General features: G+C 39.9%; 8 protein-coding genes across 8 annotated transcripts in view; 1 reads left to right on the forward strand and 7 right to left on the reverse strand.

Annotated features, from left to right (window-relative positions):
- Window positions 1–1,089: 1,089 nt before the first annotated feature.
- Window positions 1,090–14,984, reverse strand: cpe (carboxypeptidase E). Its single transcript, XM_023409515.2, has 9 exons — window positions 14,593–14,984; window positions 6,220–6,416; window positions 5,850–6,017; window positions 5,056–5,173; window positions 4,502–4,684; window positions 3,914–4,053; window positions 3,290–3,389; window positions 2,867–2,985; window positions 1,090–2,264 (listed from the first exon to the last, which is right to left on the reverse strand). The coding sequence occupies exons 1-9, from the start codon at window positions 14,831–14,833 to the stop codon at window positions 2,166–2,168; spliced, it is 1,365 nt and encodes a 454-aa protein (XP_023265283.1). The 5' UTR covers window positions 14,834–14,984; the 3' UTR covers window positions 1,090–2,165.
- Window positions 14,985–16,304: 1,320 nt separating this feature from the next.
- Window positions 16,305–19,876, reverse strand: msmo1 (methylsterol monooxygenase 1). Its single transcript, XM_023409483.2, has 5 exons — window positions 19,548–19,876; window positions 19,313–19,461; window positions 18,744–18,870; window positions 18,422–18,576; window positions 16,305–16,762 (listed from the first exon to the last, which is right to left on the reverse strand). Exons 1-5 carry the CDS (start codon window positions 19,800–19,802, stop codon window positions 16,573–16,575), a joined length of 876 nt encoding a protein of 291 aa, XP_023265251.1. The 5' UTR covers window positions 19,803–19,876; the 3' UTR covers window positions 16,305–16,572.
- Window positions 19,877–21,895: 2,019 nt separating this feature from the next.
- On the reverse strand, window positions 21,896–34,716 carry klhl2 (kelch-like family member 2). The gene is made up of 15 exons (XM_023409503.2): window positions 34,230–34,716; window positions 31,403–31,522; window positions 31,125–31,231; window positions 30,840–30,961; window positions 30,273–30,435; window positions 29,932–30,041; window positions 29,711–29,827; window positions 27,749–27,898; window positions 27,509–27,626; window positions 26,459–26,656; window positions 26,227–26,328; window positions 25,309–25,437; window positions 24,891–25,031; window positions 24,641–24,784; window positions 21,896–23,449 (listed from the first exon to the last, which is right to left on the reverse strand). Exons 1-15 carry the CDS (start codon window positions 34,295–34,297, stop codon window positions 23,421–23,423), a joined length of 1,818 nt encoding a protein of 605 aa, XP_023265271.1. The 5' UTR covers window positions 34,298–34,716; the 3' UTR covers window positions 21,896–23,420.
- A 1,598-nt stretch (window positions 34,717–36,314) lies between these two features.
- med28 (mediator complex subunit 28) lies at window positions 36,315–39,399 on the reverse strand. Its single transcript, XM_023409506.2, has 4 exons — window positions 39,205–39,399; window positions 37,879–37,945; window positions 37,035–37,147; window positions 36,315–36,728 (listed from the first exon to the last, which is right to left on the reverse strand). The coding sequence occupies exons 1-4, from the start codon at window positions 39,361–39,363 to the stop codon at window positions 36,525–36,527; spliced, it is 543 nt and encodes a 180-aa protein (XP_023265274.1). The 5' UTR covers window positions 39,364–39,399; the 3' UTR covers window positions 36,315–36,524.
- Window positions 39,400–40,681: 1,282 nt separating this feature from the next.
- On the reverse strand, window positions 40,682–44,378 carry LOC111657361 (uncharacterized). The gene is made up of 5 exons (XM_023409504.2): window positions 44,255–44,378; window positions 43,144–43,245; window positions 42,759–42,935; window positions 42,150–42,275; window positions 40,682–42,051 (listed from the first exon to the last, which is right to left on the reverse strand). Exons 1-5 carry the CDS (start codon window positions 44,301–44,303, stop codon window positions 41,867–41,869), a joined length of 639 nt encoding a protein of 212 aa, XP_023265272.1. The 5' UTR covers window positions 44,304–44,378; the 3' UTR covers window positions 40,682–41,866.
- Window positions 44,379–47,583: 3,205 nt separating this feature from the next.
- lap3 (leucine aminopeptidase 3) lies at window positions 47,584–52,937 on the reverse strand. The gene is made up of 13 exons (XM_023409484.2): window positions 52,726–52,937; window positions 52,452–52,567; window positions 51,959–52,013; window positions 51,770–51,875; window positions 51,513–51,672; window positions 51,257–51,421; window positions 50,149–50,307; window positions 49,896–50,020; window positions 49,611–49,699; window positions 49,420–49,522; window positions 48,452–48,531; window positions 48,250–48,362; window positions 47,584–48,134 (listed from the first exon to the last, which is right to left on the reverse strand). The coding sequence occupies exons 1-13, from the start codon at window positions 52,819–52,821 to the stop codon at window positions 47,948–47,950; spliced, it is 1,554 nt and encodes a 517-aa protein (XP_023265252.1). The 5' UTR covers window positions 52,822–52,937; the 3' UTR covers window positions 47,584–47,947.
- A 508-nt stretch (window positions 52,938–53,445) lies between these two features.
- Window positions 53,446–57,198, reverse strand: clrn2 (clarin 2). The gene is made up of 3 exons (XM_023409499.2): window positions 56,760–57,198; window positions 55,375–55,554; window positions 53,446–55,195 (listed from the first exon to the last, which is right to left on the reverse strand). The coding sequence occupies exons 1-3, from the start codon at window positions 57,010–57,012 to the stop codon at window positions 54,927–54,929; spliced, it is 702 nt and encodes a 233-aa protein (XP_023265267.1). The 5' UTR covers window positions 57,013–57,198; the 3' UTR covers window positions 53,446–54,926.
- A 1,850-nt stretch (window positions 57,199–59,048) lies between these two features.
- Window positions 59,049–69,039, forward strand: part of tapt1b (transmembrane anterior posterior transformation 1b) — an 11,057-nt gene continuing 1,066 nt past the window's right edge. Inside the window, exons 1-14 of the mRNA XM_023409522.2 lie at window positions 59,049–59,260; window positions 61,693–61,823; window positions 61,909–62,027; window positions 62,927–63,089; window positions 63,188–63,323; window positions 63,800–63,897; window positions 63,988–64,057; window positions 64,240–64,320; window positions 64,531–64,640; window positions 65,539–65,598; window positions 65,885–65,953; window positions 66,050–66,126; window positions 66,260–66,432; window positions 67,318–69,039. The exon at window positions 67,318–69,039 is cut by the window's right edge and continues 1,066 nt beyond it. Coding sequence (XP_023265290.1) covers window positions 59,083–59,260; window positions 61,693–61,823; window positions 61,909–62,027; window positions 62,927–63,089; window positions 63,188–63,323; window positions 63,800–63,897; window positions 63,988–64,057; window positions 64,240–64,320; window positions 64,531–64,640; window positions 65,539–65,598; window positions 65,885–65,953; window positions 66,050–66,126; window positions 66,260–66,432; window positions 67,318–67,571 — 1,719 coding nt within the window. The 5' untranslated portion in view covers window positions 59,049–59,082 and the 3' untranslated portion in view covers window positions 67,572–69,039. The remainder of the gene's footprint in view (window positions 59,261–61,692; window positions 61,824–61,908; window positions 62,028–62,926; window positions 63,090–63,187; window positions 63,324–63,799; window positions 63,898–63,987; window positions 64,058–64,239; window positions 64,321–64,530; window positions 64,641–65,538; window positions 65,599–65,884; window positions 65,954–66,049; window positions 66,127–66,259; window positions 66,433–67,317) is intronic.

Raw genomic sequence — 69,039 nt, forward strand, 5'->3', positions numbered from 1 at the left:
AGATCTGAAAGTTTGGCTACTCAGCCAAAGTGCCAAACGAATTACTGAACGAAGTGATATTTCCAGGAAAATAACATAATGAACTTTACTGTCAGCCAAGCAACAACTAGGCAATCAGACTAAAGTTAGCAACTAGCAAATGGTGAAGTTTTAGCATTTAAGCTAACTAGCTGCAGTTGTTTGGATCAAGACCAAACCAACGCTAGAAAGGAGAGATAACACTGGACTTACACTCTTCGGGTGGATAAAAACAGGACTGCAGGGGGACGATAATGTTACTCCCATAACTTTATGAGATGTTGGTTTGTTGATGGTGGCTGTGTACTATCCATATGTTGGCCTGTTTAAAGTTTTTTTCTACCCCCTAACGGCCAGCAATAGAAGCGACTGCATTTAACGTTTGGCCCCGTCACATTTTGTTTCCTGTTGTCTCTCAGATTTATTACTAGGAAATGCGCAATAGGCTACCTTGTTTACTCACATAAAATCAGGTAAGGATTTGTGTCGTCCCGGTGGCTCACGTGGTTGAACGCGTATCAATATAGTTAAGTTTGGACCGGAGCGTCCACGAGTTCGAGTCCGACCCATGGCTCCATGTTGTCCTCGCTGCTTCTCTCCTACTGCAACCATCCGCTTTAGAGGCAACAAAAATTATAAGAAAAAGACATTGACTCTGGATAATGCACAGTACCGCTGAATTGTAAATATCTTCTTTTTTTTCCACACAAATGTTATTTGAAAGAAAATAACTTTTTTTCTCTCTCTCCTCTTTTTCTATTGTGTATTCGTGCATGTTATGTGAAATAGTAATGTCTTGTAATCAGATGTTTGGCATGACACCTAAATAAAACATATAGACCTACTATTGATACATACTATACCTACTATCATACAGCCTGATGCTTGGAAAACCCACCGGCCAGAGAACTGGGGCTGTTCTACTGGTGCTGTCACATCAAATATTAATTTGATTTAGCTTTATACTGTATGAAGTTAAATAATAACACGATTCATGGCATTACTTTTGAAAGCATCATCACTTGTTTATGTCTGGGTTAACTCTTTAAACAAAAGGGGACAACGCTGCAGTTTGACAACATAAAGAGGGGAGTTTTATTAATTAGTTCATTCTTTACATTTTGTATCAGTTTCTGTCGCTATACATTCAATAAATTCCTTCTGTGGTCTCAAACCGGGTGAACTGCATCCATACAGTCAGCTAAACGTTCAGTGTCCACTCAGAAGATTAGTGTTAATTTATCTTTGAAAAACAACTCCTGCCACGGTTTCTTACATACTATAGTATTCTCTGTGTAGTGCACATAGGAAGGAATGGCTTTGGGTAGACTAAGGTGGTATGTGTTATAACCTTGTTTTCATTTTCTTTTGTTACAAAACCAGAGAGTTCTTGCTATACTTACTTCATAAATACAGTATATATTATAACCATTCACCTTGTGCTAAAATCAAAGCTGTGCAGCAATCAGTTTAAAAAAAAAAAAAAATTCTCAACATCAATAACATACAGGGAAATAAGCTTGCCTGTATATATTGTTTACAATATAATGTTTACAGTGGTTTTACTGTGTTTTTAATGTCCCTGATTATCTCAAAACCATAGTTGTATTTTTTATTATAGTACAGGAAAGAAACAGAGTATTTGTCAGTGTGTGTTTACAGTTACTGGGAAGTGAGAGGGTGTGCACCACGGTTGTGTGTTTGTGTTTGTATTTGTACTAAAGCCTGGAGAAACAGAGACATTTAAAACAGGAAAAATGACAAATCCTTATGAACAGAGCCATGTGGTAATGATGTAAACAGCTCTTTTACATCCATAATTATTCAGTCACTCATTGGTTATATAGATGGGTGCTATGGTTATCAATCACGTGTACGATAAAGAACACAACACCACAGAAATCAACATCAATCTCACTGCCATCAAACTACCTGCAAGTTCCTCCTGTGTCCGTTATTGTGTGTGCAGGATATTTAAACAGTCGACAGGAGTATGAGGCAAACCATTACATTAATAAACAGTATAATCAATTAAAATAATGATTGAAAGAGAACAGAACAAATAAGAGACAATATATTCTTTTCTTAGAGTGGACGGGCACACAGAATGCTGAATATATTACATCGATGTGCGAACGGTCCGATCTTTAGAAGTTCAGTGTCTCTGACATCATCTTCCACCAGTCCATCAGCTCCTCCCGCTCCTCCTCCTTCCTCTCAATCAGAGACTCCAGCTCAAAGTCCACCTGAGACAGACACACAGAGCGACATGGACTCACATGAGAGGTAAGAAGTAAAACGACTACACACTAATTGGATACAGTATTACACATGAATTGTCCTAGTATGCTGCTTTCCGATAGTATACAAAGAACGACGTTAGTAACCTAACCTGTATACTAATAGGATACGATACAACACGTGTGCCAATGCAAACCAATTACTCTCAGTCTCTTTAAAATGCCTCTTAAAATTAACATCAAAAAAAAAATTTTCAATGATTTAATGTAGATTTTTTTTGTTTTCACAGAGCTGCTTTACCACCATTCACCATTACTTTGAACTGTTTTGCAGCTCCTCCAGTTTCCTGCACTGCATTGTGTCAAAATTATTTGAATTAAAATACATTTGTGGTTAACCTGAGATTGAACCAGAAATGCTACATGAACAGGAAGTTCACAAACTTTTGACTGGCACCGTAGATTTAAGATTATTTAATATAGGCAGAGCACGAAAATGATCACTCAACACTGTCATATCCTGCTACAGTCACCCTTTGGAAATATGAAAGGACAACACGGAGCTCTTAAGCCAGGTTTTAGTTGGTTTATTTGTCTGTGAGTCTTACCCTGGTTGCAGGGCTGTAGGGAACAGCCACCTTTTTGATGACAGTCAGGTATCCTGGAGCAGAGGCTGCCACTTTGTAGTTTCCTGGAGCCAGCAGGCGCCAATAATCTCCATCTTTGGCTGTAAAATACAGATCATCTGATTAAAACATATAGTCAAGCAACAGACAGAGCAGCCGACTGATGCTCAGCTATGGAAATAATCACATTCACAGCTTCACCGTGATATAGGCTACTGTATGTTGCAGGTTCAAGCGACAAAGATGAAATAGTGCAGTATCCACTATGTCCACAAGATGGAGGCATCTTACAGCATCTTACCATTACATGACTCATAATACAGGCCTCTTGTCAATGGAAAGTAGTGTAATGGACTTGTAATGTAATACTGTGTGTATATCTTAATTTGCACTAGATGCTGATACCTGTGGTGATGTCATGGTCGATACCCTCCACAGAGATGGTGGCATTGGAAACGGCGGTGCCCTGGAGGTCACGCACGAAGCCCTTGACACCACGGTGAACCTACGTACAATACACACATTGACACACATACACACACACACACACACACACACACACACACACACACACACACACACACACACACACACACACGCACACAAAGAAGCATATTAAGTTTGACTGAAAGACTGGGATCTTTGTTTGAGCTTTAAGATCGTACAATGCTCTTTGATTGTGAACAACAACTGACGGACTGTTCAACACTTCAATCAACCAATGTTACATTTTCTTGTGTTTATGCCAGTAATGGCTGCAAATGTGGATGTAGTGTTATGTCGTCATACCACCACAAAACCTCTGAGGGTGGGGTGGATGGTTATGACTTTTACACTGCGAGACCATGGATTGTGTCCCATCACCTTCCAACAGGTAATGTTAGTAATTTAAAGGGGCGTCATTTCGGCTTTCCTATTCTGTTGAGCATTAACATTTTATTCAGCGAAGATGGAAACACCTTGAGTTTTGTTTTTGGGTTAGCTGCATCAAATACACAAATTTATTTATAGTCCTGCTATGCTGCCAACCTGCTCAAGGTAGTTGACGAGGGAGTTGCGGTTCTGCTCCCAGTAGCTCTTCAGTGTGTCCTCATTGGGGAACTTGTCACAGCTGAGCTCCAGAGTGATCTCAAAGCAGTTGCTGCTGAGGTAGTTGAAATCCTGCATTCCTGTTATGTGGAAACAGCAAGAATGACTTTAATGAGCGAAAGTGGCAGGAAAGCTGTCGTTGCCTATGACATTAAAGAGCATACAGTACATAGTTAGACATTGTTGAAGGAAATGGTAGACAGACATGTCGACTTTTCAAGGTAAAATGGGTGATATTTTGTTAAAAACATACTGAGTAACATTTTAAATAAAGCCCAGCCAATACAAGAACATGGCCAATTTTAGCTTAACTATACAGATACAGCATCTGTACTGTTGTAAATGCTTGATGATCAGTGACAAGATTATGCAGCACAGAAATGCCACAAAGATATTGTTTAAACTGTCTACCAGAGAGCACTGACAATCCTTGTGTCTAAAAATGATTATTATCCTCTAACCGGATATAATAAATTTGCTTCTTGTTCAAATATAGTCACTGAAGCTCATAAAAAACATGGTTTTTACCTCCTGGGACACTGTACCAGGCCCCTCCATTAGTGATGCCATCTTTGAAGCTGGAGTCGTCATCGTTCTTACGGCACGGGGGTCGGTGAGGGTCGGACATCACTGGGTTGTACATGGAGTAGGCCCTGGCCAGAGACTTGAACATCGTATCATCTGGACTTGCACTGTACTCGTGAGTGGATCCTTAATGGAGAAATGAGAGGGGAAAGGAACAAACAAGTGCACAATGTTTAGACAGTGGCTTTGATAAAGTATGAACACCTGCATCTGCAACACATTAAACCTGTGCTTGCGCAAACAGGGTTTGGTTACTTTGGGTAATGATGCACAGGAAGCCATAGAAGGAAACATTTTCCATCTGATTTAAATTAGAGTTACGAAATTCTGAAGAAAAAAACAATAAAATGTTTGTTGTTTCACTTGCAGGTCAAATATTTCTCTCATGAAATGTCTGGAATCATTCTCATATAGAAGAAGAAAACAGCTTAGGTACATTCAAACAACCCAAACACAAAAAACAGGATGTGTATGAGATTGCGTGTGCATGTGTGTACCAGTGCGGGTCTCATCATATGGGTAGTTGGCCACCACGTCTCCTCCGTGCAGGTTAGCTGAGAGGACAAAAGGGATATCCATGATCCAGTGGATCACTGCCTTGGTCTCTGGAGCCAGCTGCAAAGGCAAAACATCATAAATTACTAATGCATAAAAGACATATACAGCACATGCTGCACCTGCCGACACGTCAGAGGGTTTTCTATATTTAAAGTATTACGACTTTCAAACTACACGCAGCAGCTGTCTTTAAAGCACTGAAAGAAGTATGTTTTCTTACTGTCAACAAATAGCATGAAACAATTAAAACAAACAATGAATTGATCCTATAAACAAGTAACACCTGATATAGTTTATTCCTCATAGATCCATTCTTGCCAAAAACTACTGATACACATTAATGAGCCACACCGTTGCACTGGGTGACATGTTCCTTCATTAAAATGACCATGGGCTTTTTTTAAATTGCCACTTCGAAAAAACAAAATGTGCATCAATCCGCATCCGAAAATATTTCTTAAGAAATTACAGTATTCACTGCTGCTTGAATAACATTTGACAAAAACTACCATGCCCTTATGTTTTAGAGAATTCATTTGTGTTTTAAAAGATGTGCATGTTCAGTAGGAATGAATGGGCTGAGAGCCACGGACAAGGTAGAGAAATCAAAAAGTACTGAGTCATGTTTTATTGTTTTGGTCTTTTCAAGGGATTTCTAGACAATAAGAAAAAAAACATCAGTCTCATCCTTAAATCACTTATGCTGACTTTATCTGCGTGTCTGTTTGTCTACCTTGGTGTTTTCATCCACAGCCTTCTTCATGTTCTGCAGCAGGTGGTTGTTGGCTTTGCCCTCCCTCTCATTGATATAAATGATGCGGTCTAGGTCCGGGAAGTTACGGTTCAGATCCACACCCTGTGCATTACTGCGGCCCACAAACCAGTCCTTGATCTCTCCAGGCTGAGCAGGAAACAGAAGAGGATGTTTAGGTGGACAGAGATTGTGCTGAGCTTGAATAATTGCCATTCTTAAATGCTGCGTAGATGTAATTTAAAGCCAAGAGTCAGTGTTTGTAGTCTTGTGAGCTTAATCTGTCTGGTGTTAAATCCCTGGATTAGGTTTGTGTATATACAGTGTGGTTTTTGTCATGCTGTGTCATCACCTGTGAAGCGGCCTTCTCAAAGCCGTCTGGGTTCATGGAGGGCATGAGGTGGATGCGGGTGTTGTGGATGAGGTCGATGATGGTCTCGTTGCCTTTCTGGTACTGGTTGCACAGGTACTGAGCCAGGTAGATGAGCAACTCTCTGCCCACCGCCTCGTTGCCATGCATGTTGGCGATGTACTTAAACTCCGGCTCACCTGCAGGGAACAAAAGAAAAAAATTTGCTGTGTTAGTGCGTCACACACAGTGCGATAATACGACATTACGGATTCAAACTGGTCATAGCTCAGAATGAGAGGCTGAACAGAATTTGAATAAGACACACAGGATTTTTTTATTTCTTTTTTTTATACACAGCTGGACAAGTGAAACAAGATTTGCAATTAATGCATCTTTGACAAGCTTAAACCAATCACACAAAACACAACTGGCAACTAATCCCAAAGAGAAATGTCACAATAACGTCTCACTCTTTGTAAAAAAGAGTGATTTTAGTCGGTATTCATGGAAACCTTTATCTCTTTTGGCCCAAGAGAAGGTCACTGATAAGGCATTCTCACTTGCTATGGAGATTACCCTGAACACAAACACCTGCTAGACCAACTATAACACTGGGCCTTCACACTCCAGCAGTGACGAACACACTGACTCATCAGCTGAAGGTTTAAACAGAATTGGACACTGCAGCCCAGGACTCCATTTGGACAGTAATGACTGAGAGACAGCGGATTATTGGGTGACACTGTCACAGATTGTTCTGCCTGAATCTTGCCAGAGTGACAGGTCCAAGATCAGATTCGACTAAATCACAGTGAGAGTCTGACTCCAGGACCTGATGTGACAAAATTAGGGATCCTCAGGACACTTACAACCTATAAATCCAGCACTGGGTGCCACTTGTAATGCGGCTTATCAGTCTGCCTCTCTGCCTTCATGTTGACAATTTCCTTTCCAAAAACACAGGAGAAATTCTGTTTCACATTATGAAAAAGACATGCAAGCATGTCAAGTCTTACATTTACATGAAATGCATAAACCTTGGACATACAGTATGTGTTATGTAACGCTGTGTTTTAATGACTCGGGCTCTCACCATCTGTTTCATATGCTAATTAGCTTTGCTTCTCTTCTCAAACACAATACAAAAAAAAGCACACAATAAAGACAAGTGCAACTAACGAGCTATAAAAAGTCCTTTAACAAAATGACAAAGAGGATGACTATGTATGAGCTACAGCACACACTCTTTTGATGAACTACAAACCAGAGATTAGTGGCTTTCTGTGACTGTACGACAACAAAGAACTTCTCTGAGCACTGAGAAGAAAAAAAATTTCTGTTGTTCAGATCAGTTACGAGCTATGAAATTTAGCTCCAGTTCGGCAGATGGTTGAGTGTTTTTGTGTGTGTGTGTGTGTGTGTGTGTGTGTGTGTGTGTGTGTGTGTGTGTGTGAAGCCAAATTGCAGCAGGGGTTCTGTTTTATTGGAAGCTTTGTGTGTGTTTTTATTGGTTTTTTTCTTTCTTCTACTATGATTTGCCGATTTTCAAGACTTCTTTTACACTTACACTTCACATGAATTTCTAAAGTTAATACTGTGATGAAACTTTCACGATGCATGTGTACGTGTGTGCCAGCATTCCCATATTTGCATCTTTTTTATTTTTTTTATTTTTAGAGGATTCCTGTGTGTTTGCTGTATTTGTAAAATAATCCCAGAGGCTTCATGAGTGAGTAACACACACACACACTGCCCACCACACATCTGTTAGTCAGGTTATTTTTAAACACTCGAATCTGTTCTCTCTCTGAGTTGCTACTAATGATTTCAAGACTACAATTAACTCTTTCCGTCCTGACGTTGGTGAATGGTTTTTACAGGCCTCAGAGGCCTGACAGAGCTGTCAAACACATGCATTCACAAGTTCGTACACACACACACTTTGAAGCTGGATTGAAAAAAAAACTACTACTATGATTCAAGCTATTACACAGATGCTCGGTATCTAGAGACCTTTCCTGTTTCCCTTAAGAAACATGTTTTTATGTTGTTGACGGCCATGTTAGTGTGTGACAGAAAACAGAGCTGCACATGTTTCATACATGTAGAACAGCTGACCTACATCGAAGTCATTATAGTTACTCCACATGTATTTATGAATTTAAGATGTGTTCGGGTAGCCAGCTGAGAGGATGATGAATGATGAATAACACTTTCGTTTGAATTATTATCATGAATTAATATTTTTGCTAAGTCACACTTAGGTAACAGCTCTGTTTACTCTTTTTACGCACACACACACTTTTGACCAGAGGATGCATTTTGCACAAAGGCGAGCGTGATGTGTCACTGCGTAGGCGGCCGACTGTTGTCTTCTCTCTCTTTTCTTCTCTTTTCTAAATTTACTCGTCTGTCAAACTGTCGCTACCTCACTGAGCTTTTATTCTTTTGGACAGTTCCCTTTTTGAAATGTAAAAAAAAACATTTCAAAGGAGGTAAACGCACAAATGTTTTATTGTTTGAACATTTAAAGCAAAGAATTTGAGGACAGTGTGCAGTGCAAAAATTGAATGATGCAACTTTTTGAAATTCAAAGCAGACATCCATATACAGCCATGTGTTTTAAACAATGTATTAGTAGTAGAAGTAGTAGTGGTATTCTTTTATATATATTGTTTTGTCTACCCAGCAATCCAACGCTCAAAAGTGTATTCCCTTTATAATGATGCAAAACATAGAAAACTAGCAAATCGTCACATCAAGAGAAGCTAAAAATAGTTCAAATTTATTTTTCTGTCACTCAACTATTCATTCATTCAGTCTATCACAGGGCCGACGTATAGAGGCAAACAACCATTCACACTCAAATTCACAATTTATAATAGCCAATTAACCTAACCTGCATGTCTTTGGATTGTGGGAGGAAGCTGGAAAACCTCTTTAGAAAACCCACGCAGACACGGGGAGAACCGTGCCTGTCAATCAGCTAATTCATTATTTCAGCTGTAGCGTAGATAGGCTGCCCTTCGTTCATATTATGTTCAATGTTGTATCTCTAAGAGGTGGAGACTTTGATTTCTGCTCTCCACAGGTCAATACAATACATCTGATGCTGACAAAAACCACTGCGTCATCTTACGCTTTGTCAGGACTTATCAGAAGTGTGTGACAGGTACTCAATAGTGTCTCCTAGGCGACCGCGTCATAATGAGTGCAGCTGCAACGTCATTAAGGAAGCGCCACATTAGAGGGCTCTCAGTCGTTGTGGCAACCCTGACAGGGGCAGGTGCTCAGAGAGACAAATCAACTCTGAGGTTGAGTAAACACACTCACTCTGCGTCTGTCTGTCTGCCTGTCTCTCTCTCTCACACACACACACACACACACACACACACACACACACACACACACACACACACACACACATACACACACACTCATATAGAACTAGTATGTTAGCTCTGCATGACTGCTGGCTGTCATCTGATATTACGAGACACTCATGCATGTACGGCAGAGATAGAACGCCAAAACGGGTGAAATAAATTTGTGTTTTTACATTAAATTGATTGCTCACATTTGACTCACATAAGCTGGCAACAGGATAACAAATAAAAAGCTTAGAAAATAGACAGATAAACGAATGAAAAATACCCCTATAGTGTCCAAAAATCCACAAAAGTCAGTGGACGAGAGGCTATGAAAAGAGGCCGACACACAGCATGACACGAAGAGACATCCCGCAGTATGTCGAGATGCAGAAGGTGAGGGAGGATGCAAGCCTGTCTGATGTATAATAAATGACTTCTGGCTGATGCCTTGGCCTTTCTCTCATCCTCTTTCCGTTTCTGCTTCTGCCTTATTCCCTCTACATTCTTGCACCCACCTCTCTTTTTTCTGTTTTTTCAATCATCATTCCTTTCTTTTTTTATCTCCCTTTTCCATCAGCTCATCCTTCCTCTCAGCTGCCTCTGCAGCATTAGTTTCTCACAGCTAAACCGTCCAAACATCTACTGGGTTTACACTCTATTCTCCTCCATTTTTCTGTCTTTTATTAGGAACATGTTTCATTTGAAAGGCCCTTTATGTTCAATATACCACATGTCATTTGATATGACCGTATCCCATAGAGTGTATGGCTGCTATTGACTTTAACTGGGCATCTGTGTGCGTGCTCACTGGGGATTACATACTTCCCCTGTCATCTGATAAAACAGTCCAACGTGGAGTCTTATGACAGTCTCCACCACATGAGATAGTCCGTAGCGTATTGGATGACCCAGTGCTTCATACCAACATGATTTTATTTTACCTTCAGACAAAGTCAAACCCATTACAAGATAGGGTTTCTCCTCAGATTATAAGCCTCGTAAATAGTTCCATACATGAAAGTCAAAATAGTTTAGGCTGAGGAGAAGCCCTCGTCTTTTTTTTTAGCCCTTATACACTCAAATGTGATCCAGCTGTGAGATGTAAACACCCCCATCAGATGAAAAAACATGTCACACATGTTCAGTGGTGGAAGAAGTAACAATACCACACTTTGAAAATATGTCGTTAAGTCCAGCATTCAAAATCTAACTTCAGTAGACATTTATGTGTCGGCAGTATCGTCACTTAATGTATGAAAATAAAAAAGTAGCCTGTTCATTAAGTAGCATGTTAGAGATGTATTATTGTATGTTACATTTGTGAATTTTCTAACTGATGTTTTTGTGTGTAAAACCATTTTAATCTTGTACCTGAGGGAGAGGGTGCTATGTTTAATTACTTTACATACTATTGGGTAGTTTAATTTGCAGAAATGCATCATATTTTATTAAGTTTATCATGTGCAAACATGTATATAAAATGTCATCTGTAAAATAAGTGATAACAAGCCGTCAGATAGATGTTGAAAGGTAATGGTAAAGTAAAGTAAATATTCAAGTAGCCTATGCATCAAAAAACTGTACTTACAGCAAAAGTTTTGGGAGATAAATTCCATAGATTATTTAATTCAAGCAGCCAGTTAGCAGCAGATAAACTCAACGAATGGAAAAAAGGGGAACAGCTAGCTTGTCTCTGTCCAAACTAGCAAAGACCACCAACCAGCAGCTCTAAAACTCACTAGTTAGCACGTTATTTTTTCTGTTCGTTTAATCCGTACAAAAACTAAAGTGCAGAAACAACAATTCAGCCTTTTATCAGGTATGGGGTATGTGCTGGACCAATGAGCTGCAAGAGAGATTTCTTGTTACTGTTGGTCAGAGCAAGGAACCAGGCGAGTTGTTTCCAGTCTTCGTGCTAAGCTAAGCTCAGTTTCCCCACATGTCAAACTTTTTTGCTTTAATCCTATAATGACTGATTCTTTTTAGAGCGCTTTGGAGCAACACGCTTAGCAGTTGCCTTTTTTTACACGTTCAGCAGACACAGAGCAGCATTAACATTCATTTGGGGTTGTGTTTGCATTCCCCCTAATAAATGTATGTAAATTATACTTTCACATCATAACATTCAAATCGTATGAGCAGCCAAGTTGTAACAGCTCATGTCAGCCTCTTAATTGTAATTCCAAGTTTTAGAAGAAAGGCTGCTAAGCCTCCATCACTGGAAGTTGCATCAAATTAAAATCTAAAATAAACCGTAATATGATGAATTTAACTAATTTAATAGAAACTGTACAACGTTTTTTTGTTTCAATTCACAACAAACCACTACAAATATGTAACACAACAGCAGTAGCTAATTTAGGCAGTTTCAGTAATGTGACTACAGGGCTATAGCAGTAATCATCATAAAAAAAAATTCAGTGATATTTTTTCACATGATCCATCGTTGATATGATAATGACTATAACTTCTTTAAGGGCAGTGGTTGAGTAAATGTCAGTTACTTCCCACCACCTCGCCTGTCCTACACTGCATGCACTGTATATTAATACATAACCACCGTGTTTACACTCTCGGCTATAAGCACTTCCTGTGTCACGGTGTATGACAGATGGCTGCTTACTGACAGATGCATGAGCTCAAGACCGTTGTCCTCCGGAGCCAGCCAGCCAGCCAACCAGCCAGCCGGCCAACCAGGAGCTCCCAGTCAGCTCAGTGCACTAAGCCGATCTGTTGCCCCGGCAACTGCTATTTTGGCTCCACCTTAGAGTTTCAACACATTGCAGGGCCAGATAAAATATCAGATAGGGCTCCTTAAAGGGAAGCTTAAAGATGTCTCCGGTCTCTGCAGATTTTTATTCTTGTCTCACACACTCATTTATCATTTCTTCCCCCTGACACTGAAACCATCATCTTTTTCTTCCTTCACTCTCCTTTGCCCTATCAGTCTCTGGAGCTCTTCTCACTGTTTCCTCCTCTGTTTCATCCCCCTCCTTCTTACTGTGGATGTTTTGCTCAGCAGAGATGGAGGGAGAGGAAGGGAGAGGAGGAGGGGGGAGGTGCTACCCCTGTTGGTGAGGCTGAGCAGCTTGGAAACTCATCTGGTAGTAATAAGGGCTCCACATCGCTACTGTGACTCATGCCTGCGCACACCCACCGGACTATTACAGGCTTATTTAGTACGTGCGTACGGTCATTAGGCTCTGTGACCATGCGAGCTGCAAAACACACAAACCCTGTGGTGCACCATTAAGACCACACAAATACACACAGAGAAGAAAATACACCTTTACAAAAAAAATGCTACACGAGACGTATAGTTTAAATCCCACAAACTGTTGTAAACTACAGTAATTACAGGCAAAGTTTCATCTTTCTTTTGAGGGCTCTGCCTCAGGACTACTGTGATGAAATTAATCGCTTCCTTCCACTGTGTCCGTTTCTGTTTGGGAAGTTGGATAGGAATCACTGACCTGTTCCAAGACATTCATTAAAGGCTCATCTGAAAGGTTAAATGTGCTACAGGCTAATCCAGTAAGTTGCATTATTGCTCTTGGTGTCAGCAGTGTTTTTCTCACTATCAGGAGAACACAATGTACCTTTTTCACACTTACAGTACTAATCTTTCTGGGTCTTGCACTGAATTTTCGATTTGTTTGAGATGGAAGAAATATGATAAAGGGGTTCAACAGCTGGTCTGAGTACAGTTGGTTTGGCTTACTGACATTTTAATATATTTACAATATATCAGACTTGGTCAGAGATTGAACAATGAACTTCTGGACTTATTCCCACCCTCATCCCTGGTGTTTTTATTACAGTTCACCATTTATCAAGATGGTGTCGGGTATTAAATGTTAAATATGACGTTTAGACAGTAGACACAACTAAAAAGCCAAAAAAAAGAAAAAAAATCAATCACATATAGTCTGAATTGATTCCAGCCTGAAAATAAAACACAAAAGAGAAGATCTCTATCACGAACAGGCCGATCCTCCATTTACGAAAAGCTTTTATGGAAATATTGTCTTGTGTCTTTTATGATACATTTTTACAGTTTTCTGCTCCAGTTGTTCTTTAGCAGATATTTTGAAAGCATCTGGTGAATTTCAAGATACAGTCCCACTCCTAAAATGGACTTTAAAGACTGTGGATGATTTTGCTAATCAGGTGTGACTTAAGAAAAAAAAAAAGCAGGAGGTGCACTGCATCTAAAAACAGCCGAGGTGGTTGCCCACATCTGCATTTCCTGTGGCTGGTGTGTAAACTGTCCATCAAACAAGACGGTCTCACATTTTCTGACATCACGTCCTCTACCCTATGGTTCCTTCTAGTTTGCAGTCCAGACCTGACAATATGGAGCAGTGTGAGGGAAGTCATGACATATCCCATGACCACAGTCTTTACTGACCTAAACCCATCAGGACTGACAGGTTCATTTAATATTCAGTCAAAGGCTTCCTCCTCTGAATGCTGTGTGTAACTCTTTGCTCTGATATGTTGCAGCCAACACTGCAGATACATCTGCTTTGGATTGAGGGGGGTTGTTAATTAAAAACTCTTCCCATTGAGCCGTGACATGATCCACCGCCTTCGGGATGTTTTCTCAGAATCACGACTCGGGATAAGCACGAAGAGATCCTTATCAACCAGCAAAATGGCGGCTTTGCGTGGCAGATCCCACACTCTATCATCTATATTCCTCTGAAGTAATGCAGCAGGCCCTGCGCTCACAGTTTACGCACAGCACGGCACACCTGCGCTCCACCTCTGCTGTTTTTTCTGCTCATTTGGGCAACATCGGCCACACGGGCCGTTTCTGTAGCCTACAACCCTCACGCAAAATAAGAGCATCACCAAGCTGCTATGCGCAATAGTGCGTGATGTGTTTGTGTTATCACAGCGTGTGGTGATGAGTTCCTACGGCGGGGACAAAGGGAGTGGGGAAAGGGTGTACAATCACCGCATTATGAAGCAGGCTTTATGTATGCGTAAAACTGACCAGGCTCGTGCGTCCCGGGGTTGTCGGACATCTCTAGCACCAGCAGCTCGCGGCCCTCGAAGCTCTCCCCGATGGTGTAGATGCGGGTGATGGTCGGGCACTGCAGCCACACCGACACCAGCGCTTTCCGCAGCTCCTCATAGCGGTGGTACTCGTAGGAGATCTCACCGTCGGTACCGGCTGCGCTGACCAGGGAGACCACTGCGGCCCCGAATAAAATTACCGATAGGAACTGTTTCATTTCGACGTGTCCTCTTTTCCCTAAGCCCTGTCTTCCTGCCTGTCTGCCCGCGGCTTGGTTCCAAGCCTTATCTCTGTACTGCAGCCTCGCTTTAGGCTATAAATATCACTCCCTCTGCTCTCTCTCTCTCTCCTCCTCTCTGATGCGCTGCTGTACCTGAGCGCAGACTCCCAGTCAACCTCCAGTGTAAAGTCAGGCGCAAGATGCAGGCCTACATATCCGGTCAGGATTTTCAGAATAAAGATATTTTCCATTCGGACAGTAACTGCGATAAGGCGTTTATGTTGTAGATGGAGATCTAAGGCAATTCATAAGGTCTTTTTACGTCTAGAGGAAAGGCTTATACTTTCAGAGTAGTGCAGACTGCAAAGACAAAAATGTAAAAGAATAAAGAAGAATAACAAAACCACAGACAAAATACACAATTTAAACATAAAATGTGAAATAACCAAATACATTGTTAAAGTTACATTGATAAAAATGACCTGTGATCAAATTTGTTCCTGCAATAAAATGTTAAGTCTTAAAAACTCTTTGGGTTGTTTTACAATTAAGTGGTTATAATACATATTTAGTCTTTAATTTTTGATACGATTGTTATCAAAATACTGTACAGTAAGAATGTGACTAACATATGCCAAAATTATTTATTCGATGGATTGATTTGATCGTTTTTTCTATTCATTAGTATGATTTCTTGGTGAGATCTGGTCTTTGCTCAATCACTTCCTGTTTGGTACCTGCTGCTGCTGGCTGACTTGATGCTGCTGTGTGTGCTGGATGGGGCTGTAGGGGTGTGTCCACAGTGCAGCAGAGAGGAGATGGAGGGAACCTACTGCACAGACATTCATCAAATCATCCACTCCCCTACAAACCCACACTCACTGTGTGCAGCAGTGATTCTGATATGTGATGTTAATCTGAAACATTCAAACCTGAACTGTCCAGTGAGCCCAGTCTCTGTAGAAAAGTGTCAATAATGAACAATATCGTATTAATACAGTGGAACATGTTATTATCTGATCACAGTAAAAAAAAACTGCTCAACACAACCAAACTCCTGTTCAATTTTGTTCAAATATTTTATTCTAATATGACAAAAACAGAAAAATAAAACATGTCCAAGGTTTCTCTTGTAAAAATTATAACAGCATTTAATTATTACAGTCTTAAACAAAATAGGCTTGAACAATGTGGAAGTTCCACATAAGCCAATCTCCTCTCATCAAAAAATTTACATGGGTTTCCATTAAACATGCCCGACTTGTTTCAGAAGTCAGCACTGAGTTTAGACAGTTCCTACTGAACTGTAGCTCAACGGAGTAAAAACGGTGTCATCGTGACTCGGTTCAACTCAAGAGGAAGTGTTAAAGTGCTGAGACATTCAGAGGTATACAGAAGCGTTTCACAAGAAAAGTTGCGGTACAACTTTTCTTTTCATTCAGTGACAAAGCAAAGCAACAAATCAATATGAGGATGTTGATGGTTTTTATTCAGCGAACAGAAGCAGACAACAATACTTCTTTTGCAGAAAGGCACAGATGGTGGACTGAAGTCAACGTGCAGTCCGATTCAGAATAGATAGAATAAATAGAGCTGATCCTTTTAAAGTACACCTTTAGTGTGTGTGTGTGTGTGTGTTTTATTAAGTGTACTGAGAGAAAAGCAGCAACTGTTTGCGTGCTCACTGTGAGACTCACTGCCTCTTCCCTTCTCCCGGCGTGTGAGGTGTAAGTGGTTTACTGCTCCTTCTTCTCTCCCTGTTTATGCATGTACTTGCTGTACTGGTTGTCTGTCTTCAGCAGCTTGTCCCACCAGGTGAAGGTGGAGGCGTAGTTCCCGACGAAGTTCATGTGGTGGAAGTCGTGGAAACGAGCGCCGGCGTAGAACGGGATCAGGTGGAGAGGGTTCAGAGGGATGTCATAGCCGCTGACAGGGAGCAGAGAGAGAGAAAGAGGGGAAAGGTAAGTCACCTTTTCATTCAAAAATCATACCCCTATAAAAAATCATACCCCTATACAAAAGTGTTTGCAACAGAATTACTGTATATCTAGGAATTTTCCCAAAAATTTTCCAACAAATGATTTTTAAATGGCACATAGAAAATAATAAAACATGTTTGTTTTTGTCACAGTGATACTGAAAATATGAAGCATTTATTATGGTTCTGGCCTCATGTTGCTGCGGCTGGATACCATGATATAGCTAGTGTTGTACTTTACTTCACTGAGTATGTGACTGCAAACTATAATAGCCTTAGCCCTCTTGTGTGCAAAAAAAAGAGACAGATTTTTTTTTTTTTTTTTTAAACAATTTAATTTTAGAGCGCATACTTGCAAATAAGCAGGAAAAGCTAAATGATTAGGTGAGAAAATTGTGAAAATTAAAGCGAGTTAGTTAGTTGATGATTTTTTTTCCTTTTCATTTTTTCTCCTCACTCTCCTTTTGTGTATTCTTCTATGATTTGTAACATCTTATTTCTATTTTCTGTTTATTTTGGGTTTGTAAAAAATATTAATTATATGTTGTATATACATAATTAAAATGTATGTTGTTGTCTTTTATTATTTAACTAAATTTACCATCAGCTGCTTATTTAATGTAAAAATAATAATTAATAATACTAATGTTATTTACTATCATTTATAGGATTTTTCAAAAAGACATAAAACCAGGAAGTTTCATATCAGAGTGATACAGTATAAGAGTTAGAGAGCAACGAAAGCACAGAGGGACACTGACTAAAGGTAAGTCTTAAATAATGTGTTTAACACAGACATATGATCAAAGATAACAAGCTCGTTGCCTTATCAACCAAGAATTTCTGATATTATTTATACAACCAGAGCATGTGAACTTGGCTCACATCTTGGTACCTTCCAAGTTTTTTATATCTAATATATTTTTCAATCTCCTGCATACATCTATATTTATATAGTTATATCTATATAAAAGCATAATAATGAGCCTACATTACAATAAAGGGGTTTGATATCACATAATAGTACAGTTAGACATCTGGTGTTCTCTGGCTCCCTCTAGTGGTCGACCTCACAACTTACTCACAGAGTTCATGTGACGAGAAACGTGCAGGTTCACATGAACTATCATCTCCCTGTTTATTGTGTATGCAGTGATGCAACTGCTGCTCTGTTTCTGTAGTGTTTGAACTACATGTGTGTGAGAAGTTACTATTACTGTCATAATATTTACAGCTGTGTGTAAAAGTTTAGGCAATCAAATTCCGTATTTTTTTTATTTTTTGAGGTGAAAAAAAGTAAATGAAACCCCTGCAGTAAATAGAGATTAAGAATTAGCCATTCTTCAAATATGAATGCACTGTTACTTTCTATTTAATGACCTAAAATTACTGAAAAGAAATTAAACAATAACTATGGCATGGGCAAAAGTTTGGGCACTAGTGACTAAGGTGGACAGCTACAGAATATAACAATCTGTTCAACACAGGAAACTAAGAGAAAGAGATTTAGATTAGTGTCTTCGTGCTAAGACGGACGAAGAGGGTGATGGACAAAATGACATTGACAGAGTGCTCATGCGTGTGTCGAAACTGCTATTGTGTCCTACCTGTGGACGTCAATGGTCTCCAGCAGGCGGAAAGCCACCCATGCCCACAGGAAGAACACGTGGTTACAGAAGATCATGATGCCAATGAAGAAACCAGCTCCCAGGATGAGAGTCTCAGCGGGGTGGGCGTATTCTGCCTGCATGCCAAATGGAGCCTGAAGGACAGTTTAGAAGCGGTTAGGTGCCATGATGTGTTTGTACTCACGTTTTCATATGAAAAGGAGTTACAGCATGCTTAATAAGTAACTGTACCGTTAAGAGATTAACCCCGAACGTGGTGTGTTTGTGTTTATTTATCTTATCACTTGTGTGTTGTACTTACAGTGAACTCATGGTGGACTTTGTGGATGTATTTGTAGATCCTGCGGTGATGCAGCAGCCGATGGAGGAAGTAGTGCCAGGTGTCTTCAACAACAGCACAACCAAAGCACTGAGCCAGGAGGTACGGCCTGGAAGGAGAGAGAGAGAGAGAGAGAGAGAGAGAGAGAGAGAGAGAGCCATTAGCTCAATCCAAAGTGCTTTGTTCATCCCCCAGGAAGCATTTGATTGCAGGAGGCCTCAGCATCAAGTAACAACAGCCTACTTCAAAATACTTGGCTATATCATAATAATAATGAGCATTACTGCATGTCCACAAAAAGCTGAACAGCATGTATCAGGCTTTATCATGTATCACATACAATTATTATTGACTTCTAGAAATGAAACCAAAACTTATTCTGTTTTGCACATACAGCAAATTTCAAAGTAAAACAAATAATCTATGATGACGTTTTAACATGAAGACATAACGGAGAACATGTGTAGGGTCACTGCTAATAGTATGCATAATTTTTGGATATGTTTCGAAATGATGTGTGCAGGGGCTCTCTCTACTGTCATCACACTGACCAGCGCGGCATGGAGTCCCAGTCATACGGGATGTTGAAGAATTCAGTGAAGTAGTACGTCCCACAGATCAGAGGCAGCTGGATACAGAAGTGGTTGAACAGCAGCATCTTGAAACATCTCCACTGTTTCTCCCAGGTCTCTGGCTTGTCCTGCACGCACAGTGGGAAGGCTTGTTTAGAGAAACCTCAGATTGTAGAAATAAAACCATATTCAACGACCAAAGACACACACAAACCTGTTGGATCTTGTATTTCTGCATGAAGGGGAGGAACTGGAAGAGGAAACCAGGTAGGCAGAAGAGGAAATAGATGAACTCATGGACGATGAGCGACCCCCAGGTGGCAATCTGGAACTTGGTGTAGTTGTCCAGCATGTAACTCCAGGCATGTTCCAGGGAGGGCTGGAAGGGGTTTTTAGGAAGCACTGCGTCTACATACTCCACTGCAAGGTAGGCAGAGCTCAAGATGTCTGCCGTGCCGTTCACCGCCATGATGGATCCCCCGAGGTAACTGCAGGTCTGGAGAGAAGACTGGAAAACAGGAACACAGTGTTACATGTACCGTACTTACGTGTAATATTACATGTAATCTATGCTCAGGTTCTCTTTCAAAACGAACATAAATAATGTGAAGAAGAGGAAGGCAACAGAGACAGTCCTTAAAAACAGTAAAACAGAGAAACTACATATAATTAAAAAAATAAAAAAGGGTCATATCATTGTCACATGAAGGCTAAAGAAAAATATAACTAATACAATATGAGGGAATTAAATTATGCCAATGACAATACATCAAAGAAAAATTTAACTCACAGAAATTAATCACTTTACTTGAAGAAAGAATTAAGAGGAAAGGTATGCTACACATATCATTTACTTAAATGAGAAATTTTGGTTGTAAAAATACCAGAAAAAGAATTAAACTCATAGAAACATAACTTTTAGATCACAGTTTACCATGTGCACTGTTTATAAATTCACCATAAACTCATTAGTTAATCTACAGTAAACTGCATGTATACAGTACTTCTTTTTCTCTCTTCCTTTAACCACATCTCAGCTTACTACCCCATCTCAGCTTCAGTATTTATACTACTGATAAACGTTATTTAATTCAATAAAAACTACTTACAAGCATGCAGAATGGCACTAATGTCAGGCTGTTTGTGCAGTTACTTACGCTTCAGTGCAATAAGATGATAACACTTACAGCTGCTAAACGTTTGTTATAATCTCATACAGAAGACTTCGACAAATAAAACATCTGTCTCAGCCATGCCTCGTTAATATCATGTATAATGGTTAGTATGTTACGTAGTCTTGCACGGTAAGTTTTTTTTATTAATGAAACCCCGTCTGTCTCCGCTAGCAAAGGCCTAAATCTCTGTTGATATGATTCTACAACTCGCAACTCAACTTTCTGCCTCCATTCTTGGTCCATACGTCTAAATAACAAACAAGCATTCGCCACTGCAGCTGGAAATTCCGCTAAATATTTCAATTATAGAGAAACACAACGTTAGACTCTTACCTTCCGCAGTACGTCCCGTCTACCTGAGCGAGAGGCGGACGGCCGGGTGAAGTACAGTACTATCCAACGATCTGATTGGCCGAGAGGAGAGGAGACTGACGTCGGGGGGACGAGCGGCTTCTCTGATTGGTCCGCTGGATGGAGTGATGATAGTGAGACTGAAGGTTTCTACAGCAACAGCCAATCAGAGGCGAGATGTGCTTTCATAACCTGTGCAGTGTTGAATGGACTGTCTGCTGGGAGAGATGGGGTGGTCAGACAACTTTTGAGTCATACATGTGTCCTTCATCTTAAACTTACATTAGAACAGTCTGTAACTCCAGAGGCAGCTTCTAAAAATGTTGTACAGGTGTTGACAAATAAATTGATGTATTACTACTTATTATTATTACTGATACAATTACATTAAACAGCATTTGAATGTTGCAGATGAGGCAAATATCATTTTTTACTACTATGTAATGTTAGGTAGGTTAATCATTGACAATGCCTCATGTTTTTTAAAATGATTATTGTATGAAAAATTGTAATCTGCTAAGTAACCAGTGACTATAGCTGTCAAATAAGGGTAGTAGAAGTATAAAGAAGCATAAAATAGAAGTGCCCGTAACTGTACTTATGCACAGTACTGGTAAAAAAAAAAAAAAGCTGTTTTCTGGCACTGAAAACATTTTCAGCATTTACCACAAGCTGCCAAAAATCTCAAACGTCAAATCCCTAAACACAGGCAGCATTTCCAGAAAGGAGTAAAGTGTAATTGAATACAGTCTAGATTTGGCAAAACTGTGATTTTGAAGTTGGATCAAAGACAAAGTTGAGATAAGTTAAACCATGAGCAAGCAAATGATGCCAACTTTTGCATACATGCTAATTTGTTGCAAAGGACAAACTTTTGGCAGGTATCAAAAAAGTATAAAGGTTAAATAACCAGTCTGTTTGACATTATAATAAATGAGTTACTGTAAAATTATTAAAATATCACACATGCACATTTCCATTTCAATATTTTACTGATTTGGCAAAGTTTTAAAAACAGATTATATCATTTCACAGCTTTAAATACAAGAAGCATATTTATTAATGATAATATAAAACAAATAATGAAACATTTTCAAAGTCATTAGCCTACATGACATTCCTCAATACACTGACAAGAAACAGCGATACCAGTTACTATTATAGCAATTTTCAATATAGGAGCAGAGGGAAGAGAAAGAGACTGAAGAAAAAAGAAAATCGAGAGTAGGTTTGGTCACTTTCCAGAGAGAGAGAACAGATTAGTAGAGTAATAAAGAGAGACAGAAAAGAAGAGACATATTAAAGTTGGCACATTCATAGTACGTCAGGGTGTGCAGTAATTAATAGGGTTGCTACACCAAGGGAGAAGAGGGTATGGTTGAAGGATAAGAGGGTAGAGACGGGGACCATGCAGTGAGTTCAGGCTGTTGTTGTCATTAGTGGTTACAACCACAGTGAAGACGGCTGCCTGGTGACGGTAAAGCACTGATACATCCAGCAGCTTCTCCCTCTGTCTGTCACTGTTTTTGGCAAAATGAAACGAGGCTTCTCCTTTACCAGAAGAGTTAGTATTCCAGCGAAAGTCTTGTTTTCTTTTCTTTTGTTTTTTAGAAGAAATGTACATTTCCTGTAACTGCTTCTCACATAGCTGTTCTGAATTCATGCGGCTTAATGCAACCGACACACCTATCTAAACACAGTTCTCAAAATGTATTTCTTTATCCCAGAACAGCGGCCGAGTCCAGCTGTGCGTACATCTGTCCAGTAACAGTACTCAAGGCATAACAAAGGAGAAGAAGAGGGAAGCGGGGTGTAATTTGACATTCAGGCACTCTTGAACAGCCACACTTCAACACTGTAAAAGGTCAGAGGTCAGACAGAGTGCGTTCATGCGGCGTCGGACCAGGCGTCACCACAAAAGAGACTCAGATGCACACAAACACACATGCTCACATGTGCAAGCAACGGAGCACCTTTAAATGCAAGCGCACACACACACACACACACACACACACACACACACACACACACACACTCACTCAGACACACACAAACGCACACACGCCTCAAGAGGATAAAAACGAAGGAGAAACAAAGATTTCAGTCCCAAATGGTTGTTCTCTGCCTTCCTCTCCCGCAGATTACATCAGTGGTCTTTCTCAGAGCTTTTACGTGTTAACATTAGTAATGTTAAAGTAACTTTACAGTTATAGTAGCTTCATTTCAGTAGCGTTTCAATGGCACTGCATTGGTACAGTGTTGCTTCAAACTGGTTTTGTCCAGTCACTGCTGCAGTCCTGCCAGGAAGGGATTACAACACGGGTTCGATCCCCCTCCTCCCCCCGTTTGTTATACCTCCCCCCTGTCCAGGTAAGTGCAAAAATCTTCATCATCATCCTCAACAACAACAACAACAACAATCTTGTCATTTCCTTCATCTGCGTCAGTGCCTGTGCTAATGCTGCCCCCCATCCAAGCATTGGCATCATAGACAGATCCAAGACCAGTATTCAGCAGGAGAATACATTCTGCTCCAAGTCAGTGGCAGGTGTCAAGAGCAGTCATAAGGGCTTGTCAATCACAGTCACACCTGTAGTCAAAAAAAAAAACAGATTATCACTATTGTCCTGGTTAAGAGTAGGATTAGTTGTAATACTTGTATTGGCAATGAAGAGCACGTGATTTTCTTGATATGATATTGTCTTTTTTAAGTGTAGTATAAGTAATTGTCTTGACTGAGTCTCTGAACTGAATTTTAATTGAATGTCTTTTATTTTTTGTTGTTTGTTTTTTTTATTGTTCTCTGTATAATGTCGTTGTGTAAAGTCTGCAATAAAGTGAATTGAATTTCATGCAAAATACATTATTCAACCATCCTAAATGACAAGGTGAGAAATTATTGTCCTTACCAGTTTTAACTTAACGCAGATATAGTTTACAGTATGAGTATTTGCATAAGTGACGGCCACACAGTGACCAGAAATTGCAGTAAAGCGGTACCAAAGATATTTTTGAGGTCAATTAGAAACTGTTGCCTTTTCATAGTTCACCAGAAAGTACTGACCACATATATCTTGCTTACAATCCTTTAATAACCAACACAAAGGAATCCTTATCAAAAAGTTTTGTGTATGTTATCAAGTTTTTTAAAACTCTCACACTGGAACTTAAACCCATCTTACAAGCCAAAATAAATTTCCGGTGCTGGGTGTATATATATATATATTTTTTTTTTTTTTTTTTTTCTGCCCACATACAGTCTCACATCAGACTAAAGATCAAGATATCATCTCCTGAACAGCAGTAAGGCAGTAAAAGCAAAATTAGACCTATTACCTTCTGTGTCCCTTTGGTATCATTTGGTAAACATCAGTATGTTGTGCTCAGTTTACTGATGCTACATTTTACTGTACGTGAGTCCTGGGATAGGGCCAGGCAATATGGCTGAATCAGTGTTATAAAATTAGTATGAATATTTATTTTTAGTAACAAGATACATCACTTCATGGTGGATGTATACAAACTCTCACACTGTTCACTAAATGACTGTGTTCCACTCTTATTATAGATCTGGAATAACAAACATTTAAATAATTCATGTTGTTCATTTTTAATGATGAATTTGTTTGTAGCTACTGATGAGAAAAACAGAATAGAGAAATTAAATCAGCTGCTTGCAAAACGTTAAATGTTTTGGGGTTTTTTTTAAAAGCCAAATTAGTGAAGCCTTACAGCCTTACAAACAGACACCTTTACATTTTGTCAGTGTGTACGTTCACACCTGCATAACTGCGTCCTGTGCTCATGCAGGTCGGCAGCAGCGTCCACTTGTCCGAGTTTGGATTGTAGAACTCCACAGAAGCCAAGTTACAGCTGCCATCGTCTCCTCCCACCACGTACAGTAGGTTGTTTACAGCACACACACCTGAAAACACACACATGCATGTATACACAGAGTGAAGATTCATGGACATCAAACTGAGGAACATCTCACACTTTAGGACAGTTGGTGGACAGACTGTCTTTCTTACCTGCGTTGCGTCGACACATGTTCATATCAGCTACTTGTCGCCAGCTGTTGGAGGCCGGATCATAAACTTCACAACTCTTCCTCACCAACGGACCATCGTGTCCACCCACAGCGTAGAGTAAACCTTTTAACACCCCCACACCTGAGAAGACATTAGACAAATGGTTACAGGAGCAGGTAAATATTCCTGTCTCATTTCGGTCATGAATTTCTCTTGAACGTGCGTCTTCTTCCCCTGTCTCCTTAATGTTTTTTTTTTAAATATGTAAACATAAGTGTATTTTTGTATTGTTTGACAGTAAATCTGAAAGAATCCTTTATCTACTGCATATTTTGGCATTCATTTTATAAAAAGTTATGAAAATATTTTGCAGTTAACCAACCACCGTGCACAGAAGGTCACACACAGAAACACAGACCTGCTCCACTTCGTCTTGTGCCCATCTCAGCGATGTAGCTCCACGAGTTGCTTTTTGGGTTATAAGCTTCTACTGTACTCAGACATTGCCTGGTCGCTCCATCATAACCTCCAACTGCATAGAGGATCCCTGAAAACCACACAAAGCAGGCTTGTAATCCATAAGTTAGAAAGAGGCGCAGTGTTGGACAAAATGACAGAAAAGCATAAATACAGCAGCAATACAGGGAATATACATTTTGTGAAGCTAATCATTTCATTTTTTTTATTTCTCCTTGTTTTATATATTGTCTTCTGTGACTCTTTTCCCTTTTCTTACTCCTGTAAAGCACCTTTGAAAAAGGAAATAAAGTGGGTTGCTTGCTGAAGTGACTTTCATTCTGGGTGGATGACGGTCTAGTTGGGATTACTTTGGAAATGCATTTTTCGATTTTTTTCTTCATAATTATATAGCTTCACACCATGCCATATTAACTCATTTTTCAGTTTCTGGGAAAAACACACCAAACACAGAAAAGCTGCACTGACAATGAGAAAAAATAATCACACCTTTCACCAACATGATTTAACAGGATATTTACTGAATAAACTGCCAGAGGTGAAGAACGATAGAAATCAATACAATTACAAATCATAAATTTTTTTTTTATTTGCTAATTTTTATATTGTATATATCCAATAAAAAGTCACACCAAATCACCATATAGGCAGAATTCAATTAATATGTCATCGTATCAGCAGCATCAAGCAAATTCCTGCCTCTACAAACTGTAACTTCAACATCTGTCTGAGCCTCAAAACAAGTTGTATTTATTACAGGGCTACAGTATTATATTGTTGGGTGTATCTATTATATTGTCTGCCTTCTTAATCTATTTCAAAATGCTGACTGTAAAACCAAACTGGGAATTGTATTCACCATTTACGACACCCACTCCTACACTGCTGCGTCGGGTACTCATGGGTAACACGTGGAACCACTCGTCCGTCTTAGCGTTGTACGCCTCCACTGTCGACAGACCTGCAAACACACAGAACACGTATCAAAAACACCATAAACAAAACGTATAGTTTATAATTCTCTGTTGTCACACAAATTTTTTAAACGTCTGTTTTAACATCACAGTCACACATTAACACCAACGCTGTACCTGTGCTGCCGTCAAAGCCTCCCACGGCGTACAGGAGTCCACTGAGCACAGCAGCTCCGAGCGTTGATCGACGGTCCTGCATGCTGCTCACACTCGTCCAGCGGTCCATCATCGGGTCGTAACAGTCGACCGTCCGTACACGCAGAGACCCGTTGAAACCGCCGACTGCGTATACACAACCACCCACGTACACCACACCTGAAGACACCAACAGGACAGTTCATGAAACATCTACAGAGTCCGTCATAAACAGCCTGGTTTAATAAAGATGAAAGGTGAAGGGGCCTCAAAGTGGAGATGGAGCACAGGGGTGGATCTGACCTGAGTGTTTACACGCCTCATTATTAACGTCGCTAGGTTGTGTTTTAAAAAAAAGTTACCAGAGTCTGCAGCTGTGTCCCAGTTAAAAGATGCATTTCTAGACTGAATACATCAATGGGCCGAAAGGGCCCCGCTCCATTTTCACCTGCTGCTGTGAAATACAGCGTTCTTCAGTTAACATGAATTTGGAGGGCATAACTAATGTAGGTTCTTTCCAGCTCTCAGTATCTTACATTGTATTGTGCACTGCTGAATTTTGTATAGTGTCCAGGTGATCATGTGGTCATCACTCACTGGCAAATATATCAACACAACTAAACCAGTGTAAAAGCCACTACAAGGGGTAAATAACAGAAGCAAGGCACAAACTCCAGGGTTAATTCCCGTCAGTAAACTGTGTATCACAAATAAGCTGAAGCTGTTAAACTGGTACACTATATGCCAGTAACACAAGCACTGTAGAGCAAAACCTTCTCAGTTTACAGGTGGTATTTACACATTATTAACTGTTAAATGGAAACGGTATGGTAACACACCTGGAATTGTATGATCTACAAGCTGATGAGAACCATCTGAATCATTAGTTTTGGTGATGCCAAACCGTCTGATATGGGGAGTAGGTGAAGATTTAGTCTGGCCTTTAGGTCCTCTGACAGATCCACGTTCCTCAGAGGATCCAGCCCTGTAATTGTGATGCAATTAATGTTATTGTTTTTAAGGGCTTCCTACCTGCTCTGCACCTTCTGGTGGGGAGTTCAGCCACCTGGTACCATCGCTGCTCCTCAAAATCGTAACATTCAACACTGCGGATAGCTTTGGGAGCCTGGCCTCCAACCACCACCATCACCTAAAAACGACCAAAACAGCAGTGTCATAACATTAAGAATTGTACATCAACTACAGCTTTGCGTCACGTAAGTCCTCGTACCTTCTGCTGTGACAGACGCTCAGTATTGACTGTGTTTATACCTTAGGACAGCAGGCTGGAGTCCTCATGCGTGTGCGTGCAGTCTTCATCAGAGCTCTCTGGTCAGCTGGCAGCAGGTGGTACTTCATGGCTTCAATCAGGTAGTCTTTACACGCACTGCTATTCTTAATCAGAGACTCCTCCTCTACCCGCTGACACAACCAAACAGAGAGAGAGAGGAGCCAATCAGCCAGCAGGATTTACAAAGACTCTGATTCTGACTCAGCAGCTTTTTACTGTTGTGACATATTTGAACTAAAAGCAAATGAAACTCCTAACACGATATTATGATGAATCAAGACTAGCACTGAGCTCTGCTGACAAACTAAATGTTTCTGCGGCACTTGTTGGATGTCTTTAGATTTTACCTGAATGATGTTAATAGTAGAGATTAAATGGTAGATTGGGAGAACAGGGGGAATGTAATGATGGGTTTTTTTTCTGAAAAAGATGAAATACCAAACAGCCTTGGCCATGAACACAAATGTTCAAATGTCAGCAACATCAACTGAAAGACTAACTAAAAACACATGCACAACAAGGATTACAGCATGCACTCTTGTCCATTGTCCATCCACTGAGAGTTTAATCTGCCTCTACAGGCCTACATGACACAAATAAAGATCACTGAACCATTTTAAGTGTATTTCCTATTGGAAATTTATGTTTTTTTTTTCTTTGCATCACATTCAACAAAAAAAAAAAATTTTAATAGCGAAGCACTGCCCATATTCTCTTCACAACTGCTACTGTATTATTCACAGGTTGTTTTTTTTTTTTCTGTGAAGCCAAGTGCAGCCAAAAATTCAAACCACCTAAGGGTTGTTTTGTTGGCAGTGGAAGCACATCAGTCAACAACACACATAGAGAGCATTCTCGTCATAACAACCTGTCATCTGTGAGAGGGAAGCATCTGCAAAATTCACTCTGTGGATGTCAAATTAACAAACACATCTGCTCGCTTGTAACTCGGCGTTGTAGCTCCTTTCACACCCAGAAAGTAACAATAGGGATATGATTAAATATTAAAATCCTGTCTCCAATACTGCCTGATGATATGGTACTGCTCTTTTGCATATACATTACATTTTCCACTTTACAATACATCCTATGCTTCAGTTGTATTTTTTAATGCCCACGTTTACATTTTATTCTACTTTCTCATGTCTAATATTGCACCACATCTATTCTTCCATGCTCCATAAACACTTTTTATTTACTATCTTATATTCTACTACTTATTACACTGTACGTTGTTTTTACTTTGTGTCACACTAGAACATTTTGATCATACACCTGATATTAATATATTATATTATGCACAATCTATGGAGATTATAGCCAAGTCTTTCACATCAAATCATGCTATGCGCCATTATGTATGTGACAAATTAGTTTTTCCGTCTTCGCGGGAAAACAACTACCATTCTAGGTCACAAATCTTTGCTTAGTTCTGTCAGAGCAAGAGTGAAATAATGACATTTAAAGTCATCTATATCTACAAATGGTTACAGACAAAAGACACAAAACTAAAACAAAAAAACTTCAAATCTGAGACCAATGAATTAGAATATATACCATTAGAGTGGGACTGAGATCTCTGGATCACAATTCTGTCGGGCTGCCCTTTGAATTCACCTGACTAAAAATGTACATATGTCATGAGTACCATGTGATATACTTCATCACTGGTGTGGGAAAAGACATCACCTGATGTTTTTCCACCTCAACAAAAGCTGAAAAAAAACTAGTTGGACCACGTCTGTGAACTGGAGACGTTTCAACATGTTGCTCTGTTGGCAAACACACAGAGAGAGTATTTAGCCTCTCTGGGAATTAAAACAAAAATTACATTTAAGCGCGGTGCAGTTGTCAAGCAGCAGTGATGGTTAACCTTGTGGTCAAAACATGATTGTGATCACACACGAGTCACACTTAAGGGATGCAGATGCAGCCACTCATACCTGCACCAGGTACTCTCTGGAGAGCAGCGGCAGGCGGACATGCTCCATCAGGTGAGCCAAGTGTTCCTGGCGGACATCTTTGTCATGGTTGACCCAAGCTATCACTGCTTCAAAAACCTACACACGAATGAACACACAGACACTTTAAGCACATCAGGAACAAAAACACTTGATCTGGTCCACGGTGCACAATATACTGAGCAGTGTGAGTGTGTGTGTACCTTCTCTTCTGTGGGGATGGTGAGCTTGTCGCTGGCAATGAGGCTGGACACTTGCTCCATGCCCAAATTTAGGAACTCTTCACTCCCAACCACCTCAGTGAAATGTTGCTCTAAATAAAATTTAAAAAGATTATGATTGCAGATGAACACAGTTTTATTTTCTCTCTAATTTCCACATTTTCACTAATTATGCCTGTTCTCATTCTGTCTCATTCACTGTCCCACATCGTCCAGGACACACACACACAAACCTGTTTTAGTAGAGCAATGAAAACTGTCTCTCTCACACACACACACACACACACACACACATACAAAAACAGAGCTCTGCACACACAAACCTGCATAGCTGTTGGCCTGTGTGAGGAGCTGAGAGCAGGCGTGTAGGTCAGCGAAGGCTCGTATTCCCAGACAGTTGGACGGATGAAGCTGAGAGCTGAGAAACTCACAACAAGCCTTTTTCACCTCATTCAGCTGGAGCAGGCCCGCTGCAGGCAGCAACGCCTGTCACACACATATACACACACACAGAATATCCTGCATTAAGTGGTAGTTTTGGAAGTGCAGAGGAGAGTTGTATTTGTAAGTTTTGCTATTGCTACATAGCCAACGTTAGCATTAACAGCTGTTTACTTACCAGGTGCTAGTTGGTTAGCATGCTAACTTAAGTAGAAGTATACAAGCAAAACAAGAGGGTTGCTCTCCACCACTAGAGACAGCTCTCGGTGAGTTTGATGCTGAACTTCTTCTAGACTGGTTAAGTAAACAGCTGTTAATGCTAACGTTGGCTATGTAGCAATAATTACGTTCAAAAATTTGAATTTTCTGTGTTTCTACTGAGCAGTGTTACTTATGTGTGTGTGTGTGTGTGTGTGTGTGAGCATGTGTGTGAGCGTGTGTGTGCGTACCTGCACGTTATCCTCTGTGACCTGTATCTCTGCTGTGTAGATGTAGTCTACCAGCAGGCCCAGAGTCCAACCATCCATCTCCTTTATCCTCACTCGTTTCGCCCTGCTCTCTGCCATCTCCCCTGTTAGTGCACACACACAAACATGAGCCTTCTATCACCACGGAGGAAACAACTGTGTACTCTGCAAAAAGGAAGTAAAAAAAAAAACAAATGCCAAAAAATGAAAAATATATAAATAAATCCTGCCAGATGTCGTGCAGCAGGGACGGAAAATCATCCTTACCTGTGAACATAGCGTGGAAGTAAGGGCTCCCAGCAGCCAGAACCACTCTGTGAGCAGCGATTTCTACATCCTCCGCCACTATGGTCACGTCACACAACAAATTCTGGCTGTATTGACATGCATGACATGGAGAGAGAAAGAGAGAGAGAGAGAGAGAGAGAGAGAGAGAGAGAGAGAGAGAGAGAGGAAATATGTCCAGTTAAAGTTTAGACGGTGGTACACAAAGGATTTGGGGGATGATGACAAAAACAAAGAAGTGAAGGACGAGTGTGTATCACCTGCGCAGCTCGTTCATGACTCTGAACGCCTTCCTCATGTGCCGATGGTTGAAAGTGACAGGACCTTGCCTCTCGACTCCATCCTCTTTGTCCTGACTGTGTGGACAAAGTCTAGTGCACCTGAGAGGGAGATATAAATGAGGCAAACACACAAACATGTACACATTAATAGAGAATAACTAAGTAATAGTGCAGACAGAGATCATTGTGTTGCTCATTACCGAAGGCAGATAAAGGACTGTTGGAGTTGTTGTTTTACATACAGGAGGAATGCAAGTAAGCAATAATACACAACAAGGTGTCCCGACACATGAAAATCAGTATAAGGACATCTTGGAGTGTATTATTGTTGTTACTTCATTTTTCTAAAGATGGTCTGTAATCATTTTAAGGGCTGGTTAATCTGGTAGCAAGAAGGAACTGTTGCAAAAACGTTTTGGTAAATATTGGTAAATTGATGAACTGATAATTTGTTAGGGATCTAAAATAAAAAGTCAACTATGGCCAGACCTTCATTATTACTAATGTTTTGGACCTGTCTTGTAAGAGGGCCCCTGTGTCTCAATCTCATTTTAAGGTGTTAATTATTAGTTTTTATTGGGCTCACGTGGTACATTTCCCTGATAAAGTGATGCTTAATCAAATGACCTCTAATGAGTAATTGAAACTCATAAAGGCTGGCGTCTCTGGGCATTTAATAAAGCTGTCATATACAGTCTCCCAGGTGTTCTGTACTTAATGGTAACTTGGAAGCGAAAGGGTACATATACACTGCACAGAGGCCAGGAAGTGGGTGGTCAGTAAGAGCCTAACAACAATCCTTTTGGCCCCTTGGATCCTCTAACAGGTTCATCCAGCCATGTGTAAGGAACACCTGCACAATCTAATGCAATTCCATACACCAGCTCTGCCTTAAATTCTGCCTTTATGAAGCTTACTATGCAATTTACAATACAATAAATTTGAATTTGTCGATGCTGCACAGTCAGTGCTTTAAACCACAATTACACAAACAAATTTAACAAACATTCAACACTGTTGGTCGAAGAAGTATCCAGCTCCTTTACTTAAGTAGTACAACAATGTTAAAATAATCCATTATGAGTAAAAGTCCGTCATTGAAGAACCAACATGAGTAAAAGGACAAGTATTATCAGCAAAACATATAGTATCAAAAATAAAGCATTAGATTGTTAATACAGATGTAGCTGATTGAGGTTGTATAGTTAGGTCCAGTGGTTCCCACCCAAGGCACCGGGGCCCTCCTAAGATTCACAAGATAAATCACAAGATGAAGATTCATGATTTGTGAAACATTGGATTTGGTCAACAGCTATGGATTGTCATCATTATCGATTAATCCACTGGTTATTTTTCTTGATTAATCATTAATTAAACATTTCGTTTTTTAAAATGTCTGAAAAACATGAAAACTGTCCCTCCCAGTTTTCACAGAGCTCAAGTTTACATCTGCGAATGTCGCGTTTTGTTTGACCAACAGCACAGAGTTTACAGTGACGTAAAACAAAGAGAAGTAGAAAATCTTCAGATCTGAGACGATCAAAAACAGCAAATTTGGGGCATTTTTGTTTTTTTAACTTTTACATAAACAATTTGTATCAAAGTAGTTGCCGATCAATGTTATGACGATCGACTAATTGATTCATTGAACTACTGTTGCAGCTCTTCATTGGATCATTTCAGTGTCACGAGACAAAAGGTTTGTGAACCCCTGATCTAACCTTTAACCTTTTTAAAATACACCGTCCCGCCTGAGGGACACTATGGCCGTGGTAGCAATGCTTTAGTTGTGTTTTGGTCTGTACTGGGCTCATTCTTCACACAGCCTTGATGAATTATACATTGTTTGAAAGCTGTAAGTCTCCTGATTTTATCTGAGAAAAGCATTTCATGGATCCACATATCACTGCAACAGCTGTCAACACAGAATTGGTTCAGACTCTTGTGACTATGTTTCCGGAGAGGCAGAAAAAAAAACTTACATTTCATGTTTGTGCCTCTGTAACTTTGGCTCAGAATATTTTCTACCCATTCCTACTTTATGGTTGTAAAATTTAAAGCTACTTACTTTTCAAATGAGACCATGGTTACAACTGAAGTCAGAAGGGTTGAAGAACAATAATCTTCTTATTTTGTGTATGTTATTTTCATGCAAAAATGGTGCCTGTGTAGCAGTTATTCGTGTCTTGTATTGTATAATATTAAATATGTTTTGTATGTGAAATCGTGTTCTGAAACCACTTGCCATAGGTGTCAAATAAATGCAATAAATGCAGTGGAGTAAAAAAGTAGAATATCTGCTTCTGTGTAATGGGATGGAAGTAGAACATAGTAGAAAATGGAAACACTCAAGCAAAGTACCTCAAAAATATAAGTGTACTTAGTTACTTTCCATCACTGTTCAGCACACACCAATGGCCTTTCTTTCACAATAAAAGCATCCAAGACTTACATATAATGTTGTTGCTCAAGGCAAAATCACGTGTCCCTTGTTTTCTGTCACAAACACACCCACACACACATGGCTTTATAGCAGTTAACACACGCCCTCTGTACTGCCAACAAAACACCTCCGTTATCCCCCAACAAACAGAGGCAGAAATCCTCCAGCCTGCACCGACAAGGCTCGGTGTCAGTCCCCGGTCCCCATCCCACCGGTCAGTGAGCAGCCACACCGGCTGGCCGCTGTCTCTGTCAATGCGGCACCATCAGTCAAGCAGCCACTGGGAAACGTCAACACACACACACACACACACACACACACAAGCGCGCGCACGCACGCACACACACGGCTTTTAGCACTTACAGCGGATGACTGTCCATGATTCCGGTGTTTTTCAGAGGCGGAACACTTGGCCCAGCGGCATGCACCATTCCATATCCACGATGTCGTCTTTAATGGCTCTAAATTCAAGCGTGAATCACGGCGACCATCTGTCCAGAGGCGGCGAGACGGGCTGACGGCAGCCCGATCACAGCAGCCTGGTTCATATAAAAACACAGCCCGACTGCGGTGGCTCTCTGTACAAACACGTTGCGATTCAACCCGGCTGTTGTACCCAGCGGACTGCTTCTTCTGTCGGCCACACTAACACAAAAAAAACAGCACAGGAAAAAGGAGCCACCCGCCGTGTCAAATGGGGTTTATTTTTGATTTAATCGCCCCCACACACCACCTATTTCCTCCTGGGTGTCTATGGGTGCGAGAGGCGGACGGACAAGGCTACCTGTTATTTTCCAATCGCTGATTAAAACGCACAAACAAGGACATGTCGGCAAAGACGGTCCTCAAAGCAGCCAAGGCGTCCCACAAGAAAGCACTGTCTCCCTCTAGCTGTGGAAGACTGGCTGGGAAGAGGGAGACATACAGTCAGGATCCAGTTAGACATGATAATAAAAAGATATAAGATAATAGGTGCTATCTGAAAATTTTGATTTACTATCTCATTATCTTGACATTAGTCGCTGATTTTTTATTTTTTTTACTTTCATGAATTTGAAGTACTAAGTCAAAAACTATCTCTCACCAATTTCTTTTTAAATTGATATAATTTGACATACTTCATAATTCTGATATAATATTTTATCGTTTCAATGAACTTATCCAAGTATTATAATAACTAATTTGGTATCCCACCATTTTGATTTCATAGCACACAGTTTTGACTTTTTACCATCTCACAACTTCGACTCCATATCTCATTATTTTGTTTTAGTGTCTTAAAATTCAGACTTACTCTCTCATTATTTTGACTGATTAACTTGAATCTCACTTAAAACTTTGACATATCTCTCTAAATTTTCATATTTCATAATTGTTAGTATCTCATAATTTTGACTTTTGTGATTAATTCAACATTTTTGATATTCCCTCTTAATTATGATTTGTAAGTAAAAATGATCACTTTCTGTCTCATAAATTTGACTTAACACAAATATTTATGTTTATGATGCATACCTTCTCATCTTTTTTCATTTTCCTATAGAGGATGCCTAAATAGTTTACACAACTAAAAGTAATTCAGTAGATATTACCTCAAACAGAGTGTATGAAATAGAGAAAAGGGGCACCAATTTGAGCGCCTGCTAGTGAAATCATAAACCTACAATTCCCAGGTTTTTCATGTCAAGACCCCTGTTTTGCAGAAAGCTTTATCCCCAGGGCCCATCTATAAACATTTGTGTCTGGCTGTACTGTCAGTGAACGGGCAATAACTGTGAAACTAGGGAGAACAAATCTGTTATGGTGTGAAGACACAGAATGCATTAGAGGCAACAGGCTGTCAGGAGGCTCAGTCATGGCTTCTCTGAAGTCACTTTTTTGTCATGATAGTGAATGGAATTGGGATTAAAGCTGTAGGCAAGTAATCTTTTACTTTGTTTAATGTAAAAATAAGTGGATATTTAAAATTATGCATCACTGATAATTTTGTAAGTGATGCTATTTGTGAAACTCTCTTATGTGAGAGACGAGCTGGTGAAAAGGAGTATTCCAGTAATTTAGTATTGCACTTCCATACATTTGGAGGACTTGTAAGAGACAGGATTAAAGAAAAAATGGTCAAAATTGAAGCAGATATTGACTTTTAGTACAAAGTATGGGTCAGGTTCTAAAAAAAACTGAGGCCTAAATGTACCTCGCTAGCATCTTTTTCTTGCTAAATGTCTGTGTCTGATGATATCATCAGGGTTTACTTTTTCCAAACTTAAAGGTAATTCAGAGCCACAGAATAGATTATACAACCGTTTTCACTGTCCGGTAAACAGCTCGTCATGTGTGAAATTTATGGAATGCCCCTTTAAATTGTACAGACAGTGCTTGATCCTGTTCTGACAAAAATGTCAAAATGTATGTACTGTATAAACAAGAAAAACATAATTAAGCCTTCAGTGCAGATTCCAAATACTCCATTTTTATTTTTACAGTAGAAAAGTCAGCAATAGAAATATTTACATTTATCAAAATACTGAAAATAGTTGAAACAAAACAGTCTGTGTCAATGATTTTCCTTGACAACAAACTTTTGACCAGTTTCCTCACGGGTTGACAGTGGGCATCAAATGATGTACATGGTGTATACTTTCCTTCAGTGTTTGTGTGTTAGTTCGGTTTTAAAGGGGCAGGGGGAAGACTAGCAGAGGCCTGCTCCAGGAAGGCCAGTGGTCCAGGAGGAGGAAGGTCTGTGGGTTTGCGATGTTGAACGCTCACATCCTCCAGCACTTGTTGCCAGTGGTGCAATTTGGACAAATGTTTCTGAACCAGCAATTCTTTCCTCTGTAGCTCATTACGTAACTCTGACACATCCTGGAATGAGAAAATAAACATATGTGAGAAAGACACATTCACAAATGGAGAGAAACAAGTAATTCATAAACATTGATAACACATCACAAATTCAGGCCTATGAAATTAAGGCCAATAAACTCTGACACAGGTAGTAGTTCTTAGTAAGGAATTAAGGACAATTTTGTTTTGTGCTTAGAAAAATAGTTCTCAAGTAGGTTTTACCCAAGCCAAAACATACAAGGACACAAATAAAAAAGTGGGTAAAAATTGGGAGGTGGGGAGGACCAATTTAGGATGAAACGGCAAGTCAGTCTAATAATTTACCTCTTTCACCACCTGCTCTGGTTTCTGCACAGATAGCTGAAGCCTCTTCTGTAGAAAGAAGCACTCTGTCTGTCGAGCCACGTCCAGAAACTTCTGTATGCACTGGTCAACACCTGCAATCAACAGACACATATACAATAAAATATACAGCAAAACTGGGTCCTTCCCTGTGCAATATCCCTATTGTTTGTATGTTGAAGTGTAGGGTACTTGATCTTGCTTATAATTCAAAACAAACAGGTAAGATGGACTGCTTTGAAAATACAGGCCCCGAAGTAGAACCTCAGTGTAACAAGCATGAGTGCACCTGTGATTACTGCAACAAATTTGATCATACCTGTGATTCTATTTAAGCTAAGTGCATGAACAAGGTTAATACATAACCTGTGAACACTAAAGCTTTTTTTTTGGGGTTGTGTCTAATGCAACATGGCAAGGAAATGCCTCAACATGTAAGAAACCAGATTATGAGACTTCATGAAACATGGGGGAGGGTACAAGAGCATGAGTAGCCTACTGAGTATAACCTGAAAAACATCTGCAGCAGTAGTCAGGAGGTAGGTGTATTTATTAAACACATTTTTATGCAATCTAGAACTGAAAAAACAGGGGAAACCAGTTTCGTTGAATTGTTTGTTTAATATGGATTTTTCTATATAGTTAAATTAGTCAAGCATTTCAGTTTTTCAAATTATGTGTCTAATAAAATTGTTTTAAATGGACAAGATTTGTAATTAAATTATAATCACAAGGGGTTTACTCGGTATACTGTAAATCAATATCAAGACGACAATATAACATAAACTAATGCAAAACAACAAAAGAAATTCAGGACTTCACTCACCAGTTCGAATCTCCTCCTGGTCTGTTCCATTCACATAGTCTTGGCTTACCAGGGATGCAAAACATGCCTGCAGAATAAACCCAGAGAGAAACATTAGTAAATGTGCGTTTTTCTATGTGAGTGGATATCAATCCTGCTCTTTTGGGCTTGAGCACAGATGGTTTTTGTAGTCCTGTAGTTAACTTAATAAAGTTGAAATAATATATGGACAAAAATCAGCAGGTCTTGGGTCTCTGAGGACACGCTGTGTCATATGTTGTTCAACCATGGAAATCTGTTTCTCCATAAATGATACAAGCCTTCTAGCCTAAGTCATAGCAAAAACAAACACACTCTGAGAGGGAAACCACAGATGCCAAAAAAATGGCTGTGTCATTTTTCAATTTACATACATTAATGACAACCTGTGGTCACATATTTGTTTCTATCCATCTGCTTATGTTAGGGCTCTGTGCAAACCAGTAAAGTTCTACTACACTGAGGCTGCAACTAAGAACAATTATTTTCATTATCAATTAATCTACTGTTTATTTACTTGAATAGTCAATTGATCAGTTTGTCAATAAAATGTCTGAAGTGAAAAATATCCATCAGATTTTCCCAGACGATATCTTCATATCTTGTATTGACCTTGATTTTAGTCCAAAACCCCAAAGCATTCAGTAAAGAATTGCATAAGACTAAGAAAACCAAGGAAATAATCACAACGGAAGGTTGGTACCACCACCAGAAATTACTATCTAAATAACTATCTATTGATTCAGCTCTATTCGACACCAAAACGAGTTTCTTTATTGACATTATAATACCTGGAACTAGGGGCCTAGCCCACACCGTGAAAAACAGCCGCAGAACGAAAGTAGGTGGAGAGAACCAAATGTAATTCCCACTGTGCGAAAGGAAAGAGTTGTGGCATACTGAGTGAATGAAACCAGAGATACACCTGTGTTGCTGTTATGCATATCTTAGTATTGCGTTCAGGAATTACACACTGCCAGGAAAGGTTAAGTTTGACCATCATGTCAGCTGACAATTACCAATGCAACCGTGTGTGTTCTTCTAATAGTAACTAGTTTAGGGTGAAACGAGACTCTAGGGTTACAGGGGGTATGGCAGTAACTTAGCATTAGCGCTAGCAAAGGCTACACTTATCTGAGTGTGTCTTACTTGATTAAGTCGTTGTGAAAGAACACGTGTGTTTCTTAGTTTACGTACTGATATGCTGCAGTAACACCAGGCAACTAATGAAACAATAAACTTCACCTGACGCTGGCTAACAAGTTAGCGCGCACACAGCTAACGGAAGCTAGCATATTAGCCTCATACCTCAAAGGAAGCCTCCAGTTCATCCACTAGCGTATTATTTCCCTGAGCCCTGTTAGCAGTACCGGGGAAGGCCGGTTGGCCCGGTCCACCAGGACCACCGACGGGATGCGCACCAGGCGGCTGCTGACCAGGAAACATCCCACTCATGGACGATGCCATCTTGCTCTGGCCGATTCTTGTTTCTACCCGGTCTGGACATGCGCACAAACAGCTTCGGTGTATGGGCTTTATGGCCAAAAATATGTGGACACAACTGTTGACTGAAAGACTAAAACAATCTTTAGTCCTGCAATAAATCTTACCTTCATGGCGGTTATAATTTTCAGCTTTGTTTGTTTGTTTTCCTTGTGACATGAATCGTCCTTAACACATTACAAACGAATCACAAGACAATAGTGGAGAAGTGTATTAGCTAGCCTTGAAATGCCCAAAAGTTACGATAGCAAATGCTAGCCTCGTAATGTCCAAAGGCTAGCAGTTAATGCTACCCCTAAAATTTCCAAAAGTAGAAAGACATTGGCTGCTAACTTTTGGACATTACAATTATAAAGACAGCTTTATCTTACTGGCACTAATTATGCTAGCTTTGTAATGTATAAGATATAACTAAAACTAGCCTTGTAATATTCAGAGGTTAAAAGGTGTGAAAGCTGTCTTTAATTGTAAGGTTCAAAAGTTAGCATTTTATGCTAGCCTAATGTCCATGGGTTAGCTAATTCTACCTTTGAAATTACCAAAAGTAGCAGCTAATGCTAGTCTTATAATGTCTGATTTATGTTAGTGACACTGCTTAGGTTCATGCTAACCTTGTTTTCAAAGTTAGTTCTGAATGCTACTTACATGTTTTCGTTTTTATCTTACCATTAAATTTATGAAGACAAAAGTTAGCAGATAATGTTATTGGCACTGCTTAATAATGCTTAATGCTAGCTTTCTAATGTCCAAAGACCAGCAGCTAATGCTTCCTTTGAATTTCCAAAAGTTGCAATTGATGCTAGCCTTATAATGTCCAAACTTTAGGACTCAAGCAGCTAATGCTAGCCCTATAATATTTGATTCATGTTAGTGGCACCACATTACTTAGCTTCATGCTAGCCTTCTATTCCATATATTAGTGGCTAATGTTACTGATGTTTTCATTTTATCTTACCATTAAATGTATGAAGACCAAGTAACAGCTACTGGCATAGTGTAATTATGCTAGCCTTGTAATGTCCAAGAGTTAATAGCTAAAGCTAACCTTGTAACATTCAGAGGTTAAGATGAGCTAAAGCTATCTCTAATTGTCTGATTTTATTATACAGATTGTTTATAAAGTTATAGTTTATGTCTTGTGTGTACTGTTGATGTTACTGCTGACGTTTTGTTAGCTGATTTTTTGATTCAAACTCCAATAGATTTTAACTACATTCATAATGAATTATCTATGAGCTGAATAACTAGTCAAGGAAGTCAAAATCACCAATCAAACAAGCAATCAATCGATCAATCCAATGAATTAATTATTCAAATTAAAGCACAGAGGTAATCAATTAATACTGCAGTCCAAATCAGATCCAAGCAATAATCACTTGATGGGGAAATATGAACAAGCCATTATCAACATTCAATCTTCAAAGTAACAAAATGACATCAATGAGACCAACCCTGTCCAAACAGTTCATCAGGGTAGGGGAGAAGCCACCCTCCTCCAAGAAGACTAATAAGAAACTCCTGCAGCTAGCACAAGCATGGCACATGAGGGTGGACTTGGAAGAAAACCACACACTACATCCCCGAGTGTCGAAACATCCATCAGGTCTTACACAGTCATATGACCAGGGGTACACTATATTCGTGGGGTCCTACAGCTGTGTGGGGATCAATATGTTGTAACCCACTTGGTTTTAGGGTTAGAGTTGGGTTAAGATTAGGGTTATTCTTTTAGTTGTGATGGTTAAGGTTAGGGTAAGGGGCTAAGGAATACATTATGTCAATGACTAGTCCCCACGAATATAGTAAAACAAGGGTAAGGGGGCGTGTGTGTGTATGTTTGTAGGTCCTCCAACCTGCAACATTGTTCTTTTCAATAAGCATTACATTGCGCCTTCATGTCTGTGACCTTATCTCTGTAAGATTACATCTGTGTGTGTACAAAAACATGCATGATTTTATCTGTGTGTATTTGGGTGTTTATTTGTTCTCATATATTACTCCTACATACTGCTATGAAAGTATGTAATTCATCTAGTATGTTAAGTGTATGTAACATTACAGACAGAAAAGTTTCCTGAAAAAAGCAATGAGGAGTACTTTTGCAGTTCTATGCAGGATTATAAGTAGCTGTGTGTGTGTGTGTGTGTGTGTGTGTGTGTGTGTGTGTGTGGTCTTGTCATTGGCTTACGTCAAACCAGATCTGTGATCACTTTTAGCACATGTTGTAAAATGTGTTTTTCTTTTGTACTTGTTTATTGTATGTTCGTATTTATATATTGTTACTTGTAATGTTCTTGCGTTATGTTACCTACGTAGAGATTACAGATGTAAATTAGCATTCTTGCTACAATCCAACATGTTTACATATTGTATTTTATACTGATGTTCATTGACGTGCATTGTCCCTATCAAATAAACAAATACAATAAAAATACATGCCTTATGTCTGTTTGACCATATCTATTATCTAAACAAGGACTTTAAATGCTGTAAGAGCAAAGGACAGCAGCACAGTGCTCATCCTGACGCTCCATGGTGCTCCACATGTGATCTTGGTGTTATCACCAAACAAAGTGTTCAGGACAGGTAGGTTGTTGCAGAGGTTTCTGGTTAAACAGCCGAGCTGCAACTCATCCGTGCATCTTAATGTAGCTGCAAAGGAAGGACACGAGACAGGATGGAATGGATTAAACACATATAAAAGCAGAATGACAAGTACATTTTGTCAACCATTAATTGCATGAACTTACTGTTGCCACTGAAGCAACTGTCTTCAGCTCCCACACAGGCCAAAGTCGTATTGCAGATCCCCGCCATACTGGCAGCTGAGCTTCTACACGCAGGACACACCTTCCCATTCGTAAAAGTACTAGGAGCTGGTAACATATAAGAGAAGGAAATAGAAATGGAAGCAGGCTTGTTTGAACTGCAGGTCTTTACATGTATGAATGAATCTTTAACAGTAGTCCTCAAGCTGAACTGACTTTACTGAATTGTCCTTGTCACAGTGGCTGTTAGCTATCAATCTCACATCTGTGTGTTAAACACCACTGGAGTTGAGTAGTCTAGCTTAGCATAAAGATTGGAAGAAGGGGGAACAGAGTCAGTCTAAAGTTAAAAAAAAACATATCCCATACCAAAAAGGTAGACAAGCTACATTTAGTAAATAAGACCGTTTTAGATTTGTTGGTAGGTGTATTTTTCAGCTTTGGAGAGATAGCTGGTACTTCTTCCTCCTTCCAGTATTTATGCTAAGCTAGGCTAACCACATCGTGACACCAGCTCCATTTTCATTATACAAATATTATATTGGTATCAATCTTCTATGAGACTCAGAGAGAAAGAATATTAGGTCTTACTGGCCAGTGTCTGCAAGTTGCAGTTGTCAGTAACGCAGCAAAGCTGATTGTGGGCTTCTCGTCTGAAACCTCGATTTACAGACCATTCAGTGGCAAAGTTGACAGGAGTGATGCAGGACAGCAGTGTTGAACAGGTTTTATTCACTGTCACATCAGTTGATGAATCTGTCCCCATCACTGGCACAAAAAAACAAACAAACAAGGGGAATGAGAGAAGAAAGGAAAGGGATTGTTAAATGATTCACTCACTCTGTATCTTGTAACAAAAGTCAACTTTATCTCTTGACAACAGGATGGAACTGTTGATTCAGTTTAACTGATACCTAATTATCATTGTTAATGTAAAAGCACTGGATTTTCAGTATAGTAAATCACTGCCACCCACCTGAAGTGATAGTCCTGCATGCTGTACTTGTGGCAGGACACTGGACTGAGGTTGAGGTGGTACACATGTTGTTGGTGCATGTTTGGCATCGTAGCGACTCAGCTGAAAAGTCAATAAAATAATTTACAGTGTTCAATTCATTTCTGTTTCATCTCAAGACAGACACATAGCTAGAATAAGCTTCAGCTCCTACCCTACCTTATATGCAATGCACAATGGAGAGATCAGAGCACCAAGATGATCCATTTTTCTCTTTGACTGGAGGCTACCAACTGTTTGGTAAACCAGATTTAAATATTTTATAGTTTTTCACCAAGATATGTCATGTACATAAATAGAGTTTGAGTTGTCATTGTATTTTATCTACACCTCAGGAAATATAACAGACCCTCCTGGTCCATGCAATATAAAACTTGTGCAACAGAACAACCACAATTGTCCACATTTGCAATAGTCCTGTGTCAAAAATGTAAATTTTTCATTAATAATCTAAACTCTTCAGATGTGTGTTTAAACATGCTTCAAATTGTTGTGACCGGACTATAGCAGTAGAGCTGATAGTGACTATTTTCCAAATGGATTGATCTATAGTCTAAAATAAAAAAAAAGAATCTGAAAAATGGCAAGTACATGTTGACACAGTTTACAATGAAATAAAACAGAGAAAAGCAACAAAATTCCACAATGAATAAAGAAGAATTACTAATTATTTGCCTTTTTGGTTAAACAATGGCCTAAATGATTAATTTATGATCAAAGTTGATTAATTTTGATTCAATTGATTAATTGATTAATAGCTTCATCTCTGAACTGCAGACTGAGCATTTAATCATACACATATCAGAACTGCATGTTGTAAAAGTCAAAAGTGCTTTGCAGTTGATATGTAGGTCTAATTCTTAGATGTAGAAAACAATGAGCTTCACTTGCTAATACAGGATGCAGATATAAAAAGCTGCAGGATTGAGAGTCACACAAGGCTCCTGTTTTGTGTAGAAAATCTGATATTCCAAAAATGTGGAATATAAATATGAAAAAACTATGCAATACTTTTCTGTGTTAGAAAGAAATAGGTGTCAGACAAATCCGATTCCCAGAGAAAGTAAATTACCTGTGTAGAGAAGAGCCCAGGTCAGACAGACAGTCAGCAGCAGCTTCATGTTTGATGGAGGTTGGAAGGCGTTTGGTGTTTCGAGGCAGAAACCCTGCAGCTTATATAGATGTGCAGTGCTGCAGAGTCACAACATGTGGACAAGACACATCTTGGTGGGTTAAAAAAAAACTGATAATCTTATCATATTTCTCAAATCCAACAAGAAGGAGGAAGGGGCAGAGATGTCCCTGGGCGGCACCTGAGCACAAGATTGTCAACCCTCTCAGCTGTGGAACCAGTTAAACTGCTGATTATCTGATCTTTTAGCTTCATAGTTCTTTTCTCTCTGAGTCCCGTGAGCTACAGCTAATGTGCATGTTAGTGCAGAGGCAGCCAAAGCTCCAGTCCTCAGCTAGATATGGGATTGCTATGAAAGAAGGTCAATGGACACTCAAGGTGTTTCTATTGATTTCTTTGGTTATTCGTGGTTTTCTTACTGTGGCACTGTAGAAGCCTCTGAGATTGAGTAAATGTGCTTTCGAGATATAGAGATAGACCTGTCTGAGGCGGATCTCACAGCAGGGATACCATGCCCGTGTCCTGCACATACCCATCATGCCTTTGACTGTCATCCCTTGACGCAGGCTTACAACCTTGCAATGAACCTGAGTTTCAGCCAGGATTCCTCGATAACTTCTCTTTTAACACCATCTTCAAGCATGTAGAACTGTTCTGATGCCAACTCGACTCGTCTCCTTTCGAGGCTGACAGATCGACTAGGCATAAACATGTATTTGAGGTTGGCCTGAGCAGGTCAGCACACATCCATATAATGCTCTTGATGGTTGAGTCGGAAGTAGGCTGGGCAAGGTAGTACAACTGTTGCTCTCCCTAGCCACATCCTCCTAGTCTTCCTCTATAGCCCCAATGTATGCTGAGGCCAAATGGTATAAAGGCCTATAATCACTTCAGCTTGTTCTGGCTCTATCCAAGGTTCTCCTCCAAGTGGGACGTGGATGCCTGAATCAGCTGGGTGCTTTCAGTGCAACAGAGCAGTGGCTATACTCCAAGCTCATTACCTGGTCCTGAAGGTTGAGTCCAGCCATCCGGGAAGCTAACTCACCTATGTTGATTATATCAGTAATGTCTTTCTTGCTGTCCATACCCAAAGCTTGTGACTGCTGCTGAGGACTGGAGGGGTTGAGTTCCTTTTCTGCAACAAGCTGGTACGACGACAAATCTGCCGCTGCTCTGGTCACTCAGTCTGTCGATCTTGTGCTCCATATTACATATTAGCAGTGAATGAGACCACCTCACAGTTGGATGCAATATGTCCCAGGTCATGGTTTGATGAAAACAACAGAACTATACATCATCTGTAAAAAAGCAGAGATTTCATCCTGAGATGACCGAACTCTGCATCCCTGTACTGCACCCATTCTACTCATGGCAGAAACAATCGGTGACAAGTTACAACCCTGGTGGAACCCAATGCCTACAGATAATGCGCTCAAGATAACATCCACACCTGTGCTGAGATCAACCTACACAATATCAACCTGACAATGCTCAAAACAGACAGTGTTCGATTGATGACAACCAATGCAGCATTTGAGATGCAATTCAGCATCCCGATAAACAGACTAGTCCAAATTTTTTGCCATCTCTTACTAGATTGAGAACTTCTGCAATGTGTTTTGTGATGTTGACCCATGGAACACACAGCGCTCTTCAGTCCACTGGTTAACTAAGGGAAGAAATACTGGAGAGCCCAAATGAACTTAGCAGATCATGCTCGATGTGAATGTGCCAAAAAATTTGAATCTCATAAATCATCTTGTACAGTTAATAGTACAATACATGCACACTATGTGATGACACACGACAAACATACGTGAACGACACTCTGCAGAAATGCGACTGTATCACTCATCAATGAATGAGATGAAGACGATAAATGATAAAGAAACAACACAGCTGATGAAGCCGGGTTGTGAAACTGCATTCCACTGTGGTAATCTCTGCACGCACGTGTCGGACACTGTAACCTTTCACAGGAGAGTTTATGAATATTTTCAGTGCTTTAAACAGTAAAAGGATAAGGATAATTGTTTGAAACATGTTATCACAATTCATGGATGTCATGGGTGCTCTGCATCCTTGCTTTCCCAACCTCCTTATTAGCTTTTAGCCATATGTGAATTTTGAATGTTTTTAATGTGCGTTCATGTATTTTAGGCTCTGTCAGGATGCTTTGAGCTCAGGGGCGTTTCTGTCAGTTTGTTCCACAGCACAGCATCACATGAGCAGAGCCATACAGCTAAACTAAAATGGATATTGTTGCAATTAATCATTAACATCTAGACATGAGTACCCTGACTGAACTGTTGTTGTGTGCATTAATTGTTTTCTGGGCAGTGTGGAGTTACTGGCAAAATAAAATTGAGAGGTGCACTTTGGGTTTGACCTCCAAATAAAGTGGTAGCTAATGAAGCAAAGTTATTGGCTTGTTTACAAGCTTTTTGATTGTCTGTCTGCACCTGTTTTTGCCCTGTATGAATCATTTTTAGTGATGGTGATGGATTCGTCCAACAGATTACTTTTGCAGATGTATGAAACTTTATAGGTTTCGTTTTTGGAGCATTCAAAACTCATATAATGCTTGGAGTTCAATGCAATGCTTCCAATGTGTTATGTAAAACCTAGGATTAATGACTAACTCCTCCTGTGCTGATTTCAAGGTAACATGTCAAAAAGAGACAGAGATGATAGTGTGATAAAATAATAGATGAGAGATAACATCAAAGAACGTCAGACTGCCTGCTGAGGAAAGGAATGTTCTACTACTCAGAGCTGAACATGGTGGAGTCGTCAAAACGTCCCCAATGTGTTGAAGTGGTATGTCAAAATATTATCACGTCTTTATTACGTTACAATTTCTTCATATCTCGAGGAAGGTTTTCTTCTCCAGCGACCTGCTGCTGTACTAGTATGAACATATCTGATGTGAGCAAATTTTAGAAGTGTAGACTCATTTCAAGACTTGTCTTTATTCCAAATCATAGTGTAGAGGAAATAATAATAAACCCATGGAGTGTGGGTGTAGTTTGCCTGTAAAAAGTGCCCCTACTTTATTTTATATTTCTCCTACACATCGCAATAATGTTTGTTGATAACACTAACACACTTTCCACTGTACTATTGTAGATTTCCTTTTTTTTGGGGGGGGGGGCTTTTATTTGATACGGACAGTGGGGACAGACGGGAAATGTCCACATACTTTTGGCCTTGTAGTAAAAATCCAAAGAGATGACCACCATAAAAGACACGCAGGCTCATACACCTAATTAAAGCCATAAAGAGTTTATTTATATAACATATAAATTATCTGAACTAGTATGTAGTTACTACAGAGCTTCAATTTTCTTTCAGCTGAAATCACAACTGTGTGGGGAGGGCAATGTTACATCATGGCCTAAAGAGAGAAATTCTTAGACTGATGCATTTGCTGTATGTAATCAAAGGTCCATCGCCCTCTTTCACAAAACACTTACATTTTAGATTTCTATCATTAGTTCCTCCAAGGAAAGGATACTGTTTTATCTGACTTTGACACTTTAGTTCTCCATGTCTCTATGGAAAGATCACTGTTGAATCCTGTCAGGAGATGGTCGGAGAATCTCGTACATTATCAGATTTTGTGTCCATCTCTCAGCTGTGGTGAGCAAGCCCGGCAGCAAACTCCACCAACGTACGTGTTGGTCTTCCCGACATGCCTTTCCTCAGATAAGGAACTTCATCTTTGTTACTCATCACACCAGCGATGTCCAGATGAGCCCAATGAGGAGCTGTGACAAACTCTCTCAGGAATGCAGCTGCTGTGCATGCGCCGCCAGAGCTAGAGAGAAATCAACAGGCATAACAATCAAATGCAGGAAATAAAGACTAATAGACTTTCTCTGATGCCTCTAGCGGGAGCCGCAGACGCTCGCTGAGTATAGCGGGATACGTACCGGCTGTACTTGCCGATGTTGTTGAGGTCAGCCAGCTGGCTGTCAGTCACCTGTCTGGTGTAGTGCTGGAACAGAGGCATCCGCCATACTCTGTCACCTGTCACAACACTGGCCTACGACACACACAGAGAAATGCCATTCGTCAACACAGGAGCTGAGAGTCTGCAAGATGTTGTGTGAGTTTATTGTGCACACACGGTACCTTGTGCAGCTGCTCCCAGAGCCAGTCAGAGTTTGTGAATACTCCAGTTGCAGCTGAGCCAAGAGCAACATCCATCGCACCTTGAAGACACAAGAAGACACAAAAATTACTATTTAAAAATTATACCAGCATACATTTAGTTTAATCGTACAAAACTATAAGGTGGCTTTAACACCTAAAGTTCAGTTCAGTTGGTCCATTAACACCTCTTTTTTAGTTATGGTACATTTTGTGTTCACACCGACTTATTACCAACAAACCAAGAGCTGGGAACATGGAGTCATTCAGACTCAGAGACTCAGTGACTGAATTTAGTGCCTTTCATCCTGCATCATCAACACTACATGAACCCATGTAAGGGAATTAATATTAATATTCCAGAGTCACAGCAAGTCATGCTGCATTCAACTGCACCTTATGTGAGAGCGCTCATAAATAAACAACTGATTATGAGCACAATAAGTCGCGAAGGCAACTGGACCTCGTACGTCATGAATGGTGACCAAAAAGTAGTCACAAGACAAAAAAAGGTGTCTTGTACGGTGGCAAAGCTACTGTGAGGGTACTATGTTTCACTCACTTTTTAATGAGAAGTGAGACACAAACCTTGCGTGAAAATCTTGCGTAAATATGTATAAACTTATAAAACTGCTTCTCTGACAGTTCATGATCAGCAGATGGAGTTAATGGTAGTTTAGCTTTTAAATTGATGCTAAAATCATATCTGCAATCGCACAGTCCTTTGTAATTGGTCGGCTTTGTGTTCACACCACAAAAATGAACCGCACCAGAGTCAAACAAGAACCAGACCGAGAACCACATTCTCAAGTGGTCTCAACCCAGTTGTGTGGTGAGCACTTGACACCTGATGGCAGCTTTCACACCACACAAAACAAATGCCAAAGAGTCAGTTTGTGCAACTGTGCCAGATAAGTTGTGTGCAAAGCACTAACTCATGAAAATCTCACCTGTTAGCGTAGCAACATTGACAATGGCTCTGGGGCTGAATGTGTGTCCATAAAAGAGTGCGTCAGCGAGAACCAGTCTTCCCTCTGCATCTGTATTGTCAACCTGTATGTGGAACAGTACAAATCCATTCAGCTGTACACACGCATACAAATGTGCAAATGTGTATAATTTCATCATGGATTTCACCCACCTGGATTGTTTTTCCATTCTTGGCTGTTACAACATCACCAGGTTTAGTTGCCTTTCCACTGGGCATGTTCTCACACAGAGGAGCCAGACCTGATTGAATCATACACAGCAGAAAGGCAGGCTGAGACATTTGTTTTCACTTTGACATAAACCGAACATATTTTATCTGTTTATAGGTGTCAAAAAAAAGCATCATCATCTACTGTGATTCAGTGTAAAAACATAAAATACTCACTTACTGTACAAACAAACGGTGTTAGAGTGGATTTAATGTCATGAAACTCACCAATGATGTTGACCGGCAGTTTCAGAGCCGCTGCTGTGACAATGGATGCACACACGGTGGCAGCTCCGCCCATGTCAGCTCTCATTGCATCCATGGAGGGAGACGGCTTCAGAGAAATGCCACCACTGCAGTCACACAGAGAGAAGGGGACAGATGGTCTTGATGAGAGCACTGTATTGCTTAAATGAGGTCAGAAGTACGAGTGGTCCATTAGATATCCTAGTGAGCTGGAGTACGTATCGTTACAGTTTACCTGTCGAAGGTGATGCCTTTGCCCACTAAGAGCAGCGGGGCCTGAGTGCTGTCAGGTGAACCGTTGTAATGCAGCTCCAGGAAGACAGGGGGCTCCTCTGAGCCTTTGGAAACACTGAGAAACGCTCCCATCTGTTGCTCCTCTATCCAAGCCTGGGATCTGCATAAAACATGAATTGTTAAGACAAATCCTCTTTCATCTCATCCACCTCAAAACACTAACAACCATACTTCGTTTTTGCAGTTTGAATACTACAGAGCAGCCTGATTGAAGACTTCCCCAAGTATTCAGCCTCACATTTTTCTCTCATGTTGCTGCTACCATCAGGTCATCCTTTGTTATGGTGCATATCTGTTGCCAGCTGTGTTTCTGAAGGATATAAACTATCAACTTAGAGTGGATTCATAAGTGCTGCTAGATCTGACTGGGGCTGCAACTACAATTATTTTATTAATCGATGAATCCTTACATCTATATCATGTGAGAAAATAGTTAAAAAAAAAAAAAAAAATTGCCCATCAACATTCAGTTTACCATGATAGAAAACAGGGAAAAGCAGCAAATCCTCACAACTAAGAAGCTGGAGCTGGAGGATGTTTGGCATATTAGCATGAAAAAATGTCAGTTGCTGATTAATTTTATATCAACTGACTAATCGATTAATTGTTTCAGCTCTATATTGACAGTTTCCAGACCAATACATTTTTTTTAACTTTCAAAAATATTATAACATATTTTGTGATTAAATTAAACAGTATACATAAACGTCAAAATTAGTAAAATTTTCCCCAAATGATCCTAAATCAGGTCGATATTTATCTTCCCACCAAAAGTTTTCCCAATCAAACCAGTCCAATATCTGAAGATGTTGGATTTGTGTGTCCCACAGTGCCTTGAAAACTCATTGATTAAAAAGTATATATGTCTAAAATACCCTGCAATAATGCGGCAAAGTTAAATTCTCTGTTTCCCATGTCTTAGTTGCACTTACTTCAACTGACAGATACAAACACTGTAGACAAATCATAAACGGTCGCACTGTAAATTCCTTTTTCTGAATACTGCGTAAAGTAATGCCAGTGATGATGAATAATGATGATGCACAAACCTCTTATTTATTATGACTCGTCCAGCGTGTGGTGCTAGTTTCTCTTCAATGGTGCTGGCAAAAGCAGTGGGAGTGATGTGATTCGCCGGAGCTTCCATTAGTAGCCGTGCCAGGTTTTGGCCTTCTGCAAACACAACTCCTCTCTCCCACCCGGCCAAGTCAGCACTAAGAACAATTACAAACAAATACACTGCATTTATGTGAATTTACCAAAATGTAAACTTGTCCCAGTTTTAGGTTATATTTGTCAGTCTACCTTCCAAGAAGCTGCGTTGTTACTTTGGTCTTCTTCTTTGATTTGAGTTGGTCATAGTGAAACAAGCCCAGAACGGCACCTTCTGCTGCCGACTGGGTATCACCGCAGCCGTCCACCTCCACGTGGTTCACCTCCAGGTCCTGAAGTAACCTGCAGCCGGCTGAGTGCACACACAGAATCACACACAGATATGAGCCAACTCCAGGAAAATCCTCCACGTAACCGGTGCTGACACGAGCAGAGGCGATGTCTCTTACCTGACACTGCCTGTCTGATGTTCTCCTTGCCGGTGTCCCAGTTCTCTGTCCCACTCACTCCTGGGTTGTCCTTCCCCAGCCCCACTACTGCGACACAGGGGAAGTCCTGGAGAGGATGCAGAATAGATGTCATTACTCTGATGCTGTCAAGTCATGGATTTTTCTTAATCTCACGTCACACTTTCTTACCTTGTGGATTCCATAAAATATTCTGCTCTTGCCTTTCTTGAGCGCAGGTCCAGAGCTGGAAAATTCATAACAGAAGTTTATGAAATACAACAGTGAACAGAGCAGACATCAATCTGGAACAAGTGAGTTAAATATAGTGTTTTTCCCATATGGATTAGTAATGTACTATTATGCTTTGCCTTAACAGTGCTACTTTTGGTCTGTACCTGACTTGACTTCACACAACCTTGAGAAATTGTACATAGTCTGAAATCTAATTCTCCTGATTATATCTCTGCAAGGCATTTTAGGATCCCCATATCACTGGGATAGATGTCAACACGAAATTGGTTCAGTAATTGTGGCATGTGAAAAAGTTTGGGCAGCCTAAGTTTGTACATAGCTACAGGGGATGCACTGACTTCTTTTCTCTTTAATAATCAGCAAAATATGTCACCTGCTCAGACTTTTGCATACAACTGCGCACTGTCAGTTTACAGGTATGAAGACTCACATTTTCAGTAGTTCAGAGAGTTTTCCAGAGAGAGCTTGGTCAAACCCTGCAGCTGCCTCTGTCAGATGAAGGCTGCCCTCCTCTCCCTCCTTCTCAAACACTCCCAACACCAAACCCTGCAGAGACACACAACAAACACTGTAGGAGAAAACAAACACTCAAAGACAAACACACACCACACACACTGATGCTCACACGAATACAACTCCAGACCAACTCAGAACAGAACTGAATAAAGACACAGCTGTTTCTTAGTGTCTGACAGGCTCCTCACCTTTCTCTGGTTCAGAGTCTGTGATGCAGAAAACGACCTGCAGTGGCTCGTGCGCACCGTGGTCTGCACAGCTCTCCTCAGAAGAAGCATTGTCATCTGTTGGACATTAATGGACTGACAAAAAAAATGAATTACTGATTCAGAGAGTTAAAGGTCGTAAACATGTGCAGAAGGTAGCCGAACGGACGGACGTAACACCGTCGCGTTTTTGATTATGTCACCAACAAGCGACGAAGACGGATCACTGTCGCCACCAGGCGGCAGGAGCGGGTTAAAACTGGTTTCTCCTCTAAGCATCAATATATTTCTGTGCATTAGGTATGTGAAAGCTTCATTTTATGTCAACACTTTGTGTATTGTGAATATTTCACCTTTATACAGTATCATATTAAAATAGATAAATAAATATAATTAAAAAGAGAAAGAAAAAGTCTGAAAAACAACACCAAGCACAATAGAAAAAATGTAGTCAATCAGCCAGTTATCAATATGAGTAAGTCTCCAAATAATCAGGTGTAATTTGGGAGAACATTATTATTATTTGGGAGGTCTCCAAAAATAATTTGCATCAACATTTCCACATAAAAATCTTTCATCAATTTTTCATTTTTTAAAGGGAGAGACAATATTATTCCCTACTGTTGACATATAGAAAATTTAGGTCATAAATCTAACAAAACACAGACTAAGAAGAATAAGAAATATGCACTGTAAAGTAATTGTTTATTGTTTATTTTATGTTATACAATAAATATGTTTGTCAGAGGTTTGTTAGTTTCCAGCTCCGGTTTCCCTGAGTAAGAGAACGTCTCGAAGCAAAGACATGATGACATGCAGCCAACTCAACACATGAGAGTGCAACCAATCTATTACTTTTCGTACAGTAAATGTTCTTTAACTATGGCCAAACCCATTATTTGCATTAATTTTTTTTTTTTTTAAATGTGTACAAAATAATTCTTATTTTGACCTGCATAGCAGCCAACTACTTCAAATGTGAACAACTTTTGAGACCAATTTTCTGAAGTTAAGTACGTTTAAAGAAGCTCTTATGTAAGCCCCTCACTCACTATGAAGTAAATGTTCATGCGTAACTTTCTGGTAGTAAAGATAATTGCTGTAAACGATTCATTTCAAATCCTTCAGACTTTAGACTTTCTTCTGAGAACCATAACAAATCAGTTACTGACATCCCATACATTTACACATGCAGCTATAGACAGAATATACAGCACAGGACGTCCAGAGCTCAAAGCCCGAGTTTGGGATGCAGGACACTTTGTTTCCATTAATGTGGACGAGGATTAGTTAGTTCAGTCTTATCTCATTTGAGCAAGCAAATAGACCTGAAGACCTGCTGTTACTGTGATCACAACTGCTGGTAGTGTTTGAGAATACAAGTGACCAGTGACTTGACATTTGTAGCCACTTATCATAAATAGTGTAAAATCTGTATAGAGTTCGGTTGTGATTCAGAAATGTGTGCAGTGTGGTGGGGCAGCCTCCAGCACGTCGTGAGTCCGACTTGTCCACAGTCTCTGTCAGGATGGTCAGTGTCTCCTGTGTGTGCCTGTGTGCTGCGATCCCTCTGGTGGTGTACATTATAACTGCTTGGCATACATTAATTTTCGAGGGAAATATTTTGAAAATAACTGCTGATTACATTGTTTTTCCTAACAGATCAATATATTCTTCTGAAAAATCTCCAGTGTGTGCATCTGATGAAACCATCATCTTGTTTTGTGTTACAGGGGAAAGTTTTGTGGGCCACATGCTACCTGTGCTTGGCGACATCAACGTCCTCTTTTATTTTATTAAACTTAATATTTACTTAATGTTTTATTTTTGTACATCATTTTGCACTACTGTATCTACAGGGTCCATTGCATGTCTGTCTGTAATGGAAGAGGAATTTCTTTTCTGTTGCGCTTCCTGGGGTTCCTCTTGACTTGACTGTTCATCTACTCCAAAAGTGTAATCCACTCCAACATTTGAACAGCTGCCTTACAGCCCAGGCGGCTTTTTGAGGAAGCAAGTCAACACTTTTGTCCAGATAACTGTCACTGACAAATCATGATGTTTTTTTCTAGTGTCAGTTTAAGTAAAAATCAATCATGAGGCTAAATTGTGATTATATAATGAGCCTAAGGGGCCAACCATAAGTGATGAAAGTGCTAAAATGTTGCGTCTTGTTTGGTCCTTCAGTAGAGCAGGTCCAGAGCAGAGATGGTGGGTTCTTCAGGTTTCTTGATCTCTGGTTTGGGCAGCTTGAACCGGCTCATGGCGACCACTCCACAGACGGCAAAGTGAGTCGTAACACTGCCTACACCCAGCCAGAAGGACCAGTCCAGGCTGTCATCCAGGACCACAAGGACAAAGAGGTTCTCCTGATAGTTTGCCACCCGCTCGGTCAGACTGTGCTGCTTCATAGCTGCCAGGAAACACAAAACACCCAGGGCACCGAAAAAAGCTGAAAAGAAATACAAAATGAGTTGGGCAAAATAAATGGATTTCTCACAAGCCAAGAACTGGGATAGAAGCTAGTGCACTCAGTCGCAAAAAAAAAGAAAGAAAGGAAATGCAGAGCAGGGAAATGAAAAACAAAGCAATATTTGAGGGACAGAATAAAGACAAAGTCCCCTCACATACCAGCAATGACGTTCCACAGGTAGAGTCCTTTGTGCCCCTTGATGCTCTGGTAGGGAACCTTGCGTGCGTTGTAAATACAGAAAGACAGACTGACCAGAGCAAAGCCAATGGCCACCAGCAAGAAGAGGATCACCATCATGTGAAGGCCACTGTTCAATGTTCGTATGAGCTTTGGGAAAACTGGACAGTCGGACAGAAAACGGAGAAAAAACACACATCATCAGCCCTGCAAAATGAGTTGTTTGAGACAAAATGAAGAAACTGAGAAACACACTCAACGGCCACCAGATTAATTGTCATTCTTGGCAGCAACCAGAAATAGAGTACGTGAGGAAGTGGGAAGGTTGCTGATGTGAAAACGTGAACAGGTGAATATAATGTGTGGATGCAGTATATTGTCCCTGTTATTGCACACGTTTCATATTAGACAAGAAGCTGGAGTTGTGTGCCACATAAACAACGCCGGTGCATGTGTGCCATTGGCAGAAAAATGAACAATAGTGTCCTTAGAGTCAGAAGATCCATGTAGAAGTTGATCATATTTTAAATGACTATTTAGGCACAGATTAAGGGAGTCTTACTTGCCAGAAAATGTTGGAGCATGACGTTCTCTGGTAATTGTATTTATGTGCTGACAGAATCATATTGCATATGATGTTATTTTTGATCTAATAATTTAATTTGAAATTTAATCACCTAAAGTTATTTAATAAGTTTGCATTGTGATATTTAAGTCAGTAGTATGTCTGAATGTTTGCAGTACATTTGGAGGTGGCAGCAATGTATCTTAATGTGTGTTTCATTTTTTATAATAAAAGACAGTATCCTCATACCTACGTTTAAATGCTTTCAAATTTATCAATAGTGTAGTTTGTCATGCTTTTATGGTTCATAAGGAGTTCATAGGAAAATAAGCCAGAAAAAGTATTTAACAGACAGGCAACATAGAATATATAACAATTTACACAGACAAGATTAAATGAGCTTCTATTAAAAAACATGACAGCTAAATTCAATTCTAAGAAACTGGTGTGTATTTGTACTTGATATGTAATTATGTTAATATTTCCACTAAACTATTTCGTCAAATGGAAATATTCTGCTTGATGTCTTGTAAATCATGTTATACAAAGTTTTCCCAAAAATTCCGCCTGATATAGGACTATTTGGTAATTTTGGAAACTCTCCAAGACTCGTTTTGCTCAGTATCTAAAGCTGTTGGTGAAGGAGCTAACAGTCATCAAAAAATAGACAAGTTATATTATCTGCATTCATATAATTAGTCTGTATTTCATGATGACTTCATTATGTTTTGAACACAGGAGGAAGGGAATGAGGAGAGAGGAGAGGGCTCACAGAGGCTCATATACTGTATTTGATCTTACTATATATTTTGGAGCGCCGCTTCCCGAGCCCGCACTTCTTGCTCTTTCCTCCCTGGAACAAGCCGTAATAAATGTCCCCGATGAACTGGTCCAGCTCCGGATGGGACGCGTTCACTATCTCCGCTCCGGTTTTACACAGAATCCGTCCGGTGACCCACCGCTCCGTGGACAGGGCCACGACCAAGAGCGCCACAGAGCCGACACAGAGAACCGAGGCCACCGAGAAGGTTATCCGTTTCCACAGAGAAGGCATCTTAGGAGCCCATGGCGCCCCGAGGGAGGTAACAAGACACCCGGCAGCGACCGCGGAGCGCACTCGGCGATCACCATGAGTTTATTCTAGAGTTTGAAAAGTAAAAATAAATCATAATCCGACAAATACGGTTGTTTCACTTGGTGAAATGTTGCATGTATGGACGCATGAGTCACCTGGGAGGAGAAACCGAATCTATGGCGGTCAAAGAGATCCCTTACCGGGAGAAACTCTATCCTTTCCCTGTGCGCCTGGTTTCTGCTCCCTCTCTCTCGCACACAATCCTCTTTATTCAGGGGATGAATTAACCTTTACCAGTTGGTATTTGGAGCTGGAAATGTAATTGGTGACCTTAGTGGTGGCTGCAGCTATAAAATCATGTAAGCACAGTTAATTGTGTCAGAATGACAGATATGGTCCATTAGAAGACACACACCCGAAAAGGTCAGGTTATGGCACCAATGAGAAATCTCATATGTTATTGTTTGCATGCTCCACTTAATTTAGGTCTATCTTGTGCATATCAGTAACTTACATTTAATAAAGTTGTGTACCTAAGTACAATTGTGAGTCTGCTTTGTGATGCAGTACTTTCTCCTCCACTGTATTATTTATAAATAACGAAATGGTGTGGATACAAGTTTACATTATTCGCAGAAAGTGCAACAGTTTCAGCTCAACCAGACCCAAGTCAGTGCACATGACTATAGCACATTTATTATATGTTGCCCAAAGGTACTAAAACAGTAGTTACTGAAAAGTTGCTAAGTCAGGATTTTGACACAGGGCCCATCCACATGACAAGGTCTCAAGATGAGGGGGAAAAAGCAGGATCAGCCTTGAGGCCAGGAGCAGGGGACGGCTTATGGGGCCCCAGCCCCAGATGTTTTCCCAAAAGCCCTGAATCTTTTATGAAGTTCATGGTATTTATAAGTGTGCACCACCTCAATGTCCTATGCATTTAATATTTTTACATCTTCAGTTTATGATCAAAAATATTAAAACTCTTTTTGTTTTATTTTGTTTTTAGTGTAGGACATTTCCAGGGATAAATGAGTGGAGCTGAGAGAGTTAAAGAAGAAGAGAGGTTGAGGCAATCAGAACAAAGTGATAAAGAATAGATCAAATAAAATACTGTACGATAATATTACAGTACATGTTCATGTTGTTTATCCTATGATGCTATTCCTTAAAGAAATTTAATATAATTTGAATAAATGTTGGCTTAATATTCAGTTGAGAGTATGAAGGAATTTTCTTGGCCTTGTTGTGGATCCATGGCTGCTCAGTTAGAGCTGCACATATAATTGTCCTATAATTGCTATATATGCTCTATTTGCTTTAGATTTGTCATCTAAACATAAAATCTGTGAACTCTACTCCAGCATAGTGTAACAAAAGTGGGTTTCAAGATGATGCTGTTTATGCCAAATTATTTCCCCACCTATGTCATGTAAATTTAACCTAGTAACATCAGACAATCAGACAACAGGGAACAATTAGATTCAAAATATGATGCGGGCTCTGGATGATTTTTTTCTCCTGGGCAACTATCATGTTTTCCCCAAATGATGTACAATGGCTTGATACAGTGAATAGTGCATGTAGCTGCTGTGAATGGGGAAAAAAATTCCCAAGGGGAGCATGTCCCCTCAATATAGAGTTAAGTTGGGGTGAAGCCCTGAATGTTTACAATGTCTGACTACACCCCCGCTTGAGGCCCTTATCATTTTTTAGCTTTTAAGGTGCTTTACTGATGTAAATTACCATTTGAGGTATTTTATCCTGTATGTTTTATAGTCTTATTCTGAAATATAATCCCCCCACATTTTATTCAAGCTGTGATGCGTGATTGTTATACGTTTCATCGTCAACGAAGACGATTTAAAGGAGGAAGAGGGGAAAAGCAATCAGTCAGTTATTAATAATTTATTATCAAGGAGTAAAATGACTTACTGAGCTTTTCATGACACCTGCTGGCGATTTGGTGACACTACGGGGCGTGATGACGTCACGACGTGTGACGCAGATGTCAGTCTCCCAGGCAGCAGCTGAGATCGTTAGGCGAAGATGGCGGACTCGCTGTCGACAGGTCTGGGAGAAGAGAAAGAGAAGGAGAAGGAGGACAGGGAGAGGGACGGAAAGACTGCAAAAACCGAGAGGAGCAAGGAGAAGGACGAAGTCACGGAAACGCTGGGGTTCAACGATAAAAATGGCGGTAGTAAGGGCAAGAAACGCAACCTGTCAGGTGAGAGCTAGCCTCGTTTCCACAGCCACAGACCCCCTCAGTTTGACAGCGCTAAGCTAGCTGCTGAAATTATTGTTTTTTTTTGCCTATTATTGTTATATTCACAAGCAAATATGTTTGGGTTAGATTACACTTCTGCACTGTAAGTGTGGTTATCTATGATAATCACCTTTCTTGAGCACGCAGTTGCAATTTTAGTCAGTGGAGTCTCTGCAGCTCAGGGCGCAGCTCAGTGTTGCCTGATTTGCTTAAAAAAAGTAGCTCAGTAGGAGCATAAAATCCACCCAATCGTCATAAAAGTAGTCCAATCTGTAAATTTTATGGACGTTTTTTGTGCATCACATACGTGTAAATGCATCTATGATTAAAACGTTAAAAGGTAACAGCTGTAGCTAAAGATACATAAAGTATAATGTTGCTATGGACTCACTGAGGTAATCTGTGGGATACACCTTAAGTCCCTTATTTTAGCCGATACGTGTTTACATTTTGGAAAATTAGGTAGGCCGAATTTGTTATTAGCAGTTCCTGATTGCTGCGCACCATTGTATGCACCGACACCAGTCAATGACTAAGTTAGAAACTGAAGAAAATTTTAAAAAAGGGGTTATTTTAGAGCAAGTTCTGCACTTATAGGAAGCATCTTTTTCTGTGACGTCTAAGCGGGTTTATGGACGTTTACTTGCGTTATACATTGGAGGCAAATATATCTGTAAAGCCTAAGTCACATTAAATCTAAAATTATGTGCATCATGTGTTTTTGTTTAGATTTGACTGAGTTATGACACAAATGGCTTTTACACTAGTTGAACTACTTTAATTGCAGCTGATGCAAACTTTGATGGTGTTGACAAGTGGATAAGACTAAAATAACTTTTTGTCGTGCATGCACCTGCCCCTTTCACCTCACACAACGGTATAGTCTCTACCGGCAAACCGCCCAGTCTTGCATTAGTGGCGTTGCAGCGAGTTGGCATTGATCTCAGGGTGTAGCGACCACCTCAGACACTGAGTTTCAAACACTGAGCCTGATTAAAGTAACGTTAGGAGGTTAATTTATGTTGTATGCACCCTTGTTAAAATTGATAGTATCGACTGCAGTGGTGGAATGTAGCTATACATAATAAGTATAATGTTGAGGTTGTACTTTACTTGAATATTTCCCTTTTTATTCTACTTTATACTTCACCACATTTCAGTGTGAAAGTAGAGTAACTCCTACTCAATTATCTAACAGTTTTATCCACTATTTTTCAGATTAGGATTTTAACATTAAGATTTTGTAAGATTTTACATGAAATAAACATATCATAAGCTTATAGCATGTAAGGGCAGATTCTTAGTCAGAAAACATTAGTACACTATGTACAGTGTCAAGTTTGTGAGCTTGTGGTTTTGTGATACAACAAGACATGGATACAACTGATCTAGAATAGACAGCACAAGAGGTGTTGGTGTGGCTGTTTTATTTTTTAACTAAGTCACGTTTTTAACAATCAGAATGTCAGATAGATTCATATGTCAGTCACAGGGGACACTTCTCTTTTACTTTTATAATTTAAGTACATTTTGCTGATAATACTTTTACTTAAGTAGAATTTTGAATACAAGTACTAATACTAACCCTGGGAGAACAAAGCTCCTTCAGAGTTGCAAAAAAACATCCTGCAACTGTTTTCACTGGCTGGGTAGTGGTTCCTGTAAGTAATAAATTGACTTTGATACATAAAATGGTGCAGTGCATCTCTTTTAGACAACAGTGTGTTTCCAAGGCCTTTCCTGTGTCAATATTGCAGTGCCCCCATGCACAAAGTGAGGTTCATAAACAGTTTCCCCATTTTATTGTGGAAGAACTTGATTGACCTGCACGGCTCCCTATCAACTTTGGAACCCTGACTGTGAGCCAGGCCTTATCGCCTAACGTCAGTGGCCAACCTCACTAATGCTCTTGTGGCTGAATGAGAGCAAATCCCTGCAGCCAGGTTCCAAAATGTTGTTGTAAACCTTCCCAGAGTAGTGGAGGCTGTTATAGGAGCAGATTACCGTCCATGGTTTTAATTTTAGTGTAGGTAATTCAGATTTCAAGGGGTTTGCTGAATCTTAATTTTAAGTTGCTTGGTTGATTATTAGCTAAGGACTTATCTTTGTTTGCAGTGGAAATGCACAAGCAGGCAGCCATTATTAACCTCTGGATATAAGTCATCAAAGCTTTTAGGATGGCAGTTATTTGTATCACAAAGGTGTGTGTGTGTGGAGTGGGTGGGTGGTTGGGGGTGTGTGTGGGGGTGGAGGTTCCTTACAATAGACAGGTGATGGTTACATGCTCAAGGAAAAGAGCACAATCTTGATCATGGAGACCTGAGAAAGAATGGTTGGTTTAGTTGGTCTTTATGTATGTTTTCAATGCTTTTTCTCCATCCTTGTGTATCTAGACTTGTCTCTGGTCAGATTTATAACTACTGAGCTCACCAGAGGCTATTTCCTGGAACACAATGAGGCCAAATACACAGAGCGCAGAGAGAGGGTCTACACTTGCCTCCGCATCCCCAAGGAGCTGGAGAAGGTAAACACGCAAAACATTCACTCTGGAAAATTAAAAATATGTGATAAATACATAAATTCATTTTCCTCTCTCTCTTTCTCTATAGTTGATGACATTCGGCTTCTTCTTGTGTCTGGATGCCTTTCTCTACGTGTTCACGCTGTTGCCCCTCAGAGTTATTCTGGCCCTTTTACGACTCCTCACACTGCCATGCTGTGGCCTCAGGTAAAGTTCACACAGAAGTGTCAGGTGCGCGGGTTTCAAGCAGTTTTCATTAATTGATCTTTGTCCACATTGATGATAAGCATTCAATTAATCATTAAACGCTTTTTCCTGAACACAAGCTTTATTCAAACAATTGACAATTGATTACAGTATTATGATTTACAGTATATTTCTGTACACATTCACTATAAACCACCTCAATACCTCAAGACCTAAAAAAATGACAGTAGAGTCTAATTCATACCTCTCTTACACAGTTTTTACAAAAGTATAATACACATTATAACATGTCATAACATTAAGATGTCTATGTCGTGTGTAGTTCAAGTTATTTAGAAGAGTGTACCCTTTCTCTGGATGAGTTTGAACATCTTTAAACACTACTATTGAAACTGACAAGTATTTTGGTTGGTATTTGGTTTTAAGTAATTTATCAAGCCAAACTTTCAGCCATTCCTATGTGAGGATTTGTTTATTTTTTTGGTTTTATTATCTGTTTGAATTGAATATCTTGGGGCTTCAGGCAATTGGTCAGACTGGTGTTCTGCAAAATTGTGATGGGCACTTTTCTCATTTTTAAAGACTAAACAATTATAAATTATTGAAAAACTAATTGACAAAGTAATTGATAATGAAAATAATAGTTAGTTCCAGCTCTACAAACTGACAGATACATACAGATTTGATGAGTAGTTTCAAATGTCAACATGTAGATTCATAAACAGAAACAGCCATTGCATTATTGTTCTTGACGTCTAGGGGGCAGTAGAGCTCTCTCTGACTGCTCTGACTGAACAGATTATAACAACCTGCGTTGTGTTGCTCTCTTCTTCTGTTGTTTTTGTGATTTCCTTCTGCGAATATTTTCTTCATCTGTATTTTGTGTGTGTGTGTTTTAGTGGCTCCCGCCTGCTTCAACCAGCCCAGGTTTGTGATGTGCTGAAAGGCTTCATTATGGTATTGTGTTACTCAATGATGAGCTACGTGGATTACGCCATGATGTACCACCTCATCAGGGGACAGTCTGTCATCAAACTGTACATCATCTACAACATGTTAGAGGTACACTCAAATAATACTTCCCAGTGTTTCTAACTCTGACTGTGCAGTATAGTCAGCCACCCACTCATACACTCTCCTCGTCCTTGTTGTGTTATCAGGTGGCGGACCGCCTTTTCTCATCATTTGGCCAGGACATCCTGGACGCTCTGTACTGGACAGCAACCGAACCCAAGGAGAAGAAGAGAGCGCACATCGGCGTGATTCCTCACTTCTTCATGGCCGTGCTCTATGTCTGTATCCTCTCTGAGAAGGATGGTGGTTGTTGTTACCAGTTTGTGTATCTTTGTAAGATTGTATGCTTCTGTACATGAGCTGATAAACAACATAGAGAAAAATAGAGATGTCTACAACAGTTTTAATAGTCAATTAAATCATTTAAGTAGTTGAATCAGTGATTCCTGCTTCTAAACTGTGAGTTACTAAATACCTTTTCATTTTGGACTGTCCCATAAGAAAAGTTATTTGAAGATGAAAACTTAATATTAATGTTTAACAATTCCAGACATTTTATAGACCAAACAATTAGTCAGTTAATTGTAAAATAATCAGCAGATTAATCAATAATCAAATAATCATTAGTTGCAACCCCACACAGCTTTTCTTCAAACTACTAGTGCATATTAGTAAATGTGTATCAGAATAAAAAACACAGCAGGATGTTTTTTAGTGCAGTCCTCAGTATGTCTTTTCCTTAACATGTTTGTATTCAGTTCTCCATGCCATCCTCATCATGGTTCAGGCCACAACCCTCAACGTAGCCTTCAACTCCCACAACAAGTCTTTGCTCACCATCATGATGTCAAACAATGTAAGTGTGAGGCACACAGCCATATTAACTTGGAGTAAAACGTATGCAGAAATATGCGTTCGGTCATGATATTTTGGGGTTTTCTTGCAGTTTGTGGAGATCAAAGGAAGTGTGTTTAAGAAGTTTGAAAAGAACAACCTTTTCCAGATGTCAAACAGTGGTAAGTGGTCAATAATGTATAAAACAGCCAAATATGTGCCACTTAAATCAGTGTTTTTTGGACATTTTGTGCCTCAGCCTTTGAACTTGGTGATTTAGTACAAGGTAAATTTATGGAATCAAACTCAGCCGCTCTGAGTACAAAGTAGGTTAATCCAGGATTGATTTGTTTGTTTCCCACAGACATAAAAGAGAGGTTCACCAACTACATCCTTCTGCTCATCGTCTGTCTGAGAAACATGGAGCAGTTTTCATGGAACCCTGGTAACTAACAGTGATGTACACATACTGAAATCTACACAGCTGGTTTATCTAAATGACAGTTCAATATGAACACCACTCTGCTCCTCATAAGTCCATCTTCAGGTCCTCTCAATGTGTTTCAGCATTTCACTTTCACTGACTCACTCATATCCACATTATAACTAATATTGAACTGAATATTGACACTGATTTCAATGTGTTTGTTTTTAGACCACCTGTGGGTGCTGTTTCCCGATGTAGTCATGGTGATAGCCTCAGAGGTTGCCGTGGACGTCGTCAAGCACGCTTTCATCACCAAGTTCAACGACATCAGTGCTGATGTGAGGCCTCACAGTACAGTACTCCATACAGTTCTTTCACAGTTTAATAATGACACTGGTTAGTTTTTGATGTGTATGCTTGACACTGAGCAAACTCCATCTACGCAAGAAGACTGTGAGATGCAGTTGAAATCTCATCTAGTAAGTGAACATTGAGTTAGGATTATCTCATCCTTCTACAATTTCAAATATCAATAATGAAACTTCAGGCCCGAGAGACCAAAGGTGCTTTCATCTTCATCTACACTGATGTGTCAGTGTTTTACAAACTGGCGTTTTCTCTCTCTCTCTCTCTCTCTCTCTCTCTCTCTCTCTCTCTCTCTCTCTCTCACACACACACTATCTCACACACCATCCCACTCACAGCAGATACTCTGTAGTATCAGAAGGAAACTGCCAGGCTTTTTCTTGTATTGTGCCGACCTTGTTCACGTCACCCCTTCGTCTTTCCTTCGTTTTCTCATCCTCTTTGGTTTTCTTCAAGGAGTTTTAACCATGTTTATGTAACAGAAACCATCTCCACAAGAAGGGATTAACCCCTTTATCTCCAAACTGTCAAACCTAATCACACAAACCTGACTCACATGTAGTTGGTGTTCAAGCGCTTGTGAATTTATGTTCGTGTGCACATTTTTGTTTTTTTACACTGTATTTAACTGACTTTGCTTTGCCTCATTTTTACTACCTCTACTCTACTACATTTATCCACAACACCAACTAATAAACAGATGAACATATTATGCAGCTTTGGTTTTACGCACACATTTCTCACCTGTAATTTTTATTACCTGGATACGCTCTGCTCATTCCATGTAAATCAGTAACTGCACAATTCTTTGATATTTAGATGTTTTTTCTTTGGCTGACTTGTGTTGTGTTACTCTGTGTCATGTTCCAGGTATACGGAGAATACCGAGCCAGCCTTGCCTTTGACCTTGTCAGCAGTCGACAGAAAAATGTGAGAAAATAAACTTAAACATTAACTTTTTCTCCAAGAAACCATCATGCAAGTTTCAGGCAAACATTTGAAGTTTTCCTCCAGAAGATATCTTGATTTAATTTGTCTTCATCAGCAAGGCTAGACTAGCTGAACTTACTTACTAGCTGCAAAGTTGAGAAAATGTCCACTCATCCCCATCTTTTTTGTTGTAATTTGTTGTGGACTGATTACTGCATATGTTGAGAAACAAGAAAAATGCTGTTTTTTGATGTTTTCTTAGATAATGTGTTAAACGTGTCCACAGGCTTACACAGACTACAGTGACTCAGTATCCAGGAGAATGGGCTTCATCCCGCTTCCCTTAGCTCTGCTGGTCAGTCACTCTTCATGGAGATGTTCATTGCTATTGCTATTATGTTCAATGCATACGGTATAAATCTAACATTTTGTTTGTGTTTTGTTTTTTCAGTTGATCAGAGTAGTGACCAGCTCAGTGAAAATCCAGGGTTCACTCTCCTTTATGTGTGTGCTGCTGTTTTACTTGGGGTAAATGTCAAGTTGTCTTTTCCAAGTTTTGGACACACATCATAGGTTTTATTAGTTCTGCATTTCTCAGGGTTTTTTATCAATTCTCTTTGCTTGTTTGCACTTAAATTTTTCTGTGTGTGTTTGTGAACAGGATGATCACTCTAAAGGTGCTCAACAGTATCGTTCTGCTGGGGACATCTTGTGTGTTTGTCAAAGAGGCCAATATGGAAGAAAAGCTCTTCGACCCTCCACCTTCTGTCGTCTCCAGCCGTGCAAACTCCAGAGCTAACCGGACAAAACACGTTCACACTTCACCACAGCAAGGTAGCACTCAAAGTGTCCCTTTTTCTCTTTATTGCTCCCATTTAAACTTGAACATGTTCCCCTGACAAATTCAAAATATGCATTCAAATCTGCCCTCTGATTTACCGAAAAACCCCTGATGCTCCAGCTGCCCTGACAGCTCTGTCAGATTGTTGTTCCAGTGTCATTCTGTCTTTCCCATTGACGTTCCACACAAACACATTTCAGACATTTTTTACCTTCAGACTTCAGTGCTTATATATCATAATATCATATTAACGTGTATGCTGACCAGTGTCAGCTTGTGTTGTGCTGGCATTACCTGCAGCATCTTTATGTTTATTTGTCAACAGTAAAAGCAGTGACAGTGACTTCACTCCCTTCAGTCCTAGAGGCTGGATTTCTGGATTTTCACTGGGGAAAAAAGTTAAATAACTTCTGTTGTATTGGACTCTCTGGTCTGGGACCGGAAGCAATTGATGTTGTAATAAAGTAGCTATTCATAACAGTGTTTTTCCTGGCTCAAAACGAGGTGCAGGTGGTGCCATCCTGATCATGTGCATACACATGCATGTGTACCGTACCTTCAACTGGCTCAATTGCTTTTTACAAGCAACACATCTTAAGAGTTGTAGCACCTTTCCCAGTGCACCACCACAACGGTGCAATGCTGCAACTGCAGTTACAAATGACAGAAATCCAAAAAGTCCAACACTTGTTAGAAAATAGTGTTTTCCATGAAGAGATTTATAAACTTGTAGCGGCACAAAATTTGACAGTAATTCCCTATGCAGGAAAAACCCTGCATATAATCTACTAACTCAAAAAAAAAGAATGGATTCAGTGTTAAATTACTCTTAAAGTTTCTCATCTATTTACATTGAACTCTCTCTCTCTTGCAAACAGAACCCACAGCAGACAAAGGAGGAATATCACTGGTATCAGACAATGCTCAGCCCACCACCGTCGCAGAAAGCTCTGCTCCCACACTTCCCAAAAGCGACTCGGACACATTCCTGACAACACCTGACGAAGAGGACGATGACAAAATTATCAATGCTGACACAGGACTGGAAGGAGACGGTCTCAAACCCAGAACACCCAAGAAAGACTTGCTGGAGATAGACCGCTTCACCATCTGTGGCAACCGAATAGACTGAACGCCATAGGAACAGCCAGTCAGTGTCCTGGAAACACAGCAAGGTTCAGGGATCAGATACGGGTCAAGGAGCATGCTCAGACCGGACTTATTCTTGTGCATCTGACCCCTGGAGTATTTATTTATTTATTACTGACAAAACCAGCCGTGGCATAAAGCTGTTACACGCATCAGAGGTCGCTTCAGATGTTTCCAGCTGGTCCAGTCCATTTCCCGTTCATCAGGTAGACTGATGATATTCTGTTGTCATCATGGCAACCTGCAGAAATGCAAATTGATTTCAGCAATGCGGAAAACTGGTGTACACAGCTGGAGCGGAGCACAAAGAGAGAAACAAAACTACATATGTGAAATGTTTGTGATCGTAGGAACGTAACAGCTGGACTGTGCAAGTGGGTGTTCAAAAGCACAATCATATGTACAGTGCGGAGTTGTTTTTAGACAGAACAAAAACTTGTCAATTTTTTAATTTTTTAATTTCAAATGTCTGAAAAATTCTAATATTTCAAACAAAGTTTATATGAAAAAAATGAAAAACGTTTTTTCTAGAATCGACCGTGTTCAGCTGCAGGATTAAGACTCACTATCACATGAATACATTGTTGAAAACTCAAAGTCGTTCTACAAACACACACACCAACGCAAATTTAAAGAGATTGTTTTTGAATTGAGTTACTGTGAGGAGCTCAGATGTCCATAGGTGAAGTCCAACACGTTAAACATGGCAGCAGTGACGCTATGTACAGTCTGGCATGAGTGCATTGTGTTTCGGTTACACAGTTTGGACTTTTACTTTTAGACACAGATAAAAGTTTTGAGGTTTTAGTCTCATGCCATTTGTGTTGCTATTTGAAGCACTGAGACAAGACAGTGCCGGTTTGTGAAAGCGCTAGTATTAATTTGAAGTGACCTCCAAGCCAAACAGGTTTGGCAGATATTTCTTTTTAAAGTGATTTTTTTTTTTTTTTTCAATATGGTTCATGTGTACTCTCATCACTCAAGCATGCAGCCTCGGATAATCATTACAACAACATAGGCATATAGCAATTTTTATATTGGAAACTGTGATCTTAAGAAATGTCTTGGTGCGGTACCATTGTGTGCTTGCTCTCATTTTGAATTCATGGTGTGTGACACCAGCATCAACTTAAACATGTTTTCCAGTTCTTCATCATTATTTTGACACTGATATGAAAAATAATTAAGATTGTCTGAAGGCGTAGACACAGATGTTAGAGTGAGTCACATCTAAATGACAGGAAAGAGGAAAATATTAGCACTGTAATTGCATGAAAGCAGTGAACGCAGCATTTGCCATAGCGCTGTACTTGAGGAAAAATCAGGTTTGGTCTGTAAAAGTTGTTGGCATTGTTTGGTGTGGTTGGCTTCTGGCTGTGAGCATTGGAAGACACAGGCTTACTAAACAGTCTTGGATGCCGTGAAAGCTTGAGGCATTGTTTAATCAGGTA

This window comes from Seriola lalandi, unplaced genomic scaffold, assembly GCF_002814215.2.
Source record: "Seriola lalandi dorsalis isolate HSWRI2012SDOR001 ecotype SW California unplaced genomic scaffold, Sedor1 jcf7180002054394, whole genome shotgun sequence".
NCBI lineage: Eukaryota > Metazoa > Chordata > Actinopteri > Carangiformes > Carangidae > Seriola > Seriola lalandi.

Bases quoted from the DNA above. Each gene is read 5' to 3' on its own strand.
- klhl2 (XM_023409503.2), bottom strand. From the start codon at position 34,297: ATGGTGCATGCCGCTGGGCCAAGTGTTCCGCCTCTGAAAAACACCGGA. The intron at 30,042-30,272 runs GTTTGTGTGTGC...AATTTTATTTAG, and splicing joins ACAGGCCAACAGCTATGCAG to AGCAACATTTCACTGAGGTG. The intron at 27,627-27,748 runs GTATAAACACAG...GGTCGTTTTTAG, and splicing joins CTCCAGCCTGCTGTCCTAAG to GTGATGGTGGTGGTTGGAGG.
- cpe (XM_023409515.2), bottom strand. From the start codon at position 14,833: ATGAAACAGTTCCTATCGGTAATTTTATTCGGGGCCGCAGTGGTCTCC. The intron at 4,054-4,501 runs GTAAAAACCATG...TCCACATAACAG, and splicing joins CTGGTACAGTGTCCCAGGAG to GAATGCAGGATTTCAACTAC. The intron at 2,265-2,866 runs GTAAGACTCACA...TGTCTGTCTCAG, and splicing joins CCTACAGCCCTGCAACCAGG to GTGGACTTTGAGCTGGAGTC.
- lap3 (XM_023409484.2), bottom strand. From the start codon at position 52,821: ATGACAATGCTTCTTCTGAGGAGAGCTGTGCAGACCACGGTGCGCACG. The intron at 52,014-52,451 runs GTGAGTCTTCAT...TGAATTTTCCAG, and splicing joins CTCTCTGAACTACTGAAAAT to CTCTGGACCTGCGCTCAAGA. The intron at 51,673-51,769 runs GTAAGAGACATC...GTGTGCACTCAG, and splicing joins CATCAGACAGGCAGTGTCAG to CCGGCTGCAGGTTACTTCAG.
- LOC111657361 (XM_023409504.2), bottom strand. From the start codon at position 44,303: ATGAAGCTGCTGCTGACTGTCTGTCTGACCTGGGCTCTTCTCTACACA. The intron at 43,246-44,254 runs GTAATTTACTTT...TTGACTTTTCAG, and splicing joins CTGGGCTCTTCTCTACACAG to CTGAGTCGCTACGATGCCAA. The intron at 42,936-43,143 runs GTGGGTGGCAGT...TTTTTGTGCCAG, and splicing joins ATGCAGGACTATCACTTCAG to TGATGGGGACAGATTCATCA.
- med28 (XM_023409506.2), bottom strand. From the start codon at position 39,363: ATGGCATCGTCCATGAGTGGGATGTTTCCTGGTCAGCAGCCGCCTGGT. The intron at 37,946-39,204 runs GTATGAGGCTAA...TTTATTCTGCAG, and splicing joins AACTGGAGGCTTCCTTTGAG to GCATGTTTTGCATCCCTGGT. The intron at 37,148-37,878 runs GTGAGTGAAGTC...TGTTGATTGCAG, and splicing joins CCAGGAGGAGATTCGAACTG to GTGTTGACCAGTGCATACAG.
- msmo1 (XM_023409483.2), bottom strand. From the start codon at position 19,802: ATGGCGGTGAACGGCACGGCAGACATCTTGAGCTCTGCCTACCTTGCA. The intron at 19,462-19,547 runs GTTTGTGTGTGT...CTGTGCGTGCAG, and splicing joins AGAAATACAAGATCCAACAG to GACAAGCCAGAGACCTGGGA. The intron at 18,871-19,312 runs GTCAGTGTGATG...CTCTCCTTCCAG, and splicing joins TGGGACTCCATGCCGCGCTG to GCCGTACCTCCTGGCTCAGT.
- clrn2 (XM_023409499.2), bottom strand. From the start codon at position 57,012: ATGCCTTCTCTGTGGAAACGGATAACCTTCTCGGTGGCCTCGGTTCTC. The intron at 55,555-56,759 runs GTAAGATCAAAT...CCGACTGTCCAG, and splicing joins GCGGCGCTCCAAAATATATA to TTTTCCCAAAGCTCATACGA. The intron at 55,196-55,374 runs GTATGTGAGGGG...ATTTCTTTTCAG, and splicing joins CCTGTGGAACGTCATTGCTG to CTTTTTTCGGTGCCCTGGGT.